Raw genomic sequence first — 70,449 nt, 5'->3', positions numbered from 1 at the left:
TGATAATATTTGTGGACTTTGGTCATTCCGTAAGGAACTTGGGGGAAGGGGAAATACCCCCAAATTTCCTCCCCGGGAAAAAAAGAGGCCAAAAACCACCATGTAGGGGGTGCGGAGGTGCCTCTTTGGCAAAGGTCATCTCTGTGGCAACCCCAGAAATAGAGCTGTGAACATCCACAAAGAGCAAGGAGATTGTTTAGTGACATGTTTTTAAGTTCCCACGTAAATGTGTCTTTGTGCTTCACGACTTGAACATGGCACACAGCTTAGAACTGGGTGGAAAATGTGTCCCCCTGGTTCCATGGGTGACAGCTTCAGGGTGGGGTTCCAGGCTCACTTCTCACCAAGGAGGTGATCAGAGGCCAGAGCTAGCAGCCCACACAGCTGCCACAGCCCTGTTCGCTGCTGCAGATCCTGGCTCAGCCTGAGCGAAGGCTGTGGGAAAGCACGTGTCACCAGCACCCGCCATGTGCCCCCAACATCACCCTACACTTAAGCCATCCCAACTCACCCAAGACTCCCTATTTCAGCACTAGGAATCCCCTGTCCTGGGAAACGCTTGTATCCTGAGCAAACCAGGACAACTGGTCACCTCGGGCTGACGTCATGTGGTTAGGAAGAGGGCTCTTCTCAGATCTGCTCAGTACTCTACTTCTTTAGAAAATAAAGGACTCCAGAATCTGAGAAGTGAGACATTTTGCCCCAAGACTTAACTCTGTGCCCTGGATGTTGGTTCACTTATTCCACAACCGTGGCTCTTACGGGAGTCAGTATCTTGCTACCTTCCCTGCTCAGAGAAATAAGACCTCTTAAAATTATTTTGTTTTTTTCCCGAGTCACCCCTACACCTTCCCCTTCAAAGAGTGATAAAAAGCCCCTCCCGGAGGGATGATTTGACACGCCTCCTCCTCTACTCTTTTACTGGAATCATCGAGATGCTCTCATCCAGGGTGCTCTTCCTGACCCTTCCCCTAATTCTGGGTGAACCCCCTCCTGTCCGTCACTGCCGGTGGGCTGCCAGGTATCAGGCCATGCATCGTTCTTTTCTCTTTCTTGCCTCTTCATCAGAAACTTGCCATCAGTGCTGCTTGTACCGTCCGGCACCTACCTCCCTAGGCTAAGTCCCAGCAAAGGTCTTTGAGGGTCCAGATGGGGGTGCAGAGGATGTCCAGAGATGGCAGGGCACCTTTCCAAAATCTTTGTTCAAGGCCCCAACATTTCTCGTTATGCAGCTGCATCTAGGTCTTTCCAAAGAGTAATGAGCAGAAAATCCGAATCTGCAGTCTAGCCCCCTTTGGCATGTCCCCGAGGCTAGTGTACTGACACCCCACATCATCTCGTCTCACGGCAGCTGTGTGAGGATGACATCTTGCCTCACTCCCCAAAGACTACCAGCCTTGGCTGTCTGGCAGCTTTTGAGCAGTGTTTCGGCACCCATTCCATCACAGCCTGAACAGTCTGGTGCGTTCCAGGGACCCCCATTTTCTTCATGACAGCTTCCTTTCTCAGAGAGAGCAGACCCCAGGGAATTCCCCTGGGAGATTATGCTGTCGGCCACGAAGTCAAATGTGCTCCCATTCCTGATTCTCACAGTTTGCTCAGCAGGAAATCACCTCAAGTAAGAGCAGTAATAAATCAGGAAACAAATGCAACTCTCACCTCCTTTGGGTTACAACCTGGAGTCCCTTCTCTGCCCATAAGTCCATCTGGCTTGTTTTCTTGCTACTGGCCTGTCTCCCCAGCGCTTGCTCCCGTCAGTCCAGGCTCCCTCTGATGGTCAGTATGACCGTTTTCCTTCCTGCTCTGAGTGAGGGCTTGAAGGAAAGCACACTCACCGGGAGCTCTCCGGGGAGAGGGCTGTGCGGCTGGGAAGAACACGGCGTGAAGTCAGTCCCGAGCTCACCCTTGGCCTCCTCCTGGTGCCATAGCAGCGCCTCACCCTGGGGGCTCCTGCGTGTCTGTCTAGTGGAGCCCCTTGGGCTGAGACCGCAGATAACACAGATGGTCACCAAGGACGTCTGATCACCTGCAAGGCTTCTGTTTCCCTTAGGGTCACAGCACAATTTGGCAGAAAGAGCAGAGGCTGAGAGATTCCTGGGCGGAAGCTGGGAAGGGAGGTCTGTTAACAGCAAGGAGGGGACAGGGGCTGTGGAGGGCAGGCTTCTCTGCTGAGGACCAGAGAGGTAGTTTTGATATTCGGGGTACCAGTAAGCCGCTCCTTCCCTTTCTCCTACAAAACCTTCAGTCAAGTCCCCCGTGCTCATTAATGCCCTGGGGTGAACGATTTTTGTGGTGGCAAAAGTCTGAGGCAAGGACTGAGGGTCACCTGTGAGATCATTGACATATGAGTAGCAATACCCTCTCTCATTAATTTTTTTTAATTGAGGTGAAATTCACCATGTTGGCCACAACCACGTCTATCTAGTTCCAAGCATTCTTATCACCCCAAAAGAAAACCCCACACGCCCAAGCAGTCATTCCCCAATGAGGCCTCTTCCCCGGGTCTCCCTCCCCGCTGCAGGCCTGGCGACGCGGTGGACCCTTTGGCACTGGAGGACCCGCAGCCGACCAAGCCCGAGATGTTTGAGAACCCGCTGTACGGGTCTGTGAGTTCGTTCCCTAAGCTGCTTCCCAGGAAAGAGCAGGAATCCCCCAAAATGCTGAGGAAGGAGCCCCCGCCCTGCCCGGACCCGGGAGTCCTGTCGCCCAGCATCCTGCTCTCCAAAGCCCAGGAGGCCGAGGGCAGCAAGGCAACCAGCAAGCCCGCGCCCGCGCCCTTCCTCAGCCCCACGCCCCGGCTCCGCTCCTTCACCTGCTCGTCTCCGGCCGAGGGCCGGCCAGCAGCCGGGGACAAGAGCCAAGGGAAGCCCAAGGCCCCCGCCGGCCCACAGGCCCCAGTGCCAGCCAAGAGACCCATCAAGCCTTCCAGGTCGGAACTGAGCCAGCAGATGCCACCCATCCCACCCGCCGCGGCGCAGCGGCCACCGCTGCCGGTCAAGAGCCCGGCGGTCCTGCACCTGCAGCACTCCAAGGGCCGCGACTACCGCGACAACGCCGAGCTCCCGCACCACGGCAAGCACCGGCCCGAGGACGCGCCGCTTGGCAGGGCAACCATGCAGGTACGCTCAGAGCGCATGTGCGGTAATGCCGTGCCCGGGCTGCGTGTGCTGCAGCGCTGTGCCTGGCAGTGTGCTCGGTGCGTGTGCTGTAACCACGGTGACGGGTGTATGCTCACTGCACGTATGTATGTGCTATAACCACTGTGCTCGCAGGTGCGCTTGGTGTGCGTGTGTGCTGTAGCGCTGTGCCCAGGGGGTGCAGTCAGTGCACTTGCGCATGTGCTATAAGCACTGTGCCCGTGGGTGCGCTCAGTTCATGTGTGCATGTGCTGTAGCGCTGTGCCCAGGGGGTGCAGTCAGTGTGCACGCGCATGGTCTATACTGTGCGGGTGCTGTAACCTCTGTGCCCCGGGGGTGCACTTGATGGTGAACAAGGCCCAGGACTCGGTTCCCAGAAACTGGTTCTGGGAGCTGCTCCAAGAGGAGGAGATGGAGTCAGGCTTTAGACCCAGGGCTGTGTATCCCCAAAGCCCTTGTTCTTAAATTTAATACTCTTATGTTAAAAGAGAGGCTGTAGGTAAACCGAGTCGTCCGGTATGAGGTCCATAGGAAAAGGGCTGCAAAAATACAAAGAGCCCTCATTGTTTGTATTTCGTTATTATCATCCTTAGTGTTCGCACTTCCAATTTTCCTAGTATTTTAGAGACTTAAGATACAATGTTCCCTTTCTATAAAATAGATTCCTTTTTGAGCAAAACTAATAGTGGTTAAAAGCAGACTCTAGAGCCAGATTGTCTTGGGTTTGAATCCCAGCTCTCCTACGACTTGGCTCTGTACCTTGAGCCTCAGTTTACTCATCTGTAAAAAGGGGCTATTGATGGAACCTGCCTCATAAGATTATAGGGAGGATTAAATGTTATTACATATTCTTACTATGTTATCACTATTATGTATTTATAGGTGGCATCTTGTTTCATATATATACATTACTAGGTATACATATATACATATGCATATACATAATATATATAACGTACTCATAACAGGGTCTTCTGTTTTTGTCCCCCAGTGAAGCCCCCGGTGAGCTGCCAGCAGGATGGGAGCCCAGAGGAGCGGCAGGAAGACACTCGGAGCCCCTCCCTGGAGCCCCTGTTGGCTCCTCCTACCTAGCTTCCTGGGCAGGGCTTCCTATTTTTCAAGAGAGAGCCTAGCTTCTGTGTGGTTAGCAGAGTGTGCTGGCTGCCAACTTGGCACCAAGTGCAGAGGTTAGAAGGAAAAGTGCACCTGGGCCTCAGCTTGACCTTGGTACTTGGGACCCAAGAGCCTTGTTCCGGTCGCCATTTTGAAGAAAGGAACTAAGCACCGATCTGAGGGTGGAGATATAAATAATAATAATATTAATAATAATAATAATAATAATGGCTACATGTATCGAGCACTCACCACATGCCAGGTACTGTGCTAAGTGCTTCATGAACATTGTGAGTTGAGTCTTCTTTGGCCAACCAAAACCGCATTCCCAGACCCCCCCGGTTCACAATAGTCCTGAGTGGTTTGAACAAAGCATTAAGAATTAAAGCCAGTGCCCTCGTGGAGTGAGACTGGGCCGGGCCCATAGGGAGCTGAAGACTGAGTGGTTCATTTAGGGCACAGTGAACCTGGCCTGGGCTCGTGGTGCAGCCCGCCGTCGCTCAAGCCCTGGGGGCTCTGGCGGAGCTGGTGCAGAGAGCAGGGCCCTCTGGGCCTTCTCGGTTCTCGCTTGGAAGGAGGAGTATCAGCTCCTGCTCTCCAGTGGAAAGCTCGGACTTCAGCTGCCCAGTCCTGTGCCAGGTACCCCATGCGCTTCTTGAGGCGGGCAGCCTCCACCAGGCCATGGGTCGAGGCTAGCTCCCCGACACTTACCTCATCGTGCTAATAGAAGAGTTGCTGGGGTCGCTCCCTAGAGCCAGGCTCTCCCGCCTGTCTGCCAGGGAGGGCTGGCCTCTCAGCTCAGACTCTCACAGCTGTAGCTTTTCCTTCTGAACTCCGTGGCTTTGGCCCTGCTTCCTTGGTTGAATAGATTGGTGATGTCTTCTCTTATGTTGCTTCTTGACAAAACAGAGTTAATGTAGGAAACCAGATCCAGAAGCGTGTATGAGTGCAAGAGAATGGGTACGCACCCCACATCCCGGTGTGTGTCAGTCCACATGACCAATAAATCGTGTCTTTCTCACCCTGCTCCCATCTGTGTGGCATTTTTTCCTGACATTCAGCCCCAGACGTGCTTCTAGGCTATTGGGGCTGCAGAGTGGCCGCCAGGGGAGGGAGGATGTTGAGGTTTGTGACTGTAAAGAAGCACTGTCCTAACGGGACTCTGTAGGGTCCGTCACTAGGTAAATCAGGAAGTGAAGAACATGTGAGAATTTAAGAACTGCTGCACACTAATACATGGTCGTCAAAACGGGCATTCCAGAGTCGTGAGGCATTTGAGGTGACAGATTGGAAATGGTGGTGTGGGTCAATATTGCCTTAATGAGAACATTTGCTCCTCCCCACAATTATAAACTCTCCTTCCCCTCTCCATTTTGGTGACCAGTGGTGCTGTTGTACATATATTTGGTTTTTTTTTTTTTTACAGCTTACAGGGTATTAAGTTGGAATACTTTGTAAATTTAAAGATGTCATAAATGGCATTTATTGCCTGGTTAAAAAGAAAAAGAAGACTGAAAGTGGGCACGGACCTGGAACAGAAGCAGACATCACATCGTGGGGTCCGGCCACCCTGCAGCCACCTACCTGACTCCACCAGCCTCCTGCCGGCCTCCACCACCTGCTGTCCTGTAACCGCAACTTCCTCCCAGCTTTTATAAGCGCTCTTTGCTAAGCTCCAGAGACAATAAGCACACGTAGACAATGTCCAGGTCCTGGGCCTGCAGCTCCCAGAGGGCCAGGCTGGGTCCTGCTTGGCCTCACTTCCAGGGTGCCTTGGCCTGAGCTGCTCTTCCAACTCAGGCTACTACTGGGGCTCTGCTCCAGTTCATAGACACCAGGTCTGGACTCCAGGCAGAGCATGAGGGAGCGGTGTTCCTGGCAGTCACCATTCACGGCGCTTCAACACAGTGGCACATGGAGGCTGCAGGGGCGGCTCTGCCCCCCACTCAGATGGGATCCCCTCGCCCTGCAGGCTCACATCCTGATCCCCACAAGAAGCTGACCCAAGTCCCCAGCCCCAGCTTTCTGACTGCCTAGGCCAAGAGCCAGGGCAGAGACACTCAGACATCCTTTAGGCCACATACAGCTGAGGACCAGGGCACCTGGGGACCCTGTTGGCTGCCAAGGTGGACTAGCGTGCAGCCAGGTGCCCGCAGCGGCCTGCCCACAGGGAGAGCAAAGAGCTCAAGCTCACCCCGTCCTTGAACAGATGTCCAGGCCCTCCCTACAATTGCTGAGGGTTCTCCGGGGAAGTAATCAAGGAGCAGCAGTGTGGGGTGCACCGTGGACTCCCCATCACATTCTGCTCTGCCTTTCAGTGGCTAAGCAAGCGCAGCGCCCCTAGTGCCTCTGCCCCGAGCTGCCACACACCTGTGCAGGACTGTACTTTGATGGACGACAGGACCCACTTGGACACCCACAGCTGGAGGCACTGTAAGTTTTCATCCTTGGCCTTTCAACCACTCCGCCCTGCAACCACCCCTACAGGACGCCGATCACCTTTCTCCCCGGACGCTGGTCCACCCCGTCTCTGGGCCCACACTAGCCAGGCCTCTCGGCCATCTCTACTCCCCATCCTAGGCCGCCCAGCCCCCCGACTACCCCTCCTATGGCAGGACCAGGGGAACCCAGGGATCCCCACCTCTTTATTACCTACGTATTTGCCTCTATTTTGTTTCAGCTGTGCTCCACCCAGCTCCCTCACCAAGAAGGCAGATTAATGAATAGGCTTCCCTGCAAAAGGGCCCCCTACTGCTGGGATGAATTCCGTCGCCCCCTGAGATGCCAGAAGCTGTTGCAGTCACTTTTTCTTTTTTTAAGAAGCAAGTTTTTCCTTCTCTGCATGTTATATGAAAGCTGGCTGCAAAGAGCAGATTTTATGGCATTGTCATCGTAATGGGCATTCCCTCTAGCAGCAGCTTGTCCCCAGCCTCTCGCCCAGGGATGGGGTCAGCTGTGGGGGCTGGGTTTTGGCCCTTTTTCCATGCCATTTTTTCCACCTCGATAGGAGGGAAATTAGTGAGTCATTCAGAAAATGACTCTCCCACAGTACCTTCCCTAACCCCAGCCTACAGGTTCTTATCTTCTCCATGTCCTTAAAATAGCTCCTTTCTCTCAGCAAACTAATTTCCATGGAGATCCAGCTGTCTGAAGACCTAGAAGCTTCCCTTCTGCAAGGCAGCAAGCCCAGCTCCCAGCCTTCACTCCAGCAGAAAGAGATCCTTTGTCATGCAAATGATGGTTCCACCCCCCACAGACACCCCCACCCACAGCTGAGAGTGACGCCCCCGCCCAGGTCCCCTTTTGGGAAATCAGCACCGCGCCAGGAGCAGAACCGACAGGTGGAGTTCAGGAGTGTTTACCTTCTTGTCTTCTGTTTGGGTGGATGGTCTGCGCTGGTCAGTTCCCTCTGGCCCTTGTCTGTGAGCGCCTCTACATGTGAAAAAGAATGTGGGAAGCCCATGGTCTTCCTTTATTCCTGGAACGACATACATTGTTGATGGCATGTGCTGGGCCTTATGGCCCATGCTTATTAAGGGGGGCCACAGGGGAAGGGGTGGTGTATCCTGGGCTGTGGGGTCAGCTGGAATGGGGTTTAAATCTCTTGTCTTTCATTTCCTAAAAAAATATGATCTTGTAATGAGACTTAGCTTTTCTGAGCTTCAGTCTCCTCGCCTATAAAATGGGGGAAAGGAGGCCTGGTTGCATGGATTTCGGTGTGTTGCTCAGCTCTGCAGAGACTCAGTGCCTGGCGCATCGTAGGTGTTCCCGAGCATTAGCCCCGCCCCCTTCCTGGGAGACCAGACAGTAGGGGAGGGCCCTGTAGAGGTCACGCAGGGAGCAGGAAGGAAAAGGTCCAGGCGGTGATGAGGGAGATGTCTGAGAGGGGCCTTCCGGGACTATAGGAATGTCTTGGAATGAGGTGGGTAAAGGCCTCCCTGGTGTGGGCAGGAGCACTATAAACCAAAAAGGCAGGAAATCAAGGGGCAGGTTGGGACTGGGAAAGCCTTGAAGACAGGGCAAGTTGAGGCCAGGGGGACTAGCCGGGGTTGGGGGCAGAGGGGTCTGGTTGGGTTCAGAGACACTAGTTGGATCGTTTTAGCTACACAGAGCAGAGCTGCTCAGATCGCCCGAGCCAGTGGGTGCAGACCCCAGGGATGTGTGCAAAGTCCTTGCACAGGCTCCCAGCACCCTTGCCACTGGGGACACGCTGCAGTCCCCATCCCCGCACAGCAGTCTAGGACCGTCTGCACCACCGTCGGGATGGGCCTGACCCGCGAGGCAGCTCCAGATTTCCGTTTCCGCTTCCACTGGCTCCTTCCTCCTTCCCTAACCAGGTAAATGACTCACAGCCCTGTCTTCACCCTGCGGGGACGAAGGCCACGGTGACTTCAGCAGACAGTGACACGCTGCTCACGGACTGAGGAAGGTCAAGAATAGGGTAGGCACATGGTGGTGGTGGTGGGCCCTGGGAGCAAAAGTAAGTCTCAGGTGTCCACCTTAAATGCAGCGCCCTGGGGCCCCACTTGCCTCTCCTTACACCAGCCTGCAGGGCACGTGGAGGAGTGAATTGCTGTGAATGACAGGCCTCCAATGCTTGACGGGGGTCTGGGGAAGGAATGGAGGGCGGATGCAGACAGAAGAGGCTGTCGTCTGCATTACATAGAATCCTGTTTTAGTACATGGGATGTAAATTGAATTTTCATGCCTAATTTTTAGCATATCTCCAGAAATGGTGTCTTGCTTCAGCTATTTTTAAATAGTGTTAGTTTAGGTAGTGGCTAAGAACACAGACTCTGGAGCCAGACTGCATAAATGTGCCAAAAATGTGCCAGGCTCCATGCCAGGCTGTGAGGCCCATGAGGAATAAGGCGATGAACTGGCTTTGAGAAGAGACAAATACACAGGCTAAGAGTTATATTGCCCTGTGGTAAGAGGTATGTGGACAAAAGACATGTAGGATGAGTTTCCTTCAGGGATCAGCTGGGAAAACGTCTTAGGGTTTAGGATCTGGGATGGTCATCTCCATGATGGCGAGGATCCTGGGCTCTGGGGTCAGACCATTTGGGTGTGGCCTCCAGCCCCATTGACCTACTGCATGACCTTCTCTAAGTATTTAACTTGGCATTGCCTCAGTTTCTCCACCTGTAAAAAGAAGAAAAAAACAACATCAACCTCATGGTCTTTGCAGAGATTGAAAGACCTACTGGTGATAAATAACCTCGGCTCCCTGTAAACCCGCAACCCCAGTAAACAGTTGGAATCAATGTGATGATCTGACAAAAACAACATAATTCTTAGTGTCCATTTCAGCCTCAGCTACTACAAAGCACTTCCATAGGAGCTGCTGTGAGTTCCTGCCCCTCTCCACCCCTTCTCCTGGGTGGCTCCTTCAGTCCTGGGTTCTTGAGCCCGGTCCTGGCTGCAGATGTGACGAGCTGCCTGGCCTTGACCAGGTCACTCCCGCAGGCCACAGCCATGACACCTGGGACAGGAGAACTAATGCCCTATGCCTTCCAGGAGAGGTGTGGGCACCGCGGAGCAGCCCTAGCCGCCAAGCGCAGCCCCCGCGCCTCGTGCCAGGCAGGCTCCATCAGCACCAGTGTCCGCACTCTTTCCCCCGGTCCTCCTCTGCTTTCTCCAGTCCTGTCTGGCCAGGGACAGACTCGAATAAGGCAGCAGTGGACTCAGCTTGAACAAGCCCCTGCTGGCAGGTTAACCTGGAGGCACTACTAACCCATGCGGAACTGAAAATAAAGAAAAAGGCTCCATCGTGGGATGAAGTTTCTCAGCCTTGGCACTGTTGACATTTGGGGTCCAATCATTCTTTGTTGGGGGGCGTCCTGGGCACTGTGGCATGTTCAGCAGCCTACCAGGCCTCTGCCACTAGGTGCCAACACACCCCTAGATCCTACCAAAGGTCCCACTGGAGGAAGGGAAGGAGGCAAAGTCAGCCCGGAAGCAAATAACTGCCGTACCGCCCTTCCCCCCGAGAAGGAGTTGTTCAGTATTAAAGGCGATAAAGATACTAACTGTGACACCTAACAACAACCAAAAGCAAGAAATCCTCATTTCCTCCTCAGGAAGAAGCCTCTCCCCACAAATCTGTACAAACATCACCTAGCCAGGTAGGCTCCTTACGTTTCAAGGGCCAAAGATGCGGGGGTCACCCCAGGGGGTGGGGTCTGTCACCAGGGTGCATGGGAAGTGACAGTTGCACAGTCCTGCTCCAGGAGAATGGGAGCAACAGTCAGGGTCCAGAGCCCTACTCGTGAGCCCAGGGTCAGCCTTGTGGCCCTCTCTTGAGATCCCATCAGACACCAGCATTTCTTCCTCCTTACACAGCCGAGCCCCAATATTCACCAATCTGGGGCTTCTTGTCTCTACTTGGCCCTCAGGCCTGGCCTTCTCTTGGGATGTCCTGCATTTAAAACTTCCAGGGAGGGCAACTTGGGATCAGCTGATCTCCACCTTTCTTGTTAGTTTGGGTTCCCCAGAAAAAGACAAAGATTCAGGTGCAAGGAGAGTATTTGGGGGTATCTCCAGGGAACACTGGGGGGTGCATAGGGCATTGGGAGCAGGAAGGAAAGGAAGCGGTAAAAGATGCTGTGGGAGCAGGCAGCCCTGAGGTCCCCTGGGGCTTACTGCGTGGGGGCCACTGTGGACACATAGCTACCTCTGTTATCCCATCCAAAGAGGAGAGAGCCGGTTCCTTATACACCAGCTTTCATGAGCCATGTGAGGGCTGCTTCTGGAATGTGAATTCCTCACCTCTTCTGGCCTATGCAGCAAAGGTGACACCAATGGCCAGGAGGAAGAAGAGCCACATGGTGGGAGGTGGGGCACCAACGTGTCTGCTCTATCACTCAATAAGATCAGTACTACGGGACAGAGTTCTAGAACCAAGCCCACCCACCAGCCACTGGCCTCTCCTATTTCTACTCTGTGCCTTTGGGCTGACATTCCTGGGGCTCAGAGAGACATCTCTGAAGAGATACTTAATATAAGGATGTCCCAAATAGTATACTGTGAGACAGAATACACAAACAGACAGTGGCCAGACCATATATAAAATAGAACTCTGACCCACAGCCTGCAGTAAACTACCCAGGAAGCCCACCCCTTATTTACAGTAACTGGCCCAGAAATGCAGCCTGCTGTATGTAAGTCAGACTTAGGGGGAGCCAGCCAGCTGTCTCTGACCATCCACGAAGCCACACAACCCCTGCAACAATTGGCCCAAAACATCCAGGGCTTGATTAATAACTGACTGCTTTCCTAACTTTTGTCCCTGCTTCCAACTTAGCACCAGCCAAAGAAAGCCAAGTATGTACCGGTACCCAGCGCACAGGGTGCCCCATGTACAGTGAGCCCACCTCCAGCTTCCCTGGGCCCATAGGCCCCCATCAGGCCATGCCTGAAGCCTTCATTTTTCCCACCACAGAGCTTTCCCCTTCCTCTGCTGAGACTAGTGACAGGGGCTGATTCCCTTGCTTCAGCAAGCTCTGCGTAGATGGCCTTTGCTTCTTTCATATGACTGGTCTTTATTTCTATAATAAGTTCATCTCAAATAATTATGTTAAAAATTTGCAGGTTTTTATCTGATATTAAAACTTAACTGGGCATCCTGAATTTTATCTGCCAACCCTAATGTTTTTCCACCCATCTAAGTATGCAGAGAAAGTCTCCACCCACCCAGAGTTGGAGGTTTACTTGGATTTCACAGCTGGAATGAAGCACTTTGAATCTGGAAGGCACAAGCCTATAGCAGTAAAGAACGATGATGGTAAATAACATCCACCACAGACCGAACTGTAAGTTCTGGATTCCCACTGAAGAGAACCAAGTGGAAACAAAAGGAGTGCTTGTTTTAGGGTAGAATTTTTAAGCACAAATGAAAACTTAGGTAAATATTCCCTGTCAAAGTTGCATTTAACTCATAAGTTGTCTAAAGTTAGCTAACTATCAGCTGCATAACTGGACAAGTTGTTTAACACCTCAGGGGAGACAGAATTTGTAGTTTGTGTTTAGCCATGTTGCCTTTAAAAAAAGTCAGTACTCTTCAGAGGAACATAGAATTCTAAGGATCTGCAATTTATCATTCACCATATCCAGGATACAATCCAAAATTGCTTTATATAAAAGGAATCTTCAAAACATGACCCATCACAAGAGATAAGATAAGCAAAAGAGATCAATACCATTCCATATATTGGAATTCACAGACAGAGAAGTTAAGGCAGCTATTATAACTATGCCCAATGACATAAAGGAAAATACTCCTGAAATAAATAAAAAGATAGGAAATCTCAGCAGAGAAAAATATATTTTAAAAGGCAACTCAGAATTCAAATCCCAGTGAAAAATCCTTCAAGAATTAAGGTGAAATAAAGACATTTTTAGATAAAAGAAAACAATTTCTTGCTGTCAGATCTAATGATTTCTTGGCTTATGGGATATGATAATAGATGGAAAGTCAGATCTTTAGGAAGGCATTAAAAGCATTGGAGGTGGTAAGTATATGGATAAATATAAAAGACTCTTTTTCTCTTAATTTCTTTAAAATTTGTGTAGAACAATAATTATAACATTTTATTGTGGGGTTTATAAAGTATGCAGATGCAATTCTTACGACAGCTGCAGCATAAAGGAAGCAGAAGGTGAGGATTGGAGCTGCATGATTGCAAGGGTTATACATTTTACAAGAAGTGGAATAATATTAACTCTAAAAAGACTGATGTGGTAAAGATGTACATTTTAATCTCTGGAGAAACCACCAAAGAAAGGGGTTCTTGGGGAGCTGTGCTTCTTCCAATGGTCTCTGCTTCCACAGCCATATTTCCGCCACGTGTCTGGGCTTTTGACCCTTTTCTGTTCTATGCTAGATCCTGCCCGTATCCTTCCCTCTGCAAGATGCCACAGTGGAAAGTCCTTGTGGAAGACAGACTTTATTGAAACTTTGGGGCAATGGATGGTGGCTCTATGACAGAATATCATGGACAACAATTTGTAAGTTGTTAGACATATTTATGTCTATTAGACATCTTTCTTCTTAAAATGCTTCAGCCATCTGGCCATCAGAAATTTCTCTGATCTACTTTCTCTGGGGTCCCGCTGCTCCTGCATTTGCCTTTCCTCTCCTGAGAATGCTCCACAGTCTGCTTATTTTGTCCTATTGAGCAGTGTCGTTCCCCATCTCATTTAAAGCCCTTGAGGCTCCTTGCTTCACCATAGCTTTGACCCTCCAAGATGTTCTGCTACAAAAAAGACAGTTTTCTTTCTGGCAAGTTCCACTACTAGCTCTTAAGCCCACTTTCCTTCCCTCCTACATACAAGTACACCATCAAGCTGCTCCTGGCTCTCTTCTCTAGTAAACAGAACAAATGAGTCCCAACCTAAACTTGCATCATCCACTTAGCCAGGTTCTGAGCCAAATGAGTGCCTTAGAGGCATCACAATGCACCCTAGACCGCTGTTGTTCCTGAAGTAATGCCCCTGGGGCCACATTCCCCACCCTACATGGCTTACTTGCTCATCCAAAATATAAATTTATTAAGCACCTCCCATGTGCTGGACACACAGTGATTGTCATAAATGACATACATTAATCTCCCAAGAAGAGTTTCTCCCAAAGGCTGCTAAGAGAGTAAGATACTCTCTCCCTATCATCTTATTACTGAGAAGCACTGGGCCATTTTAAGGCCAATTTAAGAAGCACAAGTCTGACTGTAAAAGCTTTGTTCTAGTCATCTTTTGCTGCATAACAAGCTGCCCCAAAACTTAGTGGCTCAAAATGACACTTATTTTGCTAAAAAAATCTTCCATTTGGGCAGGATCTTCAGGGACTGCTTGTCCCAGCTCCATTTACCATTTCGCTGGGTGGCTGGAAGGCTGGGGCTGGAACCACCTGAAGGTGCATTCATTCAGAGACCTAGTGGTTGATGCCGGCTGTCAGCTGGGACCCAGGTATAGCTGGAACACCTATGGTCCAGCCTCTGAAGTTAGGCAGATTCACTTCTGCATTCTGTTTAATGTAAGCCCACATTCCACAGGAAGAAGCTCTACCTTTTGAGGGCAGAAATGTCAAAGACTCACAGATATGTTTTTTTTTAATTCATTTTATTATCATTAATCTACAATTACATGAAGAACATTATGGTTGCTAGACTCCCCCCTTCACCAAGTCCCAACCCCACAAACCCCATTACAGTTACTGTCCATCAGCGTAGTAAGATACTGTACTTGTCTTCTAAGACTCACTACTTGTCTTCTCTGTGTTGCACATCCCTCCCCATGCCCCTCCCCACATTATACATGCTAATCGTTAAGGGCCCCTTTCTTTTTCCCTGCCCTTATCCCTCCCTTCCCACCCATCCTCCCCAGTCCCTTTCCCTTTGGTAACTGTTAATCCATTCTTGGGTTCTGTGATTCTGCTGCTATTTTGTTCCTTCAGTTTTCCTTTGTTCTTATACTCCACAGATGAGTGAAATCATTTGGTACTTGTCTTTCTCCACCTGGCTTATTTCACTGAGCATAATACCCTCTAGCTCCATCTGTGTTGTTGCAAATGGTAGGATCTGTTTTTTTCTTATGGCTGAGTAATATTCCATTGTGTATATGTACCACATCTTCTTTTTCCATTCATCTACTGATGGACACTTAGGTTGCTTCCATTTCTTGGCTATTGTAAATAGTTCTGCGATAAACATAGGGGTGCACCTGTCTTTTTCAAACTGGAGTGCTGCATTCTTGGGGTAAATTCCTAGAAGTGGAATTCCTGGGTCAAATGGTATTTCTATTTTGAGCTTTTTGAGGAACCTCCATACTGCTTTCCACAATGGTTGAACTAATTTGCATTCCCACCAGCAGTGTAGGAAGGTTCCCCTTTCTCTGCAACCTTGCCAACATTTGTTGTTGTTTGTCTTTTGTATGGTAGCCATCCTTACTGGTGTGAGGTGATATCTCATTGTGGTTTTAATTTGCATTTCTCTGATAACTAGCGATGTGGAGCATCTTTTCATGTGTCTGTTGGCCATCTGAATTTCTTCTTTGGAGAACTGTCTGTTCAGCTCCTCTGCCCATTTTTTAATTGGATTATTTGCTTTTTGTTTGTTGAAGTGTGTGAGCACTTTATATATTTTGGATGTCAACCCTTTATCGGATCTGTCATTTATGAATATATTCTCCCATAGTGTAGGGTACCTTTTTGTTCTATTGATGGTGTCCTTTGCTGTACAGAAGCTTTTCAGCTTGATATAGTCCCACTTGTTCATTTTTGCTTTTGTTTCCCTTGCCCGGGGAGATATGTTCATGAAGAAGTCGCTCATGTTTATGTCCAAGAGATTTTTGCACAGATATGTTTTAAAAGCCCACAGCCTTGAGGAGACATGTGGATCATAACTGACAGGCAACAAGGAGAGGAGTAATACTGCCCAGTCCACAGAAAGCCTCTTTAAAATATTCATTGCCATTTCTCTCCCAAAGAACCTCACATCTATACCTTGTGGCATCCTGTGGCTTTTCTCCTCCCTCCTTCTCCCTCCCTCCCTTTCCTCCCACTTCTGTACCCATTCTTCAGCATTTGCCTGTCTGTCCTAGCTCATGAAATCCCTTTTTTTATCAAGTTGAAAGTCGACTCTCCTGTTCTCCCTTTCCCCATGGGCCATCTCTGTCAATTTCCTCAATGGAACCAACAGACTCTTTCCTCCTAGGAAAGGTGGGAGGCAGTAGGCTGTCACTCTTTAATATTTTTCGTGTGTGTGTGTGTGTGTGTGTGTGTGTGTGTGTGTGTGTGTATGCACACACACACTTTTATATTTGAAAATAAACCAAATAATTTTTAACTCAGCAATTGCATTTGCCAGGTTAACCCAGTAATTTGGATAGACTAGATATCTTTGCACATAACCCATGAATATCAATCAATGCACCTGGATATATAGGAAACAGGGCACATTCAAGGGAGAACTTAATGAAGAGACTACTTACAGAGATGCAGGCAAGAGTTAAGAGAACCAGCAAAGGATGTTAAGGCGCCCAGGGACTCCCTACAGCAGGAAGCCACCACTTCCCTTAGATCTGAAGGGGGAAGAGGTGCTGCCTGAGGCAGTGAGAGCTGCAGCCAGGAAGAGGGCACCTGCCAGAAGCCATAGCCATAAAAGAAACCCAGAAGGTAGAGAAGGCTATGGGGTAAACACACCATGACCTCCCTCTTCTCCTGCCCTTGTACCCGCTGCTGGTTCTTCCCATTGGCAAAACCAACCAGAAGCCAGAAGGCAAGGGAGCCCAGGTGGTGACTCTGTCCATAGGGTCAGCGTCCAGACCTGCAGCACACTGAGAGGGACAGAGAATGGGCGGGGAGACGGGTGAGCAAAGGAGAAAAACCAACACAACTTATTACAAAAATGAGTAAGATTATCTTTTGATGGCAACTCTTTCAAGATGTACATACATTAGAAGTAAAAGATGTTGGGAGTGAGGGGTGCACATATCCAAACAATTCAGAAAAATAGACATTGACAACAATTGGCATGGCAATCACTCTTAATTATATGAGCTAATGAAGTGGGATTCCTGGCATGACTTACTCCAAAGTAATTATATTTGGCTTGGTAGGCAGAATGGTTTTTATAACAGATTTTTCTAATTATGTTTTGCTTATGTTAATATGAAGATTTGATTCCTCAAGTAAATACCACTTGATCACAAAACAGGATGGCTCAAAAGTACACTGAGCCCAAGGTAGAAGTTAGGCTGGGATTTTGCAGTTTGCTGCAGATGATTCAAAAGCAAAGGGAAGTTTTTGCTTCGGTTTCATGGGAGCTGCTCTCTCCAACTGGCTTGTAAGAGCATGAAGGGCAGCTACTCTATCTTATGATTCTTCTGGATCCTCAAAAATAATAACACTCAAACTGCACTATGTGTAAGAAGGACCTGGAGAACCTGTGACAGTGAGGATTCCTAGGCCTGCTAGAATGATAGATCCCCCTGTGCTGCATGGTGCCTAGGAATCTGAATTTCAACAGGCATTCTAGATCATTCTGATGGTAGTAGTCAGGAATCACATTTGGGGAATTGCTGTTCAAAGTGCTGGATAAATGATTCATACACAAACGAAGCAAAGTGGTGTAATAGATAAAGTGGGGAAATGACTTGGAGTGAGAGCTGGGTTCAAATCCCAACTTTGCCGTTGATTAATTGAGGGCAGTTACCTTCTTGGTCATTTGCAAGAAAGGTAATGAATATACCTAAGATTATACTTAAAGGTAACAGATGAAAGTGACTAAAAATAGTGGTGCTCACTATTTGTACCCAGAAGCTCCTTGAGCAAACCTTTCTCAAGATGACTGAGCTCTGGGGGTCCCACCTCCAAAGACCAAGAGGACAGGACCTGCAAGATGCGCTGGGTCTCATGCCCAGCACCGTGTCCTTGCTGTCACTACTGTATGTCATGCATTTCATAGTTTCTGAGGCTCACTCTTTCCTTGTTTCCACTCAGGAAATTATTATTCATCCTGCAGCATATGGACAACAGGTTTTTTACCCATTCTCTCCTGACATTGGCATGATACCATTCAACAATATGGTGTTAACAATATTTAAAACTAGCCTTCTTAAATTTTTGGTTCTGGTTCATAATGTAGCATAATGAAAAGGAAAATCTTTCGCATAGTCCCAGTGGTGCAGAAACATTTAGAAATGATTCTAAACATAGTCTCCCAGATGACAGAGGGGTTGTTTTATGTCATTCTGTGATTTCTTTTTCACAGCATGTTCTATGTGCTGGAAAAAAAAAAACTTAATGAAGTCAGAAAGCTAAATTTAAGTGAACCTTTGCTCTCTGTTCATTGCAAAATACATTTTGTTGCCATTAATTGGCTGTGCATCCTGGGATCAGTCCCCAAAGCTGGAAAACAAGAATCAGGCCTCATAATATAATAGTCTTGATTATACTCAGATTCTAACTACCACTGTGGGTCTTCCCTAATCTTTTACTTAATTGACTCTCAGTGAATATGTGCAAAAAGAGTTTCCAATGGTTCCTCTTAAATCTCCTTACTTGGACGTGAGTATGTGATAATACTAATCCTAGATGATATATGTTAAGATCTAATTTGGAGGGTCAATAAATAGCTTATGAATATTACTATGGGGAGTAAATTTAAGCTGAAAGCTGTTTCAAGAAAGCCATTCAAAGTATTTACTTATAACTTAGGTACAAAATCTATAGTAACCTGTTAGTGACTGTAAACCCTGATGTAGCTCTACTCTACCTATGGGTCTCAAACTTAGGTGCACAAAAACATCACCTGAGGTCCTTTCAGAAGAGCAGGCTCTGGGGCCCCCCTCAGAGAATGCGATGTCGTAGCTGTGAGGATTCGGGGAGAGGTGAGACGAGGAACATACATTTTAAGCAACCCCCCAGCTGATGCGCTGTAGCTAGTTGGGGACTAACTAGTCCATTTTGTCTGGAGACGCTCCTCCTGCCCCATTTGTACTTGCCCATTCCCTCCCCTGAGAGCAGATTCCAACCCAGGCATCCGCTCAAGCACTGGCCTGCGGGCAGGGGTGTATCTAGGACTTCAGAACATTCTTCAGAATGTTCTGGCTCTTGAACTTCTCTTGGCCTGACTGTATGAAAATCTAATCACAAACAAAGTAAATTTGTGAAAATGCAGCCTGTTACCTATCTCAGGGATTGTTCAGGGGTTCTCATGTTGGATGCCTTCCAGCCAGATAAAAGTGCACTGTCATGGGCATTCTTCACTTACTCCTTGCTTCTCTGTAGGTTGGGACTTAAGCATATTTTATAGAGGAAGAAACTGAGGTTCAGGGAGGTCAGTAGGCTTGGCAAAGCTCATACAAGAAAGGTGGAGAACCAAGACTTCACTCTGCATCCCCAGTCTCCAAATGTGTTCTCTCCAGCTCCTTGTCAAGGATTCAGTTGTAATGCCAGGATGCCAGGATATGTTAAGGTGGGTTAAGCACTTTACATAAAATAATAAACCAATTACCTCTCAGAATTAATCTTCTATGTAAGACAAGATTACTCTGTATTCACAGCACAGCAGCTGCACAGGAAATGATTAAAACTCTAAGAAAAGGCTCCCTCAGTCTCTATCTTCAGACCTTTTACAATGCTTCCACCTTTTGGTCAGGTATGAAAGTAGACAAGTAAGTCGAGTCTGAATTTGCCTCGGGTTTTCAAGCCTTCCATCCATGGCCCACGGGCACCCTGGTCTGGCTCCCTGGGACTGGATGCCAGCATTGCGGGAGCTGTTTCCCAACAGGGCCAGAAAAGTGATCTTCGCGAACCTAACTCTAGAATCTTCTAAATGGTCTTCTAGTTTTGACAGCTTTGTAGTTCTGATGATCTGTTCAGGCTACCATGGTAAAACCCCAGACAGTTCAGTTTCCTGTGAGCTCCTGCTTCCCAGCTCACTGAAGGCAGTTTCCTCGGTGTCTCCACCGAGGCAGTGAGAGAGGGAAAGAGATCTCTCTTACTCTTCCTGTAAGGCCAACAATCTATCAGTTTAGGGCTCCACCCTTATGATTTCATTTCACTTTAATTATCTCCTAAAAGTTCTATTCCAAATAGAGTCACACTGGGGGTTAGGGATTCAGCATATGAATTTTGGGTGGGGGAAGCACGTTTCAGTCCATAGTAGATGGATTCAGTGATTTTCCAGGAAAGCAGCTTTGGAAAGATGCAAATGGGCAGCTTTTCCTGACTGAAGATAGAAAGTTCTGTCTGCAAAAATACCCTTTTAACCCCTTTGTGAAGAAATGGATAGTGTCTCAAGAAATCAACACATATTGTTACCAACCCTTAGGCCAGGGCATGAAAAATATTATGTCTCTGAATCTGGCTCCATAGGGTCTCAGGCAGAATTATATGCAAATGTGTATGTATGTGGCTTTCCTGCTGGTTTTTGGACATACCAGGCTAGCTCTGGCTGTAGGAGTCCCTTAGGCTGGGTTCCCTAGAAGCAGAGCTGGAGACTGGGATTCTTGTACAAGCAACGCACTGAAGAAATGCTTTCAATGCGAGCATCAAGATAGGCATTGAGGGAAGCAGGATAGATGAGGAGAGGAAGTTAGAACTGTAGTTTTAGGAAGAGCCTAGCCTCAGCATGATTCATGGGGTGCTTGAGCATGCACACTGCATCACAGAGGTTGTCCTGATCTGAGGCAAGGGCGCTGGGGACCTCCCATCAGTCAGTCATTCGCCAACACCCAGGCATCTCTAGGAGGGCAGGTCAGCCAAGAGCAGTCCTGCAGAGAAGGAGACAGGTGTGAACCTTTTAACAGCCAGCACCCACTACAGCAGGGGGTGGAGCGCTGCCTGCTGCAGGGGACTGGGTGGGCTCCAACAGCACCTGCTACAGAGCCTGCTCGGCTGACTGCCTGTGCGAATGCTCTTCCCCAGATAACCTCTTAGCTGACTCCCTCACCTCCTTCAGGTCTTTGATAAAATTCACCTTCTTAATGAGGAATGAGGTCCACCCTGGCCACCCTAATGATGTGCAAACTTCTGCACTCCCCCTTACCATCGCCCTCACTGGGCTCTGCTTTTTTTCGTTTTGTCCATTGCTCTCATCATCCTCCAACATACATAATTAACTTCTTTAGTGTGTTTGTTTTTTTATGGCCTGTCTCCCCCTATTAGAATGGAAACTCTTTCAGGATGGAAATACCAGACTAGCCTTAATGCCTAGAATAGTGCCTGGCATATATTAAGTGCTTAATAAATGCTTGTTGAATTTATTAAGTCTCAAAGGGACCCTGTCCCAAAGAAGGGAGGATGTATAAAGGTAAACCTTTATATGGTATAAATGGCTCTAGCCAATCCAGTACGGCTCCTCCAGGAATCCACAGACAGTATCCTTTTTGGGTCCCGATGAATACAAAGTCATCCACACAATGGGCTTTGTGTGCCTGCCCAAGGCTGCCCCGCCCGGTACAGCTGCTGTCCTTGGGGACCTGTTAAGCTTTCTCTTGCGCCCCTGATATGTCTTTACTCTCCTTCAGAAGCCTCAACTTGGGACAAGTGTGAACACTTTGATGATAGTACCTGACTTAGCAGAACTTCTCACCCAAAGACAGGGAAGCACGAACATATGGGAACAGTCAGATATGACAGTGCTTCATAAACACTGAGCAAGACCTTTCACAGATTCCTCAGAGGGTGCTTACTAAGGCCCCAGAGGAGAGGGACCGAGCCAGCACTCGGGTCCTACTGCCTACGGAAAAGGTGTCTTGGACAAATCCTGAAAATAACTTTTAAAAATCATTTCCTACCCTTCTCCCCAAACAACTCTCAGGGAATTATTTACTCCTTGCCTAGGTAAAAATGAGCAAAGAGTTTAAGCAGACATTACCCAAAAGAGAATGAATGATGAGCAAACACATAGATGGGAAGTGTTCAATTTTAGTAAAGATGGAAACAACTGTCATCTATCAAACTAGCAAACACCGTTTTTTTAAAGTCGTGCTACAAAACTGGTGAAGAAGCGATTACAACGAACATTCTACAGCACGGGCAGGAGAGCGACGTGCGAAGCCCGCGGAAAGCTGCACGACTCCCGTATGTAGACACCGCGCCAGCCTCGCAATCTTTGACCTACTGGAGTCAGACTCCTGCTGGCACCCTACCTACCAAAATAATCTGAAAATCAGGGAGAAAAGCCTTTGAAACCAGCCAGATGGGTTTATAGCAGGACTAAAATGGAAGAAAGAGAGAAAGAAGTAGATTACTTGGGTGATCAAAATTTTTCTTCGGTTTAACTTTCTATCACAAGGACAACATTAGAAAAAAAACAAATCCATCAGGAAATTGTACTTCTGATGACAAATGTGTTTTTTTTTAGGTCCTTAAGACATTTTATAAATCCCCAGATAACTGTGTGATGAAAGGCCATTTTCTCTGTCAAAAACTTATTAGCTCAAGCTGAAATGCCATTTGTACACATTTTCTTCATTTAACCTGATTTTGGCCATGAATCCGATCATGCATCAGAACCCATCATGAAAATATGCAAACCATCCCGCCTAGGATGCAAATGCCATAAATGGCAGAGAAGACTTGAGAATGTGTGCAAGTGTGTATGCATGCACCTGGACGACTTTTGTCACATTTACCCTGTGACCCAACATTAGTAGAATGTTGGCATCTAGTTTCATAATTGGAATTTCTGATTTCATGTACTTTTGACAGGTGTACCATGTTTTCAAAGTTTCAAAAATCTCCTCCAGGGATCTTATCAACCTGAAGCCAGGTTAATAACTATTTCATTTTCAAAAAAAACACCCATTTAAAGAATTCTCTGAATTCTCTTGATTCTCTTTGAACTTCACTCACTAAAAATCAACCACAACTATAGAGGTTTTTTCCCCTATCACAGCTATAATAGACTCATCAACAAAAGACACTTCATTTTTTGGGAAAAACATTCGCTCTTTTTTTTTTTAAATAGCTTCAACCCATAAAACAAGTGTGCACCTGAAATTAGATTTAAGTTTTTTGTTTTTTAATTTTTTACAGGACAGCTACATAAAAGGTTGCTGGCAGTTTGCAGTTTCTGAAGTTGGTACCTCTATAGCAGAAGCCTTCTCTGAATATTCCATGAGAATATCTACCTAGACTTCATTTTCTTTCTTTTGAAAAATTAATGGAAACAGGCTATTCAGTTACCCAAAGGTAATGTAAATTCCCACTTGTTGATCTTGGAGAGGCTGTGAAATCAGGACAAATGGAAATACAGGACTGTGGGGAGGAGAAGAGAAGGCAGGAGACTTGCCCACTTGGCCCTTGCATGAGAGGTCACCCTAGGGTCTGGCAGACAGGACAGGCTGACCCCCAACACTGCAGCAATGAGTGGCTGTCACCTCCCTGGTCAGGACTCACGGCCTGAGTGGCCACACACCCATTCTAGGACCTGGAACAGCTCTCCATGCTTCCTCCGGGGAATGCAGAGGCTCATTTCCTCAGTTAGTGGCAAACGCAGGCAGGACAGGGAATTTTCTTCTTTAAGTCTCTGTGATAAAATTATGTTGAAGGAGCTTCCTGCTCTAAATTCTAAATTTCCATCTTAGTCAAGGCTTAAGGAAGATAAATTAGCTACAGATGGAGATGGAGCAATGTAAGCCTCCAGAGAGCTCATGCACAGCAGGCCTGGGGCACATGGTGCTGGACACAAGTGCCCAGGCCTTGGTCTTTTCCAGACCTTTGCTCACCTGTTCCCTGCTCCTGTCCACAGACAGCTCCTCTGCTCACTCCTGGTCACCAAGGCTTTGCCTCATCTTTGCATGGCTGCTCCAGACCCTGAAGTCCAGCTAGCTCCCCATACTCAGACCCCTCAAAGAGGAATTTGGCCCAGTTTGAATCATTTTTCCATTGCTGGTCCAAAGAGCAATTGGTCAGAAAGGTCCTGGCATGTGGCAGAAATAGCCACCGGGCCCATGATGTCATTAGAGGGAAAGAGAAGGGGACTTGGTAGGGGAGGGATACCCCCAAAATGTCTGCAGCATAGCTGGCAGCTCCTGATTTCCCACCCTTCTCTGGGCACTTGAGTTTCATCACAGCCTCCTCTGGTTCCCTGAAAAGCTCATGCCAAGGAGAAATAGATGTAGAGATTTCTGAGGGAGATACCTGAGGGGAAAGATAGAGGTTTTGTTGGACGAGGCCAGTCCTCTCAGAGCCAGTGGGTTGTCTGTGTCATCAGCTTGGGCAGCAATAACAAGACAGCATAGACCAGGGGGCTTAAATAACAGGTGCTCATTTCTCACAGCTCTGGAGGCTGGGAAGTCAAAGACATAGGTGCTAGAAGATTCTGTCTATTAAGACCCTTCTCCCTGATGTGCAGACAGCCTCAGAGAGAGAGATCCTCTCTCAGGTGTCCCTTCGTACAAACCATTGATCCCATTCTTGAGGGCTCCACCTTCACGCCTAACTGCGTGAAGGACACACATTTAGTCCATAACAGCATCCTTGAGGTAAAGCCAGAGAAATCCGGCATGTCAGGAGTGGTCCTGCACAGGCCCCCTGCCATGCTCGGTTCGTGGTCAGGACGTCTGTGGGAAGCGCGAACCCAGCTTGAATGCGGTGGTGGATTCAGAGAGCAGCAGCTGGGGCCAGTTCTATGCTAGAGGAAAATCTTGGAAGTTGTTAGCGTCTTGATAATATTGAAAGTATGGGACCAGATGAGATCGCCTAGAGAGTAGGTATAAGTAGAGAAGAGGTTTAAAGATTGAGTTCTGGGATCTCCAATATACATCTGGGTTAGGAATTGGCAGACTTTTTTTTTTTAAGGGCCAGATAGGGAATATTTTTGACTTTGTGGGCCAAATATTCTTTGTTGCAATGACTTAACTTTGCCTTTGCAGCACAAAAACAGCCATAAACAACATATGAATGAATGAGTGTGGCTATGTTCAACAAAACTCGATTCCAAATATGAGCAGCTGGCCCATGGGCCACGTTTACTGATCCTGGATCTAGGACATGAAGATGGACCAGCAAAGGAGACTTGAGAAGGAGCAGCCCGGGAGTTAAGAGGTGAACCCAGAGAGAATGTTGTCTCAGAAACTAAGCGAAACATTTTTCAAGAAGGGAGTGATGAGCTGGGTCAAGTCCTGCCGGTGTGCAAAGTCAGATGAGGGCTGAGAACTGAACGTTGGTGACACGAGTCGATCACACTTCCCCAGTGGGAAACCTGAGAGGCACAAGCTCAAAGCCCTTCCTAATTAAAGAAATGGAAAAATTCTCCTTAGCTTGAGGGCTGTACGGCTGGCAGGCTGGTTTTGGGCAGTGGGCCATGTTTTGCTGACCCCCGGTTGAAATGACAAGTTAAGGGTTTTGTTGCTTGCGGCTGAAATCCTTCTAACGTCTCCAAGGGGTAAGGACTGCTGGTACAAGGATGGCGACTTAAGGCTTCTTGTCATTCTAATCCCCATTGTGAAGTGGTCCGCTGACAGGCAGGCTTACAAATCTCCAGAGCACATCTTAATTTAATTCCCACGTATGAGAGAGGATGAGTGTCTGCCTCATCCCCCATCCTCTCCTGACCTCTTGAAGCTGGTAACTCAAGGTTAAGGTCATGGGTGTGGGGTGAGGGGCAGGACCTCTGTAACAGAAGCCAAGATCTGCAAGGAGAATGACCATCTTACACTTTAATAAGGTGAGTCTTCTAGGAGAGTCATTAACAAGAACCAAAGATCCGATTGTCTTTTAGATGCTTCTTCACTATCCTACTTCCCAACCAGGCCAGAAAGGTCACCTATACTTGCCTCCAGCACATGCACACACACCCCCACCACCGCCAACACACACACACTCCTAACTGAGGGAATGGATGGAGTGGAGAATGGTTGCTAAACTTAAGCTTCTCCAGGGTGGAGGTGGTGTCAGACACCAAGAAGATGGGGCTTTGTGGGAAAAGAGGGAAAGAGAATTTAAGAACCTGGAGGGAGGGTTGAGGAGGGGGTGGTGGCTTAGAGAGATTGTGGAAGAGAGCGGGTCTAGGCCACTTGGTGTGGCCGAGTGTTCATCCTAAAGTCTAGGGAAGCCTCCAAGCCCACAGGAGATCTCAGAGGCAAGCCGGAATGACCAGAAAACCACTCCTGAATCTGCACCTCATTTGGACTCTGTAAGGCCTAGACCAGATCACTTGAATCTTCAGGGAAGGACAGTTGAACATTTTCCAAGATCCTGGGAAACATGGGCTGGACTGCTCCACACTTCCAGGGAACAGGGGCTGTGCTGGGGTTGCCCAGGTAATCCATCCATGTGTAATTTGTGACAAAATTAAGGAAGCTCTGCAAGGATTTCTAGGGAATCTGTAACTGTGGACAAGCTTAAGGGACTGGAGTCCAGTGCATGAGTTGGGATAGGAAAATTTCCTTACTGGGAAGAAGAGAGTTAAGACAAAAAGCTGGGATGCACGCGCAGTCACACATCACAGAGCGGCCCACCCTGAGGCCTGTCTCTGTAGGACACTGCATCCCTGGCTGGCTCCTCCCTCTCTGGGGATCAGCTTCCCAAAGGCCAAGTGCCTGGGCATTCGGATTTCGAATTTGCGGAACAAGTCCAACAAATTGCTGCTTCAACTTTAGGATCTTTTTAAAGACAAAATGTCAACCCGATACCTCAGCAAAGAACCACATGTCATGGCATGCAATATTTATTTAGTCAAAATCCTATTCTGCTGCTGCGTGCTTTCTACAGGTTTCTACTGCAGAGCATGTAGTGCTGCTCAAATGCTCTGCAGATCTATTTATAACCTGTGAGTCATCTGAGCAGTGCTTTTGAAATGGTGTCCCTTCACTTCCCATTTAAGGGGGAAGATGAAATAATTCTAACATATGGCTACAATGTTTTCTAATATTCCAAGGCTAGTCTAATATTTCTGATTGTAATTTTTGGGTTATTAGAAGTTTTCTCTCGCCAACAGATACTATTATTTAGAACAGAGCTTACCTTAAAAGTTCAGAAGATCTCAGATCCAGAAACTCTCCTCAAGAAGTTTGGAAATGGAAATTGCTGATTAACACGAAGAGTGCACTGACCTTCCTCCATTTGTCAGGAGTTTACAGTGGTAGATCTTGACTTAGTGGCCACCTCTAGGGGCACCACACCACCTGTTTGTCTGCCCCGCCCTAGTCTTTTCTTGGGTTTCCCTGCTGTAGTCATCAGCATTCTTGGATGGCAAGTCACAATAAAAACCCAATGTAAACCAGCTTTAGTGAAAAGCAGGAATGCATTGGCCAGAGCAGCCAGGCAGGGAGGAGAGCAGGCTGGGCTCGGTCCAGGAGTGGCTGGAACCAGATATTTCAAAGACCTTAGGATTCTTGGTTTCTCATCTCCTCTTCTCCCCCTGTGATTACTCCATTTTTGTTTTCCACACTGATCTTTTCATGAGACATGGGAGGGGACCTGGCCACTAGTGGATCATGATGCACGTCCTCAGACTCCCTAAACAAAGGAGAAAAAATGAAGCCTTTCTCCCAGATCCAGTTTGAAAATTCCTGTGAAGGACAGTGATTGGCAGGGGCTCCACTCTGGGACCGATTTACTACACGAAGGTGGATGGGAATGCCATGAATGTAGCCAGGAGGGTGGAATCAGTTAATGAAAGAATGAACAGATCCGTTCAATAGATGCATGCTACATGTTTTTCTTCTGGGAACTGTCCCTTGCCCTCCGTCCAGAGAGAACCATCCTGGAAGACTGACCCTGCCCCTTTGCCACACTGACCACTCGGCGTGGGCACCTGCTAGTCCTTCAGAGTCACCTCGCAGGAATTTAGAACGGGCTCAGAGATGCCAACTTGGTCAGCGGCTTGCTTGTACTGAGGAGTCATTAGAGGAGCCATTTCTTCACCACCAGGGTGGGGGACTAGGAAATAAAAAGAGCAGGACCTTGAGACAAGAAGGGAAAGAAGCAGCAATTTACGGAGGGAAGCAGATGCAAAGGGCTGAGCATTCTGAGGGGATCTTTGTCCTGGCTTCCGTGATTCCTGGTGTCCAGCCACTTCCCTGCTGCCAGCTCTGTGTCCACATAACCCCATTTCCCCTAGGGAAGCTCAAATTGCCCTTCCATTGCTCACAATCAAAACCGTTCTAATGCTAGGAAGAATTAATGTTGTCAAAACAGCCATCCTGCCCAAAGCAATCTACAGATTTGATGCAATCCCTATCAAATTACCAACAGCATTCTTCAACGAACTGGAACAAATAGTTCTAAAATTCATATGGAACCACCAAAGACCCCGAATAGCCAAAGCAATCCTGAGAAGGAAGAATAAAGTGGGAGGGATCTCACTCCCCAACTTCAAGCTCTACTACAAAGCCACAGTAATCAAGACAATTTGGTACTGGCACAAGAACAGAGTCACAGATCAGTGGAACAGAATAGAGTCTCCAGACATTAACCCAGACATATATGGTCAATTAATATTTGATAAAGGAGCCATGGACATACAATGGGGAAATGACAGCCTCTTCAACAGTTGGTGCTAGCAAAACTGGACAGCTACATGTAAGAGAATGAAACTGGATCACTGTCTAACCCCATACACAAAAGTAAATTTGAAATGGATCAAAGACCTGAATGTAAGCCATGAAAACATAAAACTCTTAGAAAAAAACATAGGCAAAAATCTCTTGGACATAAACATGAGCGACTTCTTCATGAACATATCTCCCCGGGCAAGGGAAACAAATGCAAAAATGAACAAGTGGGACTATATCAAGCTGAAAAGCATCTGTACAGCAAAGGACACCATCAATAGAACAAAAAAGGCATCCTACAGTATGGGAGAATATATTCATAAATGACAGATCCGATAAAGGCTTGACATCCAAAATATACAAAGAGCTCACTAACCTCAACAAACAAAAAGCGAACAATCCAATTAAAAAATGGGCAGAGGAGCTGAACAGACAGTTCTCCAAAGAAGAAATTCAGATGGCCAACAAACACATGAAAAGATGCTCCACATTGCTAATCATCAGAGAAATGCAAATTAAAACTTCAATGAGATATCACCTCACAACAGTAAGGATGGCTACCATCCAAAAGACAAACAACAACAAATGTTGGCGAGGTTGTGGAGAAAGGGGAACCCTCCTACACTGCTGGTGGGAATGTAAGTTAGTTCAACCATTGTGGAAAGCAGTATGGAAGTTCCTCAAAAAGCTCAAAATAGAAATGCCATTTGACCCAGGAATCCCACTTCTAGGAATTTATCCTAAGAATGCAGTAGCCCAATTTGAAAAAGACAGGTGCACCCCTATGTTTATCGCAGCACTATTTACAATAGCCAAGAAATGGAAGCAACCTAAGTGTCCATCAGTAGATGAATGGATAAAGAAGAGGTGGTACATATACACAATGGAATATTATTCAGCCATAAGAAGAAAACAAATCCTACCATTTGCAACAACATGGATGGAGCTAGAGGGTATTATGCTCAGTGAAATAAGCCAAGCAGAGAAAGAGAAATACCAAATGATTTCACTTATCTGTGGAGTATAAGAACAAAGGAAAAACTGAAGGAACAAAACAGCAGCAGAATCAGAACCCAAGAAAGAACTAACGGTTACCAAAGGGAAAGGGACTGGGGAGGATGGGTGGGAAGGGAGGGAGAAGGGGGGGAAGAAGAAAGGGGGCCTTACAATTAGCATGTATAATGTAGGGGGGGCATGGGGAGGGCTGTGCAACACAGAGAAGACAAGTAGTGATTTCACAGCATCTTACTACGCTGATGGACAGTGACTGTAATGGTGTGTGGGGGGGGGACTTGGTGAACGGGGGAGTCTAGTAAACATAATGTTCCTCATGTAATTGTAGATTAATGATACCAAAAAAAAAAAAACCGTTCTAACAGATACTCTGTCTCATCCAACCCCCTCCCCCACTCTGATAAGCAGCACAGGGGCATGGTTACCAGGTGGGTTCTGGGGCCAGCGTTCCTCAACTGAATCTGAGCTCTGCCTCTTACTGACTTTGTGATGTCAGACAAGTTACTTGACCTTTGTGTGCAAATCCTCATCTGTAGAGAGAAATGTTGATAGTACCTGCGTCATAGTCTTGTGAGAATTAAATAAGTTAATCCATGTAGAGCACAGTGCCCGGCATGTAAAATCATTCAATGAACATTAGCTATTATTAATAGTAAGAGACGGAAGTAGTGTCTGAGAGGAATTGCATCATCCCTTTACAGATTCAAGAAGTAAACCAAGGGAATAACCCCACCCCACCCCCCAGTCCCACATACACACACACTCGAGCCACGATCGTATTCCAGCTTGTTCAATCCGCCATGTTGAATCCTTCAGCCAGCATTCCAGACACTTGGCTACCAATACATAGAAGGGATAACAAGGACTTCCTCTAAGAAAGTGGAACTTTATTATAATGCTTGTATAATGCATGAGGGACATAAGGATACCTCAGACACTGTCATTTTTAGAATATGAAATCTGAGAGTCGACATATATATATATGGAGTGGATGATGAAACCTGCACATGTTTAGTTTCTGTGTACATTCTTTATAATGAAAATTTCCTATAGTATCCATACATATGCAAATGCAGTGACAGTAAAGAAAACAAAGAAAAACCGAGGGGTAAAAATGTCAAGCAACATAGGCCTGTAAAGGAGCATATTTCTGTCACAGGAAAGTGAGGTTTGGAGGGATCATCAGTGTATCTGAAAACCTTCATCAGTTGGCTTCTTGGCAACCCTTCGGTTGACGCTAGCAGCTCCCACGTCTACACAGTAGACAGTTAACACGGTAACATGGTTAGTTTAGTCTACCTCCAATTTTAGTGATCTAATTTTGGGAAGAGCTGAAAAGGAGTGGAAATAAAGAATTATAGATGAGGAGCCATTTTTTAAAAACAAGAAGTTATATTTTAAAAAAGAATAAAAGCAAAAGAAAAAAAGAACAGAAGAAAATCAAACCCCCTTCTGGATGGCCCTTTTTTACTTCATATTCCTTACACTAATAAATAATATGCATTCACTTCTCCTTTCCTAAAGTGTGAGCCACTTGAGGTAAGATGCAAGCTTGGGTTGTTCTTGCCTTCCACAGGGTGCTCACCTTGTGCCTGACACACACTGGGACTCAGCTGTTCGCATGTGCTGATCGAAAGATAAAAGCAACCAGGAAGACCAAAGGGGAAAGGACAAGAGTAAACGGGACAACTGTCTGAAGGTTGGGCTTGAAATCCTCAGAACTGGAGCGTCACTGGAGAGCCCCACAGGTGAGAGATGTAGGCATCAACAGTTAATGTGAAAATCTCCTGGAAGTTTTTAGCTGTGGAAATGCTGCCGTGGAGATGCTGTTAGGTTAACTTCTGGCCAGACTTTGCCTCAGCGATACTAGAATTTCCACAGAGAAATTCTTTGATGAGAGCTGCCTCTTACACTCTTCCATGAGCAAATTTGTGCTGCTTAACACACTCCTACAAGAAATTGTGATATTTTATACATATTTTACATCCATTATAGGCAACCAGAATCTATTGCATAGATGGCACTTTCCAACAAACCATGCTGAATTCTTTAGACACTCATTATTTACCAGAACACATAAAAAGTCCTAAAGCCCTTATCTGCCTCCAGACTATTCAGACCACCTCATTTGCCCCTCTCTCCTATTTCGCATCCCCCATCCGGTCATTTGCCTCAAGGTCCTGGGAACACATCTGAGGCCTCCACATCACTGACCTTGCTCTTCACCAGGATGCCCTCCCTACTGGCTAATTTAGGAATTAATTCTGTATCATTTCAAATTATTCTCTGTTTACATATTCCAGTCAAACCAAACTGCAATGTCAGCTGAAACAGAGACTGGTCAATGGCCTGCGGTGGTTAAGGGAACAGATGCTAGAGTCAACTGCCTGTGTTAGAATCCAGGTCTTGTTGTTAAGTAGCCAGAAACTTAACCTCTCTGTGCTTTGATTCCTCATCTGTAAATGAGGAGGAAGATGCTAACAGCTAACAATAACCTTACTGAGAAGGTTTGTTGGAAGGATTAAAAGAGTTACAATATGGGAAAAATTTAAAAGAATGCATGGTCCCTAATACTGTATAGGTGTTCATGCTTATTATCTCCCACATCACTTAGCACCCTGGTGAATACGTGGTTTTATCAGTAAAGACATGTTCATCATGTCTATAACTTTTTCTTGCATATGCAGTACGTATACAATGTATAACAGTTAGAAAATGCTTCTATGATATAGCAAATATATATGATAAAAGAAAAATGCTGGCAATACCACTGCCCAGAGATACTACTATTAGTATTTTCACTTACTTCATTCATTACTTAAACAACATTTACTTAGCATCTAATATATGAACTGCTTCAAGCTCTTGCTGGAGCTGTAACAGTGAGCAAAAACAGACATAATTCTAGTCTCATGGAGTTTATAGTCTAGTGTGGGAGAGACAAACCTTCATCAAGTAATGACACAAAATGCATGTCCAGCTGCAGCTGTGATAAATGCTTCTAGGAGCCGTACATGTGTAATAAGGAGATCTGATCTAGTTGTAAAGGTCTGTACTCTGCTGGCTGTGAGCCAGTGACTACTGAGCTAAGAATGAATTTATAGGAATTAACTTGGAGAAGTCAGAAGGGAAGAGGGCGCCCAACAGAGCAAAGTAAATCCAAAGGTAAGTCCATGCTCTGGGAGGGCTCAGTGGTGAGCAGAAGGAACTAAGCATCCCATGTGCACCAGAGTGCAGTGTGGTATGCGCTACACAAAGCTGGGAAGTCAGGGAAAGTGCAGACCTGGCAGAGCTAAGTACCCTTAGTTTAGAAATTATATTCTAAAACAAATTATATTCTAAATTTATTGAATGTTGCCTATGAGGAGCCAAGGACACATTTTAATTTACATAAACTGGACTTATACCATATCCTGCTTTTATTAGGAAATCTTTTGAACAATAAATATAAGTAATTTCTTATTGTTGGAAATACAGATTGTTTCCAACTTTCCACTATCACTAACAAAGCTCTGACAAATATTTTTATATATGGACAATTGTCCAAATATTTCTTGGCATAAACTCCTACAAGTGGACTCACTGGTTCTGCAAATTTGTTAATATATTTTAATCATAATTTTGTCTGGAAAATTGGCATATTCAACTGTTAAGATGTGATGCTCTATGATGCTATGGTCTTTTGAGGTTGGTACCAGTTACAATTGGAGGCATTGTTGGTGACTCTCAGAACCTGCTTCTTCATTTTCTTCAGTGTGAGAAAGTTTTTTCTATTTCTGATCCCATGGGTCCTTCCACAAATTCAGAACACTCACTAATGACTGCCAAGAAAACATCCTTAACTACAGGTCTAGAAGCCTGACAGTCCCACTCCTGGTCTCCATAGGAGAGGAAAGACTCTCTTATCTGCCTCTGAAGGATCTTCCTCCAGACTTGGGACATACTGGAAGAGCAGGCATTGTCTGATATTCTTTCCTCTGCCCTGGCCACCTGCTTTGTCCAGTTCCATTTTCATGCAGTAAATTCACTAAAGGCAGATGAAGCTCAGATTGTTCTATTAGACCAAGTTTCTCTATCCTACCAAGTTGACAATTGCCATCTTCTCAAAAGTCTTGGTCTTCCATTGATCCCTTTCAACATTGTGGATAAAATGAGAGTTCTTGTGGCCAGGATTCTCACCTGGCCCTGATTGACTAGCTCACTGAACACCTGTGGGCAATTTGACTCTGTATAAAGAGCTCTGCCCAGTGCTTTGGGCGTGACACAGTGGCAGGGCTGCAAGGCTGCAGGAGAGCAGAGCAGAGACTGGAGTAGTGGCAGTGCTGAGGACAGAGGCCCAGAGGATGGCTGTGCGGGATGACTGTGCAGAGAGGCCCAGAGGACGGCTGTGCAGACAGAGGGGCCCAGAGGCAGAGACCGGCTTGTTGCCTGCAGACTCACTCTGAGTGAATAGGATTCTAGTGACTGACCTGCCACCTGGAAATAAAGTTGGGTATAACCCTTTCACCCCAAGAAAGTTTTGCTGTCAATTTCTTTGGTCACATTGAATCCATAGCAAACTTGCCTGGGGCTGAAACCCATTGGCAAGACAAACATCTACTGGCAAACTGTCCTTTTCCTCCATCAAGGTCCTGTATCCCCATCCTTAGATTGCTTTCTAAGGACCCACTTACTGTTATGTCATAGATAATTTCTGGGATTCTAATGATTTTTAGCTGCAAAACCCCCAAAACCCTATTTCCAAGGTCAATGGGGGCGCTTTCGATTAAGCACCCAGATTTTAAGTAGGCCTTGGAAAGGTACCAGGTGTCTAGGTAAGGTCAGGCTTATCATGTACCAGGCACAGTGCTAACTGCATTACTTAAGTTTTCCCTTTTAATCCTCATTGCAGCCCTGTGAGGTAGGTATTAAGTCCCCATTTTAGAAATTAGGAAATTGAGGTTTAGGGTGTCATTCATCCACAGTCACAGAGCTACTATGTGGGGAGACACCCCACTTCTGCTTGTAAACTGAGAAGAAAAGGGAGGCAAGCCAAGAAAGAAAATATAAAACGGTGTAAGGCAGCGAAGGAAATGTAGGCAGGGGGGCGGAAGGAGCCCCTTTCCGGCGTCCTTCCCGCCCAGGACTGAGCCTCCGGCGTGGCCGGGACGCCTCCCAGCGGCCGAGTCTCTGCCTCGGCGCTTCCGGCCTCTGAGGGGCGTCATTAGCCGGCGCCCTGCGTCAGCGCCGGCCACGTGCGTGCGTGCGGCGCAAGTCGTCGGGTGAGGAGGCGGGCCTTCCGGCTCTGCCCCAAACCATTTCCGGCAGGAGCCGGAAGACGGTCCCAGATGGCATCGCCGGCGCCGTGTGCGTGAAGTGAACTCTGGGGCCGCCGGCCTTCCCGCGCATGCCGGTCGCCTCATGCTGCGTGCCGCGGCCACCAGCCCCTGCGCGGAACGGCGGCGCTAACGCGCCGGGGCAGCGCACGACATGGCGTCAGGCCTCCGGGCAGCCGACTTCCCCCGCTGGAAGCGCCACATCTCGGAGGAGCTGAGGCGGCGGGACCGGCTGCAGAGGCAGGCGTTCGAGGAGATCATCCTGCAGTGTGAGCGGCGGCGGGCCCGGGCGCGGGCGGGAGCCCCGAGGGCGCGCGGGCGGGAGCCTGAGGCCGAGTCCTCGGCGCCGCCCCGCGGCCTGGCGGACGCCCCACGGCTTTCCAGATCCCGTCTTTCTTTCACTTTATATCTGGGTGTGACTGGGGAGGGTTTCCTCTGCTAAAGTGTTCTTCACGGGCAGACACCGTTCCCGTTTGTATTTGTAAATACCAGCCACCCATACAATGCGTGTGGAAATAGGCACACTCCAGAAACTTCCAGTTTCGGGCATCGCGCTGTTGAAATGGGCACTGACTGTAGGCATAACTCGCGCGATTAACTCATCTTCTGAGTGTAGTGCAGTGTTTGGCCCTTGAGTCCGCAGACCTCTTGTCCTTGCTCCACCGAGTGTTCTTTTGCTAATGCACACTTGGAGTCTTAGCATACTTGTTACTTGGGTCATCATAGTCTTTACTGTTACTGAAAAGTTTAATGTGAAACGTCTGGCTTTCTGTCCCCCCACACCGGTCTGCAATTTGAGTACAAAAATGTACCCTTAGGTGCGTTCTAATGAGCATTATTTCCTTGCTCCCCCCACTCCCAGTTTTACCACAGCCGATGACACATTTGGGGAAGAAACGGGCACTCTTCGGTCCTATGTTTCTTTCCACCCCTTGACGTAAGCCTGACAAAAGTCTCTCGAGTTATGTTGATGATGAAGTTCAAAATAATAGTAGTTACCTTTTTATTGAATTCTGACTGTGCTCAATCTGGTTCCAAACCTACCTGCACATTTGGTATTACATGGGGATCCTTTATAAATCGAAAAGCCCAGACCACATCCCAGACCAACTAAACCCCAGCTATATGGAGTTGTGGGGAGTGGACACAGGTATTAAAATGTTTTGATACTACTCCTCAAGTAATTCTAACGTGCAGACAGATTGGAGTGCTGGGTAAATATTTGGTGTGTATTATTTCACTGTATCTTCCCGAAAATTCTATGAAGCAGGTCCTATTGTTGCCCTTTTTACACATAAGAAAACTAAGGCTGAAAGAGATTAAGAAACTTTTCTGGGGAGGCACAGCAGGTTAATGGTAGGGTCTGGATTTGAACCTGAGAGCTCCCAACTACTGCGTTTTGGCGTTTGTTTTTCTCACTGGGTCCCCACTTGCTTTCACTGAGCCAGTTCTCTTAACAAAAGAGAAGAAAAGAGATGCGCTAGCTCCTTATACTCCAAGAAGCCCTAGTAGACAGGTGCCGTTTCAGAAAGTCACAAGCCCAGGAAATTCCTCTTACTCAAAGTGATTCCCTCATAGGTGATGTGAATTCACGTTACTGGGTGTATATTGCATGCTTAGTCTTTAAAAGCTGACACACTTTAAAAGTTGTGGAGGTCTGAATCCATCCCTTACAACCATTACACTTAACCTTTCTGAGTCTGGTTTGCTGCATCTATAGAATGGGAATGAAGCTTGCCCAGCCTGCCAAAAACAGTGCTGTGCGTATAAGCCATCTATGTAATGGTCTATAAATGGAAGGTGCTTATAATTGCATTGATACAACTGAGTGGTAGTTTTGTATTGAAAATGGAGTCTTGGTGAGGTGGGAGGGTGTAACAGAAACATCAGGAAGAGAGATGGGTCCTGGAGAGGGAACACATGGTGATTAAACAGTTGCAGTGAGTAGCACACGACTGAGGGGCCGGGAGGAGAGGCTGAGATGAGGTGCAGGGGGCAGGAGAGCTGGTAGCTTTTGCCTGATAACAATCATCCTCAGGCGGGAGATTGACATTTGGGAGATCCCTTCCGGTTGGACTGTGGAATACCTCCACTGCTCTCATTCCAGCCTCCCGTCAAGTTCTGACCCTCCATCCACCCAGTCTCCTGTTCAGTCCCTGCATCAGTCTGAAAAGGAAGATGAGACTATAGGGACAGGTGGTGGCTTCCCTCCTTCTCCATCCTCTTTAGTGAGAGGAAATTTCAGGAAGGATCCATTTCGAATACCTCATGTTCTTTGAAAGACCAATACAGACAGCTCTGATGTAAAGTAACAAAGTATAGCCCTTTGATACTGGTGAATACCCAAGGTTGGAGCCACCTTGCTGTTCTGCTGAGCTAATTTATTAACTTTAACGTAGATGAAGACTTTTTCTGCCCAGGAGTTTCATTTTCATTTATCAAGGAGAAATAGACTCAAGATTCTTTTTAAGAGGAAACATAAGCTCGTATAATGGGAATAGTCACTAGCATAAACCCTATCAAAATTTTGTTCTAGAGCATTTCTAATCTCAGACTTGTAGGACTTGTGAAAACCCCTATCAAATGTAGTTAATGTACACAATTTCCCAGGTTCAATTTCATTTTCTTAGTAACCCCCACCACCGACTTGCCAACCTGTGTCAACACCATTCCTAACTGCACGTCATTTCTAGCCATGACTTCTCTTTGAGCTCTTTATTATGTTCCTGTTACATTTATTATATTTACCGAGAGAACTCTTCTTAATAAGGTATCTGCGCATTAGCGTCATCTACCCAGTTGCCCGAGCAAGAAACCTCAAAGTAATCTTGGACTTCCTACTAGTAATTATCTGTTTGTGTCACTGCCTGCTTTTAGATCTATAATTTCCTAGTAAAAAAAGGTCTGAATTTCTCACCCTGCCCTTTCATGTGTTGGCTCCAACTTTTATTTCTAGCCACTTAACAAATAACTCTGCTAGTTCTGCCTTGACTATCATCTCCACCTGTGGAACCACCCAAGCACATCAGTAGAAGATCACTCCTCCTTTTATACTTGACCCCCCACTACACTTGAGTTCCTTGAAGTCATGGATTCTTGTTCGTATCTGTATCCCTAGTGCCCTTATCTAAAAATTAAAATTTCCAAATGTAATAATAAGGTTAAAGTTGGCCCATTTTGCTTAGAAATGCATTACATTTCATTTTCCCATTGTATATTTCTCCCTTCCTCCCCCCTCCCCCTTCCTCCCCTCTGGTAAAAATAGGTAACTATGGAAGTAGAAAGCAGTTTCATCTGCCTTTAATTGGGGGTGGATATTCTTGCAGGGATGTTTCCCTCAGTTCCTTTGGCCGGGCAGCCTGTGTTTCTGCTAGGAAGCATCAGAAGGGTATATATATATATATGTTCCTGGATTGCGAGTATGGCTGCAGTCGCTGACAAAGTGCAGTACCTAGTACTGTGATTCCTCGTAAAAGGAAAACTTACCCAATCATCTTCTGGCTGTTTTTCAGTCCATATCTTTATATGATATTAAGTAGTAATAAAGTGTACATATGTTATAATAAATAACTTTTTTTTTTCTTTGATAGATAACAAGTTGCTGGAAAAGTCAGATCTTCATTCAGTGCTGGCCCATAAGCTACAAGCTGAAAAGCATGACATACCAAACAGGCATGAGATAAGGTATTTTGAAACTCCTGTTTTATTTGTATGTCCTCCTTAATTAAAATTTGACTCAGTTCAGTTTTCACTTCTCTGATTTAGAAGTAGAACAAGTGCTGTCTGGGCTCCAGTTTTTGACAGCTCCTTTTAAATAAGAACTTCTGAAGCCAAATAACTAATAATCTTGTTTATTCTCATTGAAGTATAGTTGATGTACAATATTATATTGGTTTCAGGTGTACAAAATAGTAATTTGACAGTAACATACATTACAAAATGCCCAGCTTAAGTGTAGTTACTATCTGCCGCCGTACAAAGTTACTACAATATTATTGACTATATTCTCCATGCTGTACTTTTCATCCTTGTGATTTATTTATTTTATAATTGGAAGTTTGTAGCTCTTGATGCCCTTCACCTATTTTTCCCATACCCCCAGCTCCTCCCTTCTGGCAACTACCAGTTTGATCTGTTTCTGGGGTTTTTTGTTTGTTCATTTGTTTTTGTTTTTTTTTTAGGTTCCACATAAAAGTGAAATCATAGGGTATTTGTCTTTCTCTACCTTATTTCAGTCAGCATACTCTTAGCCCATTTTTTTGAAGGTGTTACCCACCCAGAAGGCTTTTATCACCAGTACGATGCCATAAGCTTGAGCAGTTGCTCCAAGCAGGTGACTAGAACACTTCTTCCTGTATGTAGCTGCCAGGATTCACTTTTTCTACCTATTGTACAAGTAAGCGTTCTTAACCATATTTATAAAGACCTTGTTAATACAGGATTGACTATAGCATAAATATAAATTGCTTTTTACACAGTGCCAGTCTGTTGGTTCCTTTTTAGTTTTAGTGTTTTACAACATATTTTAGTAGATTGTGAAATCAAGTTAGCAAATTACAACATGCTTTTTCTTCCTTTTTTTTTGTAAAGAAAGATTAGGGAAAATCTCCTTTTTATTAGGAAGGGTAGTATTGTTTCATTAACTATGCACGTATGTGTTCATGACTGGGGATTGGATATGTTTACTTGGGTTACGTGAAACAATTTCTTTTTGATGGTCATGGTCCCAAAAAATGAAAGCCAGATTTCATCAAAACAGCCTGAATAAAATCATTCTGGAGTCTTACTGTCCTCTTTTTCCATATGTTTATCATGTTTGCATATTAAATTTGACACTTTTATGGGGAACAGTGCCCATTATTGCTCTAAAATCTACATACTTTTTTGCATATCAGTTAACACTTAGCGATCTTAAAAACAAAGTTAATAATATAGGATATTTTCTTTAAATCTAGAAATGCTAGGTGTAGCTTAATTTATTTATCCTGCAGCTGCATCTGCTGTATAACTGCTTGCCATCCATGTTTTCTCATCTGGCTAGATGGTCTCCTGGCAGGCCAGAATGTAAAAGATGAATAGATCGCCCAGCCCAGGTTCCAGCCTTGCTTCGTCACAATCCCGGAGCTCCTGGCTGGCTATAGTCCTGGGAGGCCTTGTATAACATTTAAAATATTAGTTGTAATATTCTGGTCAATTTTTAAGTATAGAGAATGCCATTTCATTTTTCTTGTCTAAATTCAATCAATTGAAAACTAAAAACATTTTATTTCTTTCTGCTTAGACTCTTGGTGATTATATTCCTATATCCTTTATCTGTTGGCCAAACACACTTCTTCAAAAGGTACTATAAATGCACAACAATTGATTTGCTTAAGTGTTACTGGGATGGTAATTTAAATGGAGGTCCTTCCTTTCCTGCCAACTCTTTATTTGTCCATAACTGGGCCTCTCCTCCTGACTGCCCCATTTCTCTTAAAGGCATCCTTATTTTCCACAAGTCATCTGTGACTCCTTTTTCCCTCGGTGTCTTGCCACTCCCCATAGGCAGTCAGTCACCCAGACCTGTTTCTTCTTCACCCACAGTCCCTTGTGCACTGCCCCTTAGTTTCCATTTATTTTGCCACCCACTTCATTCATCTACCCTTTGGTTCCTGGACTTTGACAAGACCCTTGTTTATGCAGGCATGTGGTGACAGCAGTGTGGGTTAGGCATTAGGCATACAGAGAGGAGTAGGCCAGAGTCCTTGCTCTCAAAGACCTGAATCTGGCAGGTCTTTGACAGTAACATACATTACAAAATGCCCAGCATAAGTGTAGTTACTATCTGCTGCCGTACAAAGTTATTACAATATTATTGACTATATTCACCCAACTCAAGGGGGTGCTTGCTAGTATGTTAAGGATAGTCACAAAAGATGGGCACCTCATTTGGCTTCCTTCTCCCTTACCTGTCCCTCCTTCAGTCCTGCCCACCTCTTCCTAAGTAACCTTGAAACACTACATGCTGTGTTTAAAAAGCTTTATCTGCGTCAGTTATCTATCTCCCCTCTTAAGTGCTTTAATCCCTTTGCTTACTGAGTAGATTAAAGTTAAACTCTTCAGCCTGGAAATAGTTGATCCCAGTAGTGGTTTTCTAAGTGTACTTCTGGACAGCAGCGTCTGGGAAATAGTTAGAAATGTAGTCTTGGGCCCCAACCCAGACGTGTTTCAGAAACTCGGGGTGAGGCCTGGTAACCTATATATAACTAGGTGACCCTAATAACCTTTCAAGTTTGAGAACTACTGTTTTAGTCCATGGCTACTCAAGAGTCCATGTGAACTAGCCACACCCTCAGAGGGGATGTTAAAAATGCAGGTTATTGGCTCTCAGACCTGCTGGGTCAATGTGGGGTGCGGCCCAGGAATGTGTGCTGCTCTCTGCTGATTCTCCCATCTACTTAGTGAAGCACTGTCAGTGGGCTATTGCAGGGGCTTCGGCTTTCATTGTGAATCCGATGGGAAGGGGCAGGGGACTTTGGGTAGTGGAATGAGTGACTTGTGTCTTTGCCTCAGTCTCCTGAATCTTCTGTGGAATGTCAGCTCCTTGGAAGAAGGGAGTAGTTTTCATTTTGCGTGTTCCACATTGCTTAGCAATAAAATAAGGGAATTTGATGATAATATCTAATCCTTTTGCCTAATTTAAGTTGGTTTCTTGTAAAATGTGTTCCACTTTCTTATCTGTTGGCTTCTCCTTCATGGGCTAAGATTGGGGAGGCACTAGGTTGCCTCAGTGGATGAGGTATTGGTATGTGCTTAGAACTCATAATAAAGAATTGCAGAGCTTGAGGGTAAAGTTAGGAGGGAGTGTCATTGCTCCCCTTTCCCTTCTCTCCACTTGGCACATGGAAGAGGCTGGTGGCATCCTAGTCTTCCAGCTTGCTTCCTTTTCTTAAATCAGTGCCTTCCCTGGGCAATATTTGAAATTTCTCACTCTAATCTGTTAGTTCTCACCTGTAGCTGTGGCCAAGCCCCCTCTCCTGAACTAAACCCACAGTTGAGTCACCTTCTGCTATTTCTGAGATAAAACGCAAACACCTGCAAAGTTTCCAAAATTGTGTTGACTCTTGAGGTGATTTGAACTCAGTCCATGGCTTCAGCTACGTGTTTGCTGACAGCTTCTACCTGTTAGCTTCCAGCTTGGACCTCCTTACATGAGGTTTAGACTCTACTACCCAGTTTCCACTCAGTCCCCGCAAGCCTTCTCCCCAGTCCTTCCCGTCTCAGTAGGTGGCACATACATGTTATTAATTGTTCAGACTCAAGGCCCTGGAGTCATCATTGACTGTCTGTCAGACCCCACATCCTATTCAGGGGCAAATCGTATAGGCCGTTCCTGGAGAGTGGGCCTAGGATCTGACCACATCTCATTGCCTCTGCTGCGCCGCCTGGAGCTGAGCTGCACACTCTCAGATCCGGACTCCGTACTAGCCCACTAACTGGTCCCCCTGTTCCTTGCCTCCCTGCAGTCTGCTCTGCACTCAGCAGACCTAGAGATCCTTTTCAAATGTAGGTCATTCCTCTGCTCAAAACCCTGCAGTGGCTTCCAGTCACACCTAGTAAAAGCCACAGTCCTCAGAGGGGCTGCAAGTCTCTGCATGGTCTCCCCAACCACCTCTTGTACCCCCTGTACTGGTGCTCCAGTCACACTTTACCCCAAGTTCAGTGGCTGTGTCACAGCCTCCAAGCCTTTCCAACATTGGCTGTCCCTTCTGCTCAGAGGCCCCCAGCCCCAGGGCCACATGGCTTGTTCCTCGTTTCTTGGCAGTCTCCAGTCATGCGTCACCCCTCAGAGAAGCCTTCTTTATTACCCCATGTAGCACGGGACCCCACACCCTGTTCCCTTCTTTACCCTGCGTAGTTGTTCTTCACAGCCCATCTGACTTCCGGAAAGCTTAGTGTACCTGCTTGTCTGACAGCTCTTAGGTGTTTGTCCACCACATGAGAGCAGAGCTCTGTGCTGACAGCCTTCTTCCCACGTCTAAGAACAGTGCCTGGCACAGAGTTGGTGCTCAGATACTTGCTGAGTGAGTGGACCCCATTGTCTCCTCCATATTTACCTAAACTTCATTCTGAAACTCCTCCTTTGTTCCTGACATGACTGGTGGTTTGGGTTGTGGTTGGTTTATTTTATTACCTTATGTCTCACATCTCCTACTGGACAGTTCTGGTTTGTAGTGACTTATAACACATTTGCCTGGAGAAACCGAACTGTCAGTGGCTGTGTTGTCATATACAGGTTTGAAATTCTGAAGTTATTATTCTGCCTGATGGAAAGGGCTTGGGGCCTAATTTTTTTCTCCCTCTTTTTTGCATGATCTGTTCATCTGCCTGGTGCTTGGATTTAGTCCCGGTCATGATGGTGCATGGAATGATAGTCAGTTACAAGAGATGGCCCAGCTGAGAATTAAACACCAAGAAGAGCTGACTGAATTACACAAGAAACGTGGGGAGGTAATGACAGCCGCTGTCCTCTCTGTCTTCTGTGTGCATGTCCCATGGTGGACAGGATGGCCAGGCAGCCACCTCCACTGGAATGTGTGGCCATCCTGGCTCTATTGGGCATCAGCAGCTCTCTCTGTGGGAATGAAACAGTAAAGGTGAGGTCTTTACCTCCCTCAGCAAGAGGGCAAACCACTGAGATAACTGCCGGTTGTCATGTTCCCAAGATGGCATGAAAGGTCAGGCGGAGAGATTTCAAATAAAGGAAGCTGGCTCCTTGAGCCACTGAAGGTCTTACTAACACCTTCACAAAGCTTTCAAGAGGGAACCCTACAATTTCAGAACAATTTATTAGAATGAATCAAATTTTGGACTGTGTTTACACCAGATGCTGGTCTAATGGAAAATCAGGAAAAAGTAGTTTGTCATCAGTTCAGCTGAAGAGTCTGAAAAGGAGCTGGGGTGGAGGGCAGGCAGGTGAACTCAGCAGGATCCGGACAGTCACCTAGAATACTTGTCACCACCCAAGGCCGCCGTCACCCAGGAACAGCACACCTCTCCTGGGAGGCACCCAGAGGCCCTTTGGCTCCTCGCTGCCATCCAGCTCGTTTCTTCTTGGGGCCGTGGCCCAGCACCACAGGCGCTTTTTCTTTCTTAAAAATAAAAGGACCCACTGTTTCGTTTCCAGCTGAGGTCTCAGAATCTGTTCCTTATGAAAGTGTTCTTCTTTCCCCCCAGTTAGCTCAGTTGGTGATTGACCTGAATAACCAGATGCAGCAGAAGGACAAGGAGATGCAGATGAATGAAGCAAAGTGAGTAGAGGCGGCGCCTCCTGTGGCCTGCTCGTGGGAGCACACTTCCTGCCTTCCCATTCTCTGTGGTGAGATCTCCCACGGTGATCAGTGACAAACAGTAGCCACACCAGACTCAGCAGGAGTTTCATTTCTGTGCTTGTCAGCCTGCCCTGACGATCGAAGGGGCAACCACAGTCTTCCAGGTTTCCGGCATACCCCTGGGAATTGCCCTTGGCCCTCGCAGGTGTCCTTAAGGCATTGACAGTTTTCCCCGTGGCCACTGCGTGTGGGAGCTGGTATCTTACATGGTGGAGATAGAGCCAAGATACCTGAGTGTGGCCCTTGAGGCCAGGGAAGAGTTTGTGGGGAGGACTGTTCTTGGTGAGGGAAAAGCCTGGCAGACAAGATAAACAGGGAGTCCAGACCTTAAGACCTTTGAGCTGAAGGGGAGTCTGGGGTCTGTCTGTGCCTTTTTCCTTAATATGCAGGGAGGACTATCTGGGGACCTAGAGTGGTGGCCTCGGCCAGGCATTCTCTCGCTCGGTGGTGAAGCTGATACAGCGCACAGGATCTCCAGCCTCCTCCTGAGACCCCTTTGTCACTCTGTTTAAGCTTCAGAAGCTTCCTCTTCAAATCCTGCTTCTCTGAAAGATGTTTTAGTCCTTCATTGTCTAAATGAATTTCAGCCTGTGTGTTTCCTCTGCTGTGGGGTTGTCCTCTGAGCCATTGGGGCTGGGCCCTGCTAAGTGAGATGTGCTCATCGTGGTGAGTCCTGTGTGGCTGTGTGGTGTGGTGGCCGAGGTGATGGTTCGTGGCCCAAGCTCACACAGCTCTAGCACCTGGCCAGATACTCTTGCTCCAGTGCAGGGCTCTTGTGTGGTACCACTTGCTCTGTACCTGTCACGCTTTCAGAATTGCAGAGTGCTTGCAGACTATCTCTGACCTGGAGACCGAGTGCCAAGAACTACGCAGTAAGCTTCAGGACCTTGAGAGAGCCAACCAGACCCTGAGGGATGAGTATGACGCACTGCAGATCACTTTTACTGCCTTGGAGGAGAAACTGAGGAAAACTACAGAAGAGAACCAGGAGCTGGTCACCAGATGGATGGCCGAGAAAGCCCAGGAAGCCAATCGCCTAAATGCAGAGAATGAAAAGGATTCAAGGTAGGAGATCAGTCCACAGGGCGGGATTTCCATGTTTAGTAAAGTAGAACCTAGTTCTCCGAAAGGAAAGAAACCTGGCAGCTCTAACCACAGGGTGGGGGGAGAAAACAAAACACTCATAAAATTGTAAATAGTGATGGAAATAAAAGAGATTTGTGTTTATAAGAACACTGAGCAACTGAGGAAAGGATTCCACCTCCCTGAAGAGCTTTGGCCTGTTCTGTTTTTGCCAGTGAACTCTCAGTGCTTCAAGGAAAAGCTAATTATTGAACAGTACAAATTAAATCAAAATTAGGAGAAGATTGGAATTCCCATCCACCACCAGTTTTATAAAACTGTTCAGACCCATACCAAAAATTCTGATCTTGCTAGTATATGACAAGACTATAGTCTAACCTCACATGAATATAAATGTGGAATTCCTAAGTTAAATGTATTGGTACCTTTTTAAAAATTCACTGCAGTCCTATTAAGATTTATTCCAGGAATTAAGAAATGGTTTATTAGGAAATCGACTAAATATATCACATTAGATGATGATAAACTATATGACCACTTTTGTATATCCCGAGAAAGCCATTTGCTCAGACTCGGTTCCCAGTCCTGATGAAAACCCTTAACCTGGAAACAGAGCCTTTAATAACACCAGCGAAGCCTCTCACCAAGTGAGTCTTCATGGAAGGAAATAGGTGTGTTGAAAATTCTCCCCACAGAGTCTAACGCACCCCTCAAAGCCAGGAACAAAAGGAAGGGCCCACTCTCTCATGACGCAGGTACTTGGGCCAGGGAGCCAGATGGGACAGCAGATACTGGAAGTGGGAGGTCATGACTGTCCACTTAGAAAACACGAGACATACCTGAGAAACTAATAATGAGAGTTCAGCAGGGATTAGAACATAAGATTTTAAAATCCCCGAATTTTAAATTCAGTAGTTTAGAATTTGAAAATATTTTTGTGATTAATGTAGAAGAATAATGAAAACAGCAAAGAGTCTTAAAAGAATAATACTGAGCACTAACCCTACCAAATAATGTATTCAGGTAGATTTCAGACTCTCTTTAAAAATTGAAACCATATGGTAGAAGTAAAAAATGTGACTATCTGCTATTTGTTTTATGAAAAATTCCTAAATAGGAGTATTAGAGGACTTTCTAAACATTGAAAGTAATGGAAATAAGGAAAGGACTGTAACATTTTGAGGTTTATTAAAACCAAAGAATACTCTAACAATCAACTGGGATGTGCTGTTACAAAACAAATCGCCTTAATACAGAGTCAGTGAGGAGTAGGTGAGCCCTCGGGGGACCTGAAGGGTAGGCAGTAGCGTAGAGAAATAGATGCGGTCGGTAAACCTGGCACAAAGGGCTGTCCGGAGGCAGAGGGAGAGGGCCACTCACGTTGCTGATGGAAAGCCCATCCTGCAGCCTGAAGGGCGTAACCAGGAGCCTGAAAAGTGTTCCCACTTGTTGGGCTTTATCCTAAGAAAGTAATGAGACTTGTTCACAGATACGGTTTTGTGAAAGCACATTATTCAAAGAAGTGAAAAATTGGAAGCAGTATATTCATCAGGGAGTAAATAAATTGTGGTATTTTCATACAGTGGGATTTTACAGTCATTTAAAAATACTTAGTGACATGAGAAAATGCATGAAATTAGCATAAATGAAAGTAGGACATAAAACCTTGTGATGTATGCATGATCCAAATTTTGAACGAATCGGATTAAAAGGAATGAATAGTATTTATTTCTGGGTGGTGAGATTTTGTGTTTTGGTTTCTCATTTATAGTTTATATTTTCTAACTTTAAGTTTCTTCTGTTTAAAAAAGTGAGCTGTTCTTTTTTATTCTGTTAGTCTCATGCTTAAGTAAAAATAGCTTGACTTATGCTGTGGGGTTCTGGGGCAGCTTAAGGGTGTAAGACATCAGGGTTCCTGGAAGTCGTTAGGCTGTGCATTGAACGCCTGCTTGAGGGAGAACCAGGCAGCTGTGCGGTTGCACCACGGAGGAGCCCTCGGTCATCACAGTGGACACAGAGGATAGAACGGCCTTGCTTAATGAAGTTATTCAGATAGTTCCTCCTCCTCAGACATTTTCCCCTGCTTCCTGCCAGTCCCCCAGATCAGATGTCCTCCTCTTTCTAGCAGCTGTGCTGATCTGGGTTGCAGTGTAGCACACTGTTGGGTTCCGCCTCCCTTCTGGGCTGAGGTAGGCCCCACGGTCAGGCCCGGTGGCTGCGCGTAAGGGGTGCTCAGGAATATGTGAACTGTTGGGAAAGGACATTTCCTCCTGGCTGTTCTAATGAAGGTTGAGCTGTGGGTGTCTTCTTCCTGGGACTGCATCTGTCCTTTATTCTCTCCTTGTCCCCTAGTGCCTTTCTTATAGAGGAGTGTTATCTCACTCGGAGATGGAGGTTTTCCCTCAAAGGCAATATATAGGTCATCTATTCCAGCTAAAAAAAGTTTTGTTTGTTCAGTAAAACTTTTCATCCTCTCAGCATATGTATAATTCAAGAGTGTATTGCACTTCTTAAGCTACAGCCTCATCCCATCCACCTAGAGACCTTTCTCCCATTTTGAGAGTTATCAGTATGGTACAAGCCTTACAAAAAACTCCAGCCAAGGTCTTGACTGTTGCTCAGTATCAGGGCTAGAGTTCTGGGTTGGGGGTCCTCCTCCTAGGGAGTAAGACCTCTACCAGAGGTGGAATTGCCATGGAAAAGGATAAATACCGGGGAGCTCCTGACTTCGGGACCCAGAAAGGAGAGAGAGAAGTTGTTTTTGGGAGAGTGAATGCCACTGTTGGCCATGTGAAATTTTGCCTTGCCTGGGACTGCTGTGTCCAGCCCTAGTCAGTTGAAGCTGCATACAGTTTGACAGTTCAGCAATCTTACTGTACTTGAGTTTCCTCATCTGTAAACTGGGAATAATAGTACTTAACCTCAAAGCATTGTTAGAAGGATTAAGTGAGTTAAAACCTATAAAATAATAAACCAAGTCAGACACAGGTAAATTCTAAGTAAATCATAACTATTACTATTCACGCTCTTGGTATGTTAGTGTAAGACAGTTTGCTGCAGGAAACAGTCTCAGCCGTGACTAACCCTGGATAAATTCGATTGGTCTTTTTGCCCTGAGAGGTCCTGGGTCCCCACAGGCAGGCTTTTCCCTTGCCGATTCGCTGCTTTCTCTGATAGTGTAAGCCCCCTTCCAGGCTTTACTCTGAGATCCTTCGTAACGGGGATCCTTAGGGGTGTTACTGGTGTGCGTTTGGGACATTGGGGTCTTTGCCCAGGGCAGTTGTGACTTGAATGCACTGATACCCAAAGGCATTATTAGAGCTAGGAGTTCACTGAAAGCCAAAACCCCGTGCTTTCTTTAAGTAAACATAAATAGAGGCCTTTTTTTAAAAAATAGGAGGCGGCAGGCCCGGCTGCAGAAAGAGCTTGCGGAAGCAGCGAAGGAGCCTCTACCAGCTGAACAGTGAGTAGAGATACGTGAATCAAAATTGTGTCCTTAAAAATTTGATTAGCTCTGTGTAAATAGTTTTATAATGTTTTGATTTCCATAAAACACCTTACAGATTATAGAAAGAAAACAAAGACTTAAGGGAAAAAAATTAGAAAACACCCATTACCTCCCAGGAAGTTGTTGCAGTTTACAGCCCTCACCTGTGAGTGTGAATTCTGACTTTCTGCATCCTTAACAGAGGACAGCCTTGCTGATTCCTGGTGGCACATTGATGTGTTTCTACCCCTAATTGGAGCTGTTGCAGTGTTAATGCTGGGCTGGGGTTTTTTCTTCTACTGCCTTCTTGGTTTGTGCCTTTAAGTGGAGGTTTGGGTAAACCTTTGAAGCATAAGTGAAATCTAGGGTCTCTCTCTGCACAAAAGGTATCAGTCTGAAACTCTCCTAATCTGGAGGTGGAGTAAAGGATCTTCTCTGAGATTTGAAGCTTTAAGAGTGCTGGATAGTTTAATGACTAAATTCCCTCTGTACCTGTAGTCAGGATGTGGTTTTGTTTTTTTTTCTGTTGAAATATATCCTGGAGTATAATATTAGAATTATAACCTACAGTTTTTAAAAAATGTTGATCGCTTCCTTAGAAATGGAGGAGAGTGATTTAAATTTAGTTATGAGTCATCTACCAAAGGTCTTAATTTACAAGAAAACAAAGGTTCTCATACCAAGATTTTGCTTTTGATGTAGAATATGTACATTTTTTTCTGTACTCAGATGTGGAAAATGAATCTTGGACGTATTTTTCCCAAACTACAAAGTAAATAAATAATTGCCTTAGAAGTGAGATTTTGTTCCTTTAAAAATAACAGCTCACAAAAGCATCATTTGTGTTCCTATTTTCCCACATAAACAGGTGACTAGGTATAACATGATTTAGGCAGGCCGAGCATCCTGCCCGGATTGCAGGAAGGGTCTAAGTTAGAGTGCAGACCTAGGGGTGTCCAACAGTAAAGGACACCTTATATCTTACATCTTTGAAGAGTTTTGATAACCAGTTGCCAAATCATGGTGTTTTCTTGTGGCTCTGGGCCTTTTTTGCACAGTTCCACATACCTTGATGACTGTAGAATTCTACCCTAAAGTGTTTTCATAGGCTTAGACCATGTTTGCTATTCTTGCCATGTCTGCTGTTCTGTGGTCACCCTTGTGTGAACACAAGTGAGACCAAACCACATATGAGAAGAAAGCCCAGCCTTGTTCTCTTTTTCAGGCCTGCCTTTGTTCTCTTTTAACATCCTGGCCAAGGCTGGGTTTAGTTACATGGAATCCTAAAATCAATAGCAAGGGAAAAAATTAATTTACTTTGATCTGGTTTAACTTCCTTGGTAACCAGTTCTGAAGCATATATTTACATAATCCAGATAATCATGGAAAAATCTTCCTTCAAGTTCTTAGGAGTCCAGACATTAGGTGGTGAAGTCTTAGGTTCTTGTATTTTATTATTTTACTTCTCCATGAGGATTGTAACTCTGTAGGAGATCATTAAGACAAAAATAATTACATGCCTTCCCTTCAACCAGAAAAACTGGGAGGAAGGGGAATCCCAGACAACAGCACCAGAGCGTGTTCAACAGCTGGATATTCCCTGTGAAATGTGATGGACACGCCAAGTGTCAGCAGCACCAAGTGTTTAAGCATAAAATACCCAGAGTCAAGAATGCATTGTGCCTATATTTTGCTTTCCTGTTTTTATCCAAGTAGTATTTAAAGCCGAGGTGTTAATGCAACTATTTATTGCATTGCCCGTATAGCAGCCCCTGTTCTTACTCACTGGGATCTTCTCCCAACACTGCCATGTCCTTGAACTGTGTAGGTGCCCCTAACTACCCTTTGTGCCACTCATCCTGTCTCAGAGGGGCTGTTTATTGGTGAGTGCTGCAGTCCAATTGTGCGTGTACAGGAACCAGACTTCTGGTGGAAAGAATCTGCTGGGTTGTAGACTTAATAAGCCATTATACTGCTTTCCAAGTGGGAACTGTTTATATCTGAAAGGATCAAAAACTTGCTTTTAAAATTATTTTCATTTGGAAGTCAGGATTTGAAATGAACAGGTTAAATGTTTCTTTTAGTACTGTTCAGAGCACAGCAGCTCCTTTTTCTCCAGAGAACCCTTAACCATCAGTGTCGCAGCCAAGTCACACAGGCTGTGTGACCAGGACATGGTGTTGACGTTGGCAGAACAGACTCCTCACAAAGCTCCTCTTTAGCAGAATCAAAGACCTGGCCTCTTGCCCTTCTTTCCAGGGATGATGACATTGAAGTCATTGTGGACGACACCTCTGATCATGCTGAGGAGACCTCTCCTGTGCGAGCCATCAGCAGAGGGGCTACGTAAGTAGGCAGGTCAGGCCAAGAAAGGAGAGCTTGAGAGAGTTTGTTGCAGTTTGACAGAGCACATCCATGACTACAACAGAAAAGCAGTCTCCCATGTTCCCAGACCCCTCGCTAGAACATCCGGCCCCCCTTGCACAGTTGTAGAGTTTGTGGGTTCCTGAGTGTCCCTGTCTCTCAGGTCACCTCTTAGGAATGGGAGGTGAGCTCCAGAAGAGTGCTGCCACTCGCTGTGAAAGGAAGCAGAAAAAAGTGCCTTTCTGGAAGATGGACAGCTAAACCTGGTTAGGCGGGGTGCTGGTTTAGATCATACTGTTTAATTCTTACTTGGGCTCCAGGATGTGTTTCATTTGCTAAAGCAGGAGTAAAACAATGGGGATTATTATTAACAGCCAGACATTATTGGGATAGCTAGACAGTTTAACCTGAAGCATTATTTCCAGGGGAGTTAATTTAATACAAGACAATGTGTTTCCTGTAAAACTCTGAAGGCTGGGTCTCCCTCCTGTCTTCCCACTGTTTTCTGGTGGTTCCATACTATGAGGGGTTTCTTGGCTGGGATTTGGGAACTCAATGGAACTCATACTCCCAGGTACCTATTTTTATGGGCAGTTTTTATTGATTGATTATTTGGGCAAAATGTTTCTAAGGTTTAAACCTATCCTCCCCTCCTCTTTAGTAAGCGACTCTCGCAGCCTGCTGGAGGCCTTCTGGATTCTATCACTAATATCTTTGGGTAGGTTAGAAAACTTTCACCCTTCCTTATTAATGTGTGTATAAATATACCTAAGTATATATACATGATGTATTTTCCTTTTTAAGTGAACACCAGAATTTCAGTTGTGCAGAGTACACGGATGCCTTAATTTCAGCTTTTCATTTAGCTTCTTCCTTTTTTCCTCAATTTCCTTTCTCTTAATCTCGCTGCGTGCTGATATCTGGCCTTACCCTTTAGTCTGTCCGAGTCTCCCCTTTTGAGACATCACTCTTCTGATGCTGCCAGGTGAAAATACTCTCCTCTCTCAACCCAGCATGTGAGTGTGGGTCATTGATAACAGTGCTGATCACCGCATCACTTCCCTAAATCATCAGCTGTACCTGTGCTAATGGGACATTGCATGCTCCTAGGAATGCCGTTATATTAACCCTCTACGCCGGCTGTTAGGTGGAGCTCTTGTCCAGCAATCACGCTCTTGTTACCCTTCTTTTGGCATGTGTTTGACTCCGCCTTGGCTACAAGCATATGCTGAGGATGATTGTAACTAGGCATTGAAGTCACTTTAAAATAGTTTATGAAAATATCAGTGAGCTCCCACTGAGGTAGCAGGACATTTAGTTGAAAGTGTTTTTTAGCAGTTATGGATTGGGAAAGCAATTGTTCAGGATCTCATTTCAGTGTTGAGTTTTAGAGTGCATGAGTTAGCAAGCAGGAGAGCACTGGTCTGTGTGCTGGCTAGCTTGCAGTTGTCGTTTGAGTGCAGATGAGTCATTGAGAATCCTTCTGTGGTTTGCAGGGTCTGCAAGGGAAAAGAAGCTATTGACAGAAGTTGTCTTTGAAGCCCTTCTGAGCATTTGATGGACAGGAAGCCTTGTGCAGTCCTAATATTTTGGTTTATGTTACTTCTTAGGAGGCGTTCTGTCTCTTCATTTCCAGTTCCCCAGGAAAATGTGGATACCCATCCTGGTTCTAGTAAAGAAGTGAGGGTGCCAACAGCTGCCTTGTGTGTCTTTGTAAGTATGGTTTCTCCCCAAGCCCCACCAAGCTTTGTGTGGTAACAGAGCCTGACCTTTAACTAAAGGATCCTTTATCCTGCTGCAGCTAAGCTTTCTATTGTTTTATTTATATTAAGCTTTTATAACTGTTGGCTCTGATGGAAGGGATTTGTACATTTTGCTTTGTTTCAGGGAACAGAATTTATTACAGCCATCCTCTGTAATACAGGGTTGGCTGAGAGAAAGGATTGATAGCATGAGGGATGAGGCCAAAGAAAACTCATTAGGGTGGTGAGAAATCAGAGTAGTTGACAGAGTTGTTCTCCATAGTTGACTGCTGTTTAAAGCAATTGTCTAGTCAGGAATGTCAGGAGGGTACCTGTTGGCTTTGTGATTCATACCCATATCTGTGTGACTTCTGACCATTAGGAGCACATGGTTGGAAACGAGACAGTTTAGGGCAGAGGCCACTGTGATACTGAGGCTGTCGGCTGGAGTTCAGAGCTGGGTCCTTGGAGTAAGGAATAGTCAGGTCCCCGCTGGACTGATGGAGCAGAAATTGAACCAGCCTGGGAAATATAGGGCAGTTGGCTCAGGGCTAGCAAGTGGGAGATGGGGGTGTGGAAGGGCAAAGCAGAAAAAGCATCACCTGTATAGCGGGCTAACTCTTAGATTGTGGGATTAGTTACAAGGAGCCAACTTTCAAGGAGACTTACAGAAAATGTAGTGGCATTTAGATGGGCAGAGTTTTAGTTCCAGACAGGAGGAACTTTCTTAATAGTTACTTATTTCCACACAATGAACTGGCTGAGCGATTAACGCCCTTGGATGTTGTAAAGACAGTCCTGCTCTGGATGAGGAGTGGGATGGGGGAGCCAGGAAGGCACCTTCTTATTCCCAGTCCACTCCTGTGATTCCCTGCCAGGCCAGGGCACCACATGGAGGTCAATGATGATTGGTAAAAGGTCTGATTGCGCTTAACCTCACAGCCCCTTCCTTGCCCTCAACTCCCAGCAGCCCATCTTTTCCTCCTATCACATTTAAGTCATGTGTATGGGGTAATGGAGCAGCTGATAATTTGGGATTCTGTCAGTATGTGTTCCTGAGAGAGAACGGTTCACAGCTGACAAATATCCAACAGACCCTGCTGTGCAGGAGATTGATGAGTGGCAGCTGTGGATGTGATGGTGCATGATCTCAAGTTTTCAATCTGAGACCTCCTCAGTAGAAAGATACCATAAAGAGAAGAGGGAGGAAGTTGCATGGAGATAAAAGGTTTGGTCACCTGTCATAGCCTTTCAGCAGTAGGACACAAGAGGGGTGGGGCATCAGGTCACCAAGCAACGTAATAAGTGAAGTTTGTGTCCTAGTCAGTTAGTGGAGTCATGGCTCAGTTTAGGCATCTTCTTCAGTCCCAAGCAAATGTGAAGATCAGATTTTGTCTTCACAAATGACCTTTGATCTAACACAATCCACATTTTACACAGTAATTTTTTTTTTTTTTTAATGGAAAGTTTCAAAAACACAGGCAGAAGTGGAGAGTGTAAGAAAGAGCTTCCAGGGACTGTCATCTTGTCAGGCAGCTTCGGTTAGCCACATTTGCCAGTCTTACTGTCTCTGTCCCCCACTCGCTTTTGCTGGAACAGTTTAAAGCAAAGCCCAGCCATCATAGTTCTTCCATAAATATTTCCATACTCTTAGCAGAGTAGATCATAGTGACATCTTATGGCGGTCGCTCTTCCCAGTCTAGGATGGGAGGCTTTTCACTTGGTTTCCCTTCTCATCCTGAGCACAAAAAAGATGCCATGTTTTCAGATCCTGTTGTTGCAGTGTGGATGCCAGTCTCCAGAATTTCCCTATGAATGAAGAATTTAAATTCTCCCCCCAAAATAGGTGCTACTTTTATTGAAGGCCTGCTCAAGGTGAGGCACAGGCTGAGGTCCTAATACCCGCAGAAGTCCTTTTCTACAGATGAGCAAACCGAGGCTTCGGGAAATTAAGAAACTTGGCAGAGTTCACGCTCCTAGTATGCATTAGTCCATATTGCTTCCAGAAAGAACTACATAGACTCCCACTGGGGCCAGCATCTGCTCATATCAGGACTCCATATTAGGATAGACTCATACTAAGAAAGCCATAATGCCTTCTCTACAATGAAAAACAATGTCATATGCTAATTAGATAAAGAGTTTAATATGTAGTAGTAATGCAGTCTGGGCCAAAAGAGAGGCACTTAATCATAGACTTACTTTTAAGCCATTAAGATCATAGTAGAATATAGATTGAAATTTCATTCTCACAAAGAAAGAAAATTAATGCAAAGACAAATTTTAGGCAGTTAAGTCTAAATAGATTTTGAATCTTTTTAAGTGGTTTAAATAAATGGAACTCTATCTGTGAGAATAAAATAATAGAATCTGAGGAGACCCTGGGCAAGGAATCCAAGTTCATTTATGGTTTGATCCCCACTTTAAGGGTGAGTGTTTAACCTTTGGTTGGGTGTCCAGAGTGTCCATTTGTATCGGGCTCACTCTTCTTGGGGTTGACAGTGACTGGATTTGAGGCAGGATGCTTGTCTTGCAGGATGCTCACGACGGAGAAGTCAATGCTGTGCAGTTCAGTCCGGGTTCCCGGCTACTGGCCACAGGAGGCATAGATCGGAGGGTTAAGCTTTGGGAAGTGTTTGGAGGTGAGATCTTACTGGTGTAAACAGAAAGAAGCTGTTTTGGGACATCTGGTTGACCTTACTTTCATGCAGTCTTCAAATCGTTCATCTTCACAAAACACATGGCATTTTATATAGGAAATCGTTGGACCAAAGTATTATTACCATCTCAGTTACACTTCACAGTTGTGAGTGGGATGTATCACCTTGGAAAAATGTATTTAACAAGCAGCTTATCAGACAAGGGCCCTAAGATCAGAACTCAAGTCTCTTTGGTTACACCTTGTTTCAGAAGAGACCTCGGAGTACTCAGAAATGGATGGCATGAAAACAGTACACAGGAGTTAATAAAACCATCTCTTCTTTCTGAAGCTGAGGATAGCTCAATTTCAACTTTTTGAGATTCAGTTAAATTTACATGCATTTTTAATTAAAGGTCAAAAGAATAGGCTGTAGGCTTTCATTAGGAACCATTTTGTCAAGTTTACGTAGTTGGAGCACATACATACATGCTCACTGTCCAATGATAAAGAGCACCAATGTGCCTTTGTGTAATTTCCTTTGATCCTCATAGTAGCTTGGTCCACTTAGAAAGGTAGTTCCCCTGTTTGACAGGTGAAAACATGAAAACTCAGAGACAGTACTTGATTTATGTAGTTGATTTACATGGTTAGTAAATGATACACATGTCAAGAGAGTAGTGGACCTAAGACCCAATCCAGGTCTTCTGACTGCAAATCCCTTGTTCTTTCTACCACAGCCTCCTCTCAGCTCCTTAAGCAGCATGGGCTACTGCTTCTGATATGGTTGAAGCCAAAGAGTCTGTTGGTCCACTTGGTTAGAATAGATAACCAGTAAAGCAATGAACTTTTCTGCCCTGGCCTTTGGTTTTCAGGAAAGTGACTCAGCTAAATCCCTGGCAGTTAGAGCAGTTGAAGCCCAGTAAACTTTGTACTCCTTTACCCAGAAACACCCTATGAATGATTATTGCTGAAACTGTTATAAACGATAAACCATATCAAGAGAAATTTTAAGAGATTAGGTTTTTAAAGTTTAAACAGTCTGTTTTGATTGGGCCTTGTGATTAAACAAAAATGAGAAATATTTTTGATTTACTCCGTTGTCAGTAAAAACACCTAAGAAAATTAAGAGATAACCAGACATTAGTAACAGTGCTACCTTTTTGCTGCTGAAGAGGAAGTAAACAAAATTAATATTGACATATTTGTATTAATAAGATGAAGAGTTTCTACTGGCTCTACAGAAATAACAGACTTGGCAGCATTTTAAAATAGTTTTCGGGAACAAGTATCAGTCATGTCCTAATTATTATAAGACCTTTCTTCTGTAAACAGCTTATTCAGTCTGCAGTTTTTTCTCCCCTTGGCTTATACTTATTGAATCTTAGAAGAGACAAAGTCCAAGAGGACTTTTATGAAAGAGTTTGAGAGCTCTGTTTATTACTCTTTTAAAATAACAGAAGATTAGCACTTTCTACCCAGTAGGAACACCTGTTCTTGCTCATTCTAGCAAAAGCAAGGGCTGCATTGGGAGTTCCTTATGTAAGTGCTGTTGGTTTAGCCTCCCAGGTGCCTGCCTTCTAGATAACAAAGCTTTGGTGAGGTCTTTCGTCATTTGAGGTCAGTCTCTTGTGTAGAAGAGCATTTACCAATCATTTCTTACATTTTGGCACTGTGTTAACTGCCAAACAAATAGACCAGTATTTTGAGCATAAGCCTGGAATATTTCTTAGAATTTACAGTAATATTTTTGTCTATAAAGATCTAATCTTACTACTATTTGAAAGTATTAAGACAAAAGGCTGTTACGTGAAATGCTTCCTGTTTTGTGCTCCCCTTTTACAAATTTGATCTGAATGCTTCCTTGTCTTCCTTGCATGTACATATAGGTCATCCTTAAGCTGCCCTTTTTAAAAGGAGCTTAGTCACGTCATCATTGAGACTTGTACTCTTCTGAGTTTGTGCCTGCCTCATGAAGTTTCCATGTAGGTCGCCAAAGCCATCTGAAAGCAGTCCAGGAGCATGTGTGTCTGGGACTGGTGGGGAGGGAGCCTGGGGAGGGGAGGGGAACACTGGCACAGTTGGATAGCCAGAATCAGGAACGTGTGGAGGTAGAGAAAGTTTAAGAACAACTTCCAGAAACTCCAAACTAGGTTTACTGGTATTCTAATGACTAGTCAGTTATGTAACTTAAAAAAAAATATTTCTTTTCAGACCTTAATGAGAACTATCATACCTTGGATTTTGAAAATTTAATGGTCAAGATCTACTGAAGTGATGGTTACTTTGGCACAAATACTGATCAAACCCAAAGATGCATTTATGCATTAGGGCATTTCACTGAGAAATGACAGAACTAAAACTCAATCTCTAGGTCAGTTGACAGGATTTTTAAATTCCTGCACTTATCTCTTAGTAAAGGGAGTCAATTACTGAATTTCTTGAAAAGAACAGCTTAGAGACCCATGCACAGTGCTGGGCTCTGTGGCGACTTGCACATTCATTGCTCTTAGAAACTGACTAATGGTTTATTTGTCTCATTGTTCTGTTTGTCCTGCTGTTGATTCTGTTAAGACCCAGGGAAGCTGCTGCTCTGAGATGTAATTGTCTTCCACCATGTCTCAGGTGCCCCATTTTAACACATGTATTGGCTTTTTCCTTCTTTTCTTCCCTTAATCTTTCTTTTATCTAGACAAATGTGAGTTCAAGGGTTCCCTCTCCGGCAGTAATGCAGGAATTACAAGCATTGAATTTGATAGTGCTGTAAGTATTGTATCCATGCAAATAGGTTAAGAGATTTTTAGAAGTAGTTTTGAGACATTTGGTTCTTGAAATTTTAAAATAACTTATCTGGTTTTGCTGCTATTCTCTATCTTAAATCAATATTAGAAAACGCAGGTAGATTATAAATTCTGTGCTGAGACTGTTGGGAAGGCAGGTCTGCGGTAACCCAGCCAGCCAGCCGGTGTCTCTGCAGACTTGTGAAGGCCCCCTTGGGGCTAAGGCAGTGCAGGTGACAGGAGGGGGTCTGACCAGATGCATCAGAGATGGGCAGAGCTCTGAGGGAAGTAACTGGGGAGCCAGGCAGGGGGTGAGTCTGCCTCCCAGCTCTCTGGCTTGGACAGTGTACAGTTAGTACTTACTGTTGCTGAAGGTGGCAGGGGCTAGTAAACTCTGGAAGATGAGTTCCATCTTGAGTTGGAAGGTTTCAACATGCAGGTGAGACTGAGCCAGCTCAGGAAAACTGTCTGAACTTAACGGCATTGGTGAGTGGACAGTTTACTGGTGCTAACGGTGGGTATTTGTATTAGGCGTGTAGCTTTAGGCATCCAAATCTTCTCTGACTTGAATATTGGGGAGTTTGACTGTGAACTAATTCTCCTGTTTTGGCTAAAATTTGTCATTCCCCCCACCCTCTTTATTTGTATAGGGATCTTACCTCTTAGCAGCTTCAAATGATTTTGCAAGCCGAATCTGGACTGTGGATGATTATCGGTTACGGGTAAGACCTAGTTAAGAAAATATCCTCTCCAGACTTACTGTGGTTATCAAGGCACAAAGTGTAGGAAATGGCAGGCTGATTAATTAGGAGAATTGTGTACATTTTCGTCAAAATCTCATTTGATTCCCCCTGCCCTTTCCTCCTTGGGAAAATAGGGGTTTCCACTTCACATTCTTACCTTGTTCAGGGTTCAGTTTCAAAATATTTGTAGTAGAAAACTATCACATTTCCATGAAAGACTTGGGATATTCTTGTTCATAAGAACTAAATATTTTTGAAAGGTGTCAGTTTCAGCTTAACTTCAGCAGTCTTAACCCCATCATATTAAATTGTTCTTTATGGGCTATAAGACTTACTAATTAGCTCAGAGTATAGTTGGAAAGTAGGATATAGAAATACATATGGATGCACTTAGGATAAAGACAAAACAACTCTGATGCCATGGAAGTTAGGAGACGGGTATGTGGGAAAGGGAGAATAATGGGGTCAGATGTTGTAGAAAGCTGCGTTTGAACCCAGACTTGCCGAGTAGTCTCTTAGCACCCAAAGACCAAAACTTGATGGTCATATCACTTTTGTTCTAATGAAAAACATACAAAGATCTGTTTTTCTCCTTAAAGTTGAAGGAGTGTTCACATGAACTTATTAAATGAAGACTTGAGAGAGAAGAGGGAGGATGAACTTGGCAGAAGTAGGCATTTTACCCAAAAATGGTTTGACACAAGCTTTTGTGTGTCAGCACCCATGAAAAGCAGAGGGCATGATGGTGAGATGAACTTCTGCGAGGTAAATGCCTGGGGACGTGGACGCTGCAGTAGAATGACCTGCGGGTGGTTTGCAGTCATCCGATTTGGTGATGCAGAGATGGAGCTAGAAGGATCTTGAAACACAGTTCAGTTGCCATTCAGGCTTTCCATTCTCTTGGAAATTTTACAGAAAATAACCAGTATTAGAAGCTAGCCAGTAGCTAAAGGGCAAAATCTGGGGAGTCAGGCAAGGGGTAACTTGAACTCTTGATTCGTAATCGAAAGAACATCCGGGGTTACACATGCAGAGTATGAGACGAGAAGATGACAGAGGTTATGTTCTCGTGTGAAAGCCGAGGCACGGGCCTTGGTCTTGTTGCGGCGGAGGAGCAGGAAGGGGGCCTGCTGGATGCCTGCAGGCAGGGCCGGACTCTTTCCTCAAGCAAGTCACATCTGTTCAAATGCTCCAGCGAGTTTTCCGTTGGAGCACAATAGTTTTGTATTCTAAACATGGAAAAGATAGCCTAGTCTGCCCTCATGACAGCGCAGTAATCCGTCCCATGCGATGTCATACTCTGTATAACCACCCATTGATTACTGGACTTGTAAGAAGGGGTTGAATACTTCTGTAATCATTACTTTGCCTGAAGGGACTTTTCTTGAGTGGCTTGTATGTGTTAGACGTACAATCAAGGTATGTTATATACATTACTGCTTTTAATCCTCGGGGAACCAGTAGATGAGAAAACCGAGGCTCAAATAAGCCCCCCCTAAATGCCTAAGGCCACATAGTTGGCGAATAAAATATTGGAATTGAGGCCTGTGCTCTTTCCTTTGTTCAGTCGGCCTGACTTATTCTAGACTGACATATAGCAAAACTCTAACCGCTGAAGAGGAGCATCCAGCCTTCCTTACTGTTTAGAGCCCCGAAGGAAGAAAGCAAGGAGGGGGCCAGCAGTTGTGCAGGCTGGTCATTTTGAATTGGTACAAGAGTTCCGTACAGGCAGGCATCAGCCTTTGGGTCTGAAATAACAAGAATGGTGCGTTCGAGGCAGGGGGTGGATCTGGAAGACAGGTCATAATGTTGGGAAACTCTTTTCATATGAGCAAAGTTGGGCTGAGTTTCATTGGAGAGGGTGGGCTCAGGCACTGGAGCATCAAGCTTGGGCTGTGGGTGCTGACAAGTTGGGGGTGCCAGGGCTACAGCCTCTGCTGGACTAGCTGGCTTTGAGGACTCTGGGCTGCTAACAGCCATGTCCTGTCCCTCAGTAAATGTGTGAAAGATGCCGAGGCCTTTTTTAACAGGTTCTCTGAACCCACGTGAAACTCCTACCAGGGTCTGGGAAGTAAGTAGGCTCCCTTTTGTAGGAGACTGTGGCTTCTACTGGGACCCTAACTAACAGAGGATATGAATGAACATTCATGTTCTAAAACTCAAGATCCAAGCCTTGGTCTGTATCTCCTTTCAGCTTTTCTGACAGGGGAATGGTGTTGGGAGAGACCAGAATGCAAGGAGCAGCTGGTTGAGTGCTGGCTTTAAAATCCTTTCCAAAAAGGTGTCCTGGAAATAGCCTGGTGTTGAGGAAGTTGTTACAGAGGGCTCCCTCAGTACCGGGGGTAGTAGACATCCTTAAACACCTGGAAGGTCAGTGCAGAACTGCCTGGCTGCTCTCTTAAGGTGTGGCTTGAGGAACTGGGCTGCAGAACCTGCCCTGCTCTCATCTTTCCAACGGTGACGGGAAGAAGTGGCCAGAGTGAGGACTGGCTTTCAGGCCATGGCGTTTATTTCAGAAAGTTCCTCATCAAGTTCTCCATTTTTCTGGGGTCACTTGCCTTTGGTTGGTGTTAATGTGGCTGCCTGCTTTGTGGAAGGCTCTCAGGGCCTGCCCTGCAGCCCAGGGAGCCTGTTCAGAGCCCTAGAGAAGAGAACCCTAAGCCTCCTGGTGTGGAGGCTTGGGCTACTGTGAAATCCCAACCCACCCCCCCATCTCTGAGTCCCTGCTTAAAAGAGGAAGATAAAACCTAAAAGTAGGTTTAAATTAAATATTAGAAATAAATAGCAAAAACACTGAATGGGTAAAAGAATTTTAAGTAAATCTGAACCACTTAAACAGGACTTTTTCAATGGTAAAAGTGAGTGCTTGTATGAGGCAAAATTCTGGACCACTGAGAGCATGGGGATGGAGCCAGTGGGCCTCAGGCAGACCCATCCAGGTTTCCCCCAAGAATAATGTTAGTAGAAGTCCAGACTTTTAAAAAAGCAAGCTAATAATATGTACAAAGAGCTAGGAAATAAAATGTCCCTTTTCCTTTATTTGTTAGTCCAGTAGTTTCATTCGAGGAAATAAGAGAAAGCCATATGCTCATAGGTGTTCACTGCAACGACATTTGTGACACGTGTCCACTGGCCAAGGAAATTTCAGTTCAGTTGTTATCTCACCACTTGATACAGTAGTTATGAAGAATCAAAGGGGGTGCTGAAGGAAAAGAATTAACCTCTTAACCGTGTGCCTGTGCACAGTCACCTTGTTTTTGTCCTTGAACACCTTGAATCCTTTAGGGACACCTTTGTCCCTAAAACGGTGTGAGGAGATCAGTCTCACCTATGTCAGAACTCAGGTGTTAGAGCCAAATCACAGTGACCCCATATCCTGTGCATTTTCAGTGATCATGTGAAAAACTGCTTATGCTATAATGTTGAAAGAGCGGCAGATATATTTTTAGGAGTATTCTCACATGAAATATTTGAAGATACTATTTGCATTTTGAGTATGCAAAAACAATTCCATTTGCATAGCCCATTTATGGGCAATGTCTTTTCCTCCCTGTGTCTGTGAAATGTGATTTCACTTTGTAGTAAGAAAGAAAACAGTGCATGTGCAGAAAACATTTAACTTTTTAATGAAGTAGCTCTTTATTAAGAGCTTAATTTAATAAGCATGGGAAGTGCCTGCCCCAAGTTTTCTGTCCCTCCTTACGAGTTGTACATACTGGATGATTTATACCGAATGGAACCATTATTCCTGAACTGCATTTAATGTGAGCTTTGCTGCTGGAGCTTTTAGGTCCACCGGGAGGATCCGTGGGAGGTTTTTGCACAGCTTCAGCCCAGCTGCCACCTGCCTGGCAGCAGATGGAAGGTGTGCCTCCAGAGCTGTCAGTGTGGGAGAAATGAGGGTTAGAACCCATGCAGACGCCTCCCTTCTAAAGGGAGACATACATGTGGCCCTGAGCTCTCTGTTGTACTGAGTGCAGAAGAAAGATCGGTTTCCAAAAACTTACCACTAACCTATGAGGTCTCATCTTTGGGAGTCAGGGCAGGTACCCAGTAAGGGAGCAGTTTTACTAATAAGTATATTAGGGTTTTTAACAGGTACTTTTTTTTTTTTAGTGAGGGGGAAAAAATCAGCAAATACCTTCTGAACCTTTGAGGGTTTTGCGCTTATAAACAAGTGGATGGGCATTAAAAAGGTCAATGTTGAGTGGCGAAAGGGCTGGCTCCCCAGCTCACCTCCCTGCATGCTCGGCATCCCCAGCTGCCTCCCATCACTGCTGTCCAGCTCCAGTAGTGGGGTGGTGGTTAGAGGGGCAGCTGACACTCATGGTGTCCCAGGCCTGTGTTCCTTTGGTAAGTTCAGTGAAGACTGTTATTGGCATCCTGCAGCTGCTCTCAGAGGGATTTGATGGTTGGGAGTGCTGGATCTGTGGTTATGACCTGACATTTCAAGCTGAGCCCTCCAATGTAAATATCTACAGGGATTTTAATTATTTATTAAGGAGACCTGATGTTTCCTTTTGTAAACTATGCCCAGAGGGAACCTGTTTGTTCTGACTTTAGATAGGAAGCTGACTTCCAGAGGGATTGGGTAAAATCCAGGCTTTTAAAATTTTGTAATTTGTTAGAGTCCAAACTTACAAAAGTTGCAAGAACAGTCCTGGCAGGTATCTCAATAGGGCTTATTTCAAAGCTCCTCTGACTGCCCTCCCCTTTTTCTAAGGATGGGGCATGTGAAGTTTGTACTAACAATGCTTTGTTTTGGGGTGAGGGGAGTTGTATTGCTTCATGTGTTATTTGTGACAGGAGATTCGTCCTCTCTCTCTCGACACCTCACTTCTGGTCAAACCCAAGGATAGCTTTCTAAGTGTTTCCCCAAGCTACTCATCCTTTTGTCTCTGAGCTGCCCCAGCCAGGTCTCAGGGTGCCGGGAGAAGCTGGCTCCCTGGCAGTTTTCCCCTGGCTGTCAGCACGGTGCCCCGAGGCTTACCCTGGCTGTGTTCTCTCCTAGCACACACTCACCGGCCACAGTGGCAAAGTGCTGTCTGCCAAGTTCCTGCTGGACCATGCGCGTATTGTTTCCGGAAGTCATGACCGTACCCTCAAACTCTGGGATCTACGCAGCAAAGTCTGTGAGGAAATTCAGTCTCTCTGTCTGTATATGTACCGTTAGACGTTAACCGCAGAGGCATTCGTTTCCACGTCAAAGCCTGCGCTTAGTGTGATACAAGGCGGTTTCATATTCAGAGTGGTGCTGAGGTAGTGACCATTCTTACGTTTGAGGCTCCATTAAAATGAGTAGTTCGGATCACCCAGAATGAGAGGGGGCAGTGTTATGTGCGCTGCTGCCAAGAGCCTCTGCTTAACTCCTGATGTTCGTGTTCTTTCAGGCATAAAGACAGTGTTTGCGGGATCCAGCTGCAATGACATCGTCTGCACAGAGCAGTGTGTAATGAGCGGACATTTCGACAAGAAAATTCGTTTCTGGGACATCCGGTATAATACCTAAGAGCTTGACAGGGAGGCAGACGGGAGGGTTTGTATGAGGTAGAGCCGTGATGATGTTTTGTGTATGGGTTGTATTTTTTAAGTCGCTGGAAATGGTGGAATTGAGCTCTAATCCACATGTATCTTAACAGCTTGATATTCTTCATTGATCAGCAGTCATGAGCATGTACTGTGTACTAACTAGGCACTTCACTAGCTGCTAGGTAAACAAAGGTGAACTGCTAGGTAGTTTAAAATGTAAGAGGAGAGACAGACACATGTCTGTACGGTGTGCTGGCGTAGAGCCAGGCACGTTTGTCCAAGGATGTTACAGAATGCCTCTCAATATTAGTTCTGAGGGGTGAGTGGGCTTCACATTCCAGCAGAGCCACCCAAAGACATTTGAGACCGGAACAGGCAACCTGGTATAGCTGGAACAGGGCCAGCATGTGGGGAGATGAGTCTAGCAGAGTGGGTGGGGCCTCGTGCCCCGGGCCTCCTACTCACTTGTAAATCCCATTGGCTGGTTAGCCAAGGATTGCACTTCATAAATTGAGTAGATTAATTATGCTGGGAGTTTGAAGGGTGGCTTGGCAGCAGGGAACTCAGCTGCTAAGGATCAAACTCAGAACAGTGGAGCAAGACGTGGCTGGAGGGAATCAATCTGAGGGAATTCTGACTGGGCTTGTGGACAGGTTGAATGTGGAGGGTGAGAGGGGAGAAGCAAAGCAAGATGAGAAGAAATGACAACTTTAGGAAGAGGGTGTAGAGAATGTGTTCAGATTAAGGACATTAGTTCATAGTTTCAAGTAGGCATTTGGAAAAATCAGAAGCAGAATTTTTGAGAGGTTAGGGAGAAAATCAGAAGTCGTCAAGGGAGGGCTATGAAGACATAAGAACAGATTGCTGAAAGACACACGAAGCGAGCAGAGGGCAGCACTTAGAGAGACACCTAAGGATGGGTGGCCAGAGATGGAAGAAAGCTGGAGTCCTGTGGGTGGACCAAGTTTGGGCAAGGATAGGGGTCAGGTGGCAGGAGGAGTCCAGTAAGGTGAGACTGTTTGGTGAGGCGGTGTAGGTGCTCGTGATCAGACTGCAGATGCGCAGTTGCCCAGCAGTTACAGAGTGAAGAGCCAATGTCTACAGGTGATGCTTGGGCAGGCCTGGTGCGACACTCCTGGCTCCTAGACACTACTTCAGGTTTTTCTTCATAACCTTTGGTTAACTTTTTTGAATCTGAAACATGGAATTTCAGAGTTAAACTGCAAAAAGTGTACTCTTCCAATTTGACAGATGAAGACCCTGAATCCCAAGAAGTGGAGTGGCTTGCCTCCAGCCACTTACGTAGCAATAAGATAGACTTACTTAGCTATGGTTTGAGGTAGGAAATTATTTCATTGAAAAATGACACCAACATGACTGCAGGAGGGTGTGCACCGCCTTTGGCTGTGTCCCCAGCAGGGTCCTGCCCTGGATTGCTGTTCACAGACCTGGGCGTGGACTGGGGCTGCAGGGGGACTGGGAGAATAAAAGGAAGAAGAGACAGTTGCCTGGGGTAGTGACTGCCCTGGAGTCCCAGGTCTGCGTCTGGAATCACCAAGCTGGGCTTCCTCCTGCAGGGAGCCTGCGAGAGGCCACGTGTTTGTCCGCTTGGGGCAGCCCAGACCCACTAATGCAAGTCCTTGTGCCTTGGGATATGTAGAAATGACGTAATTGAAATAATACTATTGGATATAAGCCTGCTTATTAGCTCAGGCTGATTAGAAGCTCTGATTGGCAGTTATTCTGTCACTCCAAAAATGGGCAAGGAAATAATTATCAAATTCAGAGTTCTAGTACTCCAAACTATTATCATAGACTCTACTGATGAAAAAACAATAGAGTCAGGTTATTTTTATAAGGTTGGGAGCACAGTAACTGCCCTTGACAAGTAGCGTGTTCTAGTTAATTGCTTTTTCCCCTGCTTTTCTCCAAGGCACAGCCTCCTGGTTAAAATGGGGAAGCCATGGCCTTTCCATGTTGCATTTTCTCAGACTTCCCGTCTCTTGTAGATCAGAGAGTATTGTCCGGGAGATGGAGCTTCTGGGGAAGATTACTGCCCTGGACTTAAACCCGGAGAGAACTGAGCTCCTAAGCTGCTCCCGTGATGACCTGCTCAAAATTATCGATCTCCGAATAAACGCAGTCAGACAGACGTTCAGGTAACGGGAGACACACCGGGTGGGGGGCCCTTGAGTCCTGCGGTGTCTCTGAGGGCTGCACGAGTAGGTGCGGCCTGGCCCTGCCCTGTCGGGCCCTGCGAGGCTGTGTGCTGGCTGACGGTGCCCTTCTTCCCTGCAGCGCTCCTGGGTTCAAGTGCGGCTCTGACTGGACGAGAGTTGTGTTCAGGTCAGTGATGATGTTCCTCCTCCCGCCCCAGCCACCCGCTTGGTCATCTCAGATGACGGAGCTCGGGCACTGCCCGCTGGGGAAAGGAGCTGGGTTGGTGCGGTGTCTCGGCCTGATGAGTGAGTTGCAGGAGTGAACCTCTAAGTTCATTATTAGGGGTTACTGTTGCCGGCTCCTTCCTTTCTAGTGTTCCTCAGGTGATTGCTTGACAGTAAGTGTGTTGTACCCAAAAATAATGGTTGGCAGTCAGTTTATTCTGGAGCAGTAGGTTCACCTGCCTACACATGTGCATAAGAATTATGTGAGACCTTCTAGGGAGGGTGGAAGAGTCCCCTGGCACGGCTGGGGAGGGCAGCTTTTCTCTCCTAGTTCTCCCTTTGCCATGCATGGAACTTTTCCCCAAGCCATTACCATGGCCACTTCTAATACCATGGAGAAACTTCTCCACCTTCAGTGCCCCCTCCTTTGCTTCCTTTCCTGCTTTAACTGAACCGTGTAACCTGGTAGTTCATCGACTGAAAGGAATTCTTTACCATCTGGGTGTTGGCTTTGGTTTTCCTGCGAGCTGTGCTTGAACCTGAGCTATGGTTAGTGTAGCTAACCAAGGGACTTGTGCCCCCAAGAATCAATATGGTGGCACCACTCTTCATTAGCTCATGAGGCCAGGGCAAGAGAAGGGAGTAACTTTGGCCATAATGGTCCTGCCTGCATAGCATGCTGTGATTTCTGGGCAGCCAGGAATGGGCATGTGTTTGACTCATAAATGAAGAGTAAACATTACTTTTGGGGAAGGGGTCCATGAGGACTGGAACTGAGAGTGGGCACAGTATTGACACCTTTTCTGTCTTACCATGTATTCTCCAGCCCAGATGGCAGTTACGTGGCAGCAGGCTCAGCCGAGGGCTCACTCTACATCTGGAGTGTGCTGTCAGGGAAAGTGGAGAAGGTCCTTTCAAAGCAGCACAGGTAAGGTGAACCTGCAGCCTCTCTGCTGTTGTGAGCAGGTCCTGTGACTTCATCCCAAGGCTTGTGTCCTCCTTGGGGGGGACCTGAGTCGGCTGTGAGGGCAGTGTCAGCTCACTTGCTGTGCTGTGAGCTACGTTTGTCGGAAGAAGCTTGGGCCATTCACACAGCACAACAAACAGTGCTCCACTGACGTATATTACAGAACATTCCAGTTAGAGCGGTTAGAGCAGTAGCTGCTGAGGAAAGGTCAGGGCAGCACATTGTCCCTGATTATACGGCAGCTCTTCTTCGTCCCCGTCGCCCCCTCCTTCCTCTGCTCCCTCCGAGTCCCTTTCCTCAGTAAGTTGACTTGTGGTAAGCATTGGGTTTCACAGAAATTTTTGTATCTCCCCAGGCTTCTTTTTCCTTAGCTATGTTTTGTCCCCAGGCTCAACTGCTCGTTAGAATACGGAGCCCTGGGCTCCTCCCCGCCTTGAAGAGAGAGGAGCAGGCTGGTTTCCTTCTCCTCAGAGTCAGTCGCCCTGGGACACTTGCCACAGCAGGGAGCTGCTCCCTTAGGGTAGACCTAATAAGGCCTGACTCCTTCATTCCAAAACTGCTTCCGAACACACAGTGCTGGGTTCCTTCATATTCTGCTCCTTAATAAGGACTTGCCTGTGAGTGGGGCCGTATTGGCAGTGAAACAGGCGTTGGACAAGCCTGGCTCCCTGAATGCAAGGGGCCTGGTGCCCAGGGCATGACATCTCACAGCTGTTCCAACCTCTCCCTTTGAAGCTCATCCATCAACGCGGTGGCTTGGTCCCCCTCCGGGTCCCACGTCGTCAGCGTGGACAAGGGAAGCAAGGCCGTGCTGTGGTCAGAGTACTGATGGCACCTCCTCAGGAGACAGCAGATCCAAAGCCGGAGGAGCACGAGGGCTTCTGCAGCTCTGGCCTGGCAGATGGTGTGTCGGGTTAGCTCTGACCTGCAGAGAAGAGCTTGAGCCCTGTGGCAGGGTGGCCTTCCTTTGAACAGGATTTCTGAGGATCTGGGCTGAGGTCTCTGATGGCCTAAAAGGGTAACTGAACAAATCTGACGCAGGTACCTAGCAGGTTTTCAGGTCCTTGTGTTGATTTGGGTGGAAACATTACTGGCTCTGATCTTCATACCTCAGTGGGGAGAGCACAGGCACCCCCACTGCACGGCATCGCCAGAAGCCCCCCATGTGTGGGTGTCAGTTCACCCTCTGTGCTTTGTCCTGTCCTTCAAAAGTGGGTTCTGGCCTAATGTATGCCCTGTCACCTTGGGGTCATTTTCCTCATTTTGAATGAAATTGCTTTTATTCATTGGATTGACAAACCAAAACAGGATTACCCCTGCCCTCAGGTAGTCCACAGGGGCTACCCTGACTTCTGAGGAGTGGGGGTGTGTGGTTCTCCCTTCTGGTCTGTGTCACACAAGGCTCTTAACTCCTATCTCAGCTGTACTGTTGGGATTTCCTTACACCTCCTAAACTTACGGGAAAGCAACTGTTCTTCAACGCTTCTGAATCCCTTCCCCTGCAGTCCCCCAACAATTCTGCATATCTTTATTGGTCAAGATAGAAATCTCAGTTTGGTTAAAAAAGGTTTTTTTGAGGTAGGAGAGGAAGTGCAAAAGCCTTTTTCCAGAGAAGTGGGTGTGCTGCAGGAGTAAAGATGTATCCCTGTATCCACCTTTAAATTCCCAGAAAGAATTGGCACTTCCCCTTCCTTCCAGCTGTGCTCGAATTCCAGTTGTTGGTGACAAGGGATTTGAGGCCTCAGATGTATTACTCTGGAGCCAGTGGTTCCAGGTCACTGCCCCTTGGCCAAGCCTATGTGCAATACCCCCTTGGTGCTTTAGTGCCAGAAACCTGTTCCAGGAGGCAGGGTCATGTCATCTTTAGGTTTCAGGAGTTATGAACAAGACCAGGAAGAAACTGGCCTGTGGCTTTTTTAAAAAAAAAAACATTTATCTTTGCCATTTTACCTGTGTATACCATTTTAGTTCATTGAGTGACTGAAACACCAATACTTCCATCACTTTTTAATTTGCACTTTATTTTTTTTTCTCCCAAGCCTGTTCTCTGGACAGTTGTGAGTGTGAGTGCTAGAGCCAAGTGAGGAATGAGGTGCACCTCTCCTCTGACAAGGAGTGTGGTCTCCATTCTCCCGCTCCTCTGGCCCCCCCCTTCCCTTCCTGATTTGCTGTTCAGAGAACTGGATTAAGGGGAGTTAAAATTCACAGGCCAGGGCACATCTTGTATTTATTTAATTATGTTGCCCAACAGAACTTGATTGTAAATAAAAAAGAAATCTGTTATATACTTTTCAAACTATGCCTCTTGGTGGTTATTTTACTCCCCTTTGTCCTTAAGAGAAAAAGGCTCTTTCTTTCATTTATTTTCCTAGTATTTGTTCACTTGTAAATAATGGCTAATACTTTCCTGGTGTCTTTCCTCATTGTTAGTCCTTTAAGCCCAAGTTAGCACTGCCTGTAAACATCAGCGTTCCAGTTTTTACGTCGTTTGTACGTCTTAACTGAAGTCGGGAAAAGGTCTCTCCAGATTTCAGCAGCTGTGCTTCAAGAGCCCAGGGCACTGATGTGACTTCTGCAGTCTGCTCCCCTCTACAGTGGGGACAGCTCTGGGCCCTGCACTGAGACTTTGTCCATAGGATTGATAGTGAATGTGTCCCCTGGCATCCAGGCCTCTTCTTTCCTGAAAGGGCATGGATGACCTCATTGAGTTCCTGGCAGCTCAGATACCTAGTTAGTAGCCTTGTGCCATAACAAATTATGATCTCCCCTGAAT

The 70,449-nt window shown here is 45.9% G+C and overlaps 2 protein-coding genes, 1 long non-coding RNA gene and 2 other non-coding genes across 12 annotated transcripts in view; all 5 read left to right on the top strand.

Moving 5' to 3' along the window:
• Nucleotides 1-5,271, top strand: part of INPP5D (inositol polyphosphate-5-phosphatase D) — a 114,213-nt gene extending 108,942 nt beyond the window's left edge. The window contains exons 26-27 of the mRNA XM_036911754.2: nucleotides 2,522-3,119; nucleotides 4,129-5,271. Coding sequence (XP_036767649.2) covers nucleotides 2,522-3,119; nucleotides 4,129-4,131 — 601 coding nt within the window. The 3' untranslated portion in view covers nucleotides 4,132-5,271. The remainder of the gene's footprint in view (nucleotides 1-2,521; nucleotides 3,120-4,128) is intronic.
• A 4,993-nt stretch (nucleotides 5,272-10,264) lies between these two features.
• LOC118925662 (uncharacterized) lies at nucleotides 10,265-25,526 on the top strand. Its single transcript, XR_008998136.1, has 3 exons — nucleotides 10,265-12,064; nucleotides 21,740-22,950; nucleotides 24,636-25,526. It is a non-coding gene; the product is annotated as an uncharacterized LOC118925662 (long non-coding RNA).
• A 9,024-nt stretch (nucleotides 25,527-34,550) lies between these two features.
• On the top strand, nucleotides 34,551-69,972 carry ATG16L1 (autophagy related 16 like 1). Of its 8 annotated transcripts, XM_036911671.2 has the most exons (20): nucleotides 34,551-34,857; nucleotides 38,179-38,272; nucleotides 39,870-39,929; nucleotides 42,973-43,078; nucleotides 43,805-43,878; nucleotides 44,773-45,024; nucleotides 48,440-48,505; nucleotides 50,789-50,875; nucleotides 51,555-51,611; nucleotides 51,831-51,878; nucleotides 52,504-52,606; nucleotides 55,172-55,277; nucleotides 57,966-58,036; nucleotides 58,704-58,775; nucleotides 63,808-63,928; nucleotides 64,187-64,292; nucleotides 66,335-66,484; nucleotides 66,624-66,671; nucleotides 67,536-67,637; nucleotides 68,412-69,972. In XM_036911671.2, exons 1-20 carry the CDS (start codon nucleotides 34,743-34,745, stop codon nucleotides 68,503-68,505), a joined length of 1,932 nt encoding a protein of 643 aa, XP_036767566.1. In that variant the 5' UTR covers nucleotides 34,551-34,742; the 3' UTR covers nucleotides 68,506-69,972. The 8 variants fall into 8 exon arrangements, with proteins under 8 accessions (XP_036767566.1, XP_036767584.1, XP_036767575.1 ...); XM_036911689.2 differs by lacking the exon at nucleotides 39,870-39,929; XM_036911680.2 differs by lacking the exon at nucleotides 51,831-51,878.
• On the top strand, nucleotides 53,532-53,806 carry LOC118927823 (small Cajal body-specific RNA 6). Its single transcript, XR_005030988.2, has one exon. It is a non-coding gene; the product is annotated as a small Cajal body-specific RNA 6 (non-coding RNA).
• Nucleotides 62,992-63,257, top strand: LOC118927816 (small Cajal body-specific RNA 6). The gene has a single exon (XR_005030987.1). It is a non-coding gene; the product is annotated as a small Cajal body-specific RNA 6 (non-coding RNA).
• Nucleotides 69,973-70,449: the final 477 nt, after the last annotated feature.

Source organism: Manis pentadactyla, chromosome 6, assembly GCF_030020395.1.
Source record: "Manis pentadactyla isolate mManPen7 chromosome 6, mManPen7.hap1, whole genome shotgun sequence".
In the NCBI taxonomy this organism is placed as follows: domain Eukaryota; kingdom Metazoa; phylum Chordata; class Mammalia; order Pholidota; family Manidae; genus Manis; species Manis pentadactyla.
The sequence above is the reverse complement of the archived record's forward strand: the minus strand, read 5'-3'. Positions and strand labels throughout refer to the sequence as shown.

What these genes read in the sequence shown, in the direction of transcription:
- ATG16L1 (XM_036911671.2), top strand. Translation starts at nt 34,743, where the DNA reads ATGGCGTCAGGCCTCCGGGCAGCCGACTTCCCCCGCTGGAAGCGCCAC. An exon ending in CACTCTTCTGATGCTGCCAG is followed by an intron (nt 51,879 to 52,503) that starts GTGAAAATACTC and finishes GTTACTTCTTAG; the next exon opens with GAGGCGTTCTGTCTCTTCAT. An exon ending in ATTCGTTTCTGGGACATCCG is followed by an intron (nt 64,293 to 66,334) that starts GTATAATACCTA and finishes CGTCTCTTGTAG; the next exon opens with ATCAGAGAGTATTGTCCGGG.